Genomic DNA, 71599 nt, shown 5'->3' on the forward strand with positions numbered 1-71599 from the left:
CCATTGTCCTTGGACAGAAAAGGGAAGGAAGACGAAGACAAGGCCCAGGGAACTTAAGGAGCAGGGACTATAAGACCTTTTACAACAGACGGGGCAGGGCATGGCAAATTTTAAGTCAGCTCGATGTGAATAAGGTATTCTGAGACTACTGCAGTGCTGGCTCCCTTGGTGGGCCGCGCTGGCCCTTCCTGGCATGTCTTTATCAAGATCACTCCTGAGACGCCTCTCATTCATTCCTAGGAGCATTTTTAAGTCAAAATGTTAAAAAAAGTCATGTAGGTGTATTTTTAAACTACTATCTACGGCCGCCGTCTTCACTTGTCTGATTGTCCTCTGGTAAGGTGACGGATTCCCTGCTCCCTTCCCTCCTCCTCAGCTGCAGAGCAGCACATCAGCCGCAACGTCAGGCATACATCCCAGCGCCGTTCCCTTGGCGAGCCCGGCGGGGCAGCCCCGGGCGGGGCGGTGCCGGCCGCGGCCGTGCCGGGCTGGGCGGGTCCCGCTCCGCTCTTCCCCCCGCGCCGTGAGACCACACAAGATGGCGGCAGCTCAGGGCCGCCGGGTCCGGGCGGGGCGGAGGCTCGCGGCCGGTGCCTGCGGCGGGAGCTGCGCGGCCTCCTCGGCACAGCGCAGGGAGCTAGACCGTGACCCACATTTCTTCCCATGCACTACTAAACGAGGAGCTGCAGGAGCGGCAGGAGAGGCAGCGTGTGTACTGCTTGCAGCGCTGAAATGACACCGGGACACTTGGGCACGGACGGAGGACAGCGGGTGGTGCGCTGAAGGGCTGAACCAGGATCACTGCTGCTGAAACCCGTACGCAGGTATGTTCATCAACAGAGAGACACTGCTGGATTAAAATAAGGTGGAGATGAAACCCTCAGTTTAGAAATCAGAACTCGCAGAGAAAAAAAAAAATCCCACACTGAAAGCTCACAGTACTTGGAAAAAGACGACACAGAAAAAAATCCGTTGGAATGCACCTTTCAGTACGTCTTGTTGGTAACCAGGATACTGGTTTTGACCTCTCTTCCTGCTGCTGTGAAGGATTTGTACCTGCTGGCATAAAGCCCCAGTCAGGTACCCTTCACACAACCAGCTGCAGCAGCTTTGCTCGAACAAACATTTCAGTTTCATCCTATGGTATGTTTTGTAAAAACGGTTCATACGCAGATAGTTCAGGGCCTCTGCTGGCATAGGTGTTTTGTTCAGTGTCTTTTGCACAACACTGGTTGCACTCCGTGTCTTTATGTGTCAGCTGGATTGTTCAGCACTTAAGAATGTACCTACTATTCTTTGTTTATTTTAAATTTCAGAAATACGCTTGCTAAGTTGGCAAAATTCACTGTTAGGACTACAGAAAATAGTTTGTTTATATAAACAGATTAATTTTATCCTTAAGAACTTTAGGATTATACTTACTCACTAGCAGTATTTATATGTAAAGCAAACTGCTAAAACTTGACTTTGGCTGTATAAAAACACAAGTCTAAGTATCCTAAGTTGGGGAAGACAGTGGGATGGTTGGAGGACTGAGAAGGTAAGACAGTTAAACTTTATGCTGTATCTTACTGGTTATAGCCTCCAAAATTATAATAGTGCAATGGCAACTCCTGTTCCCCTCCTGACATGAGGGAAAGCAGTACTGCATTTGCACATAAGGGTTGGACACCATTGGTGGTTTTCACCTCATTCATTTGTACTTAAAACTTTGCAAGAGGTCACTGAGGTAAAGGATGAAGTCATATTTAGCTCAGTACAAGTCTTCCTACTCAATAAAGGCACACAACTGCTTGATGAGGATTACTCAGACCTTACTTCCAGTTGTTTTGTTAACAATCTGTGTATTAATGGAACTGCTTTTTCCACTTCCCTAGGCAGCATCAAGAGAGAATATTTGTCACACCGACACTGAACCAAGACTAAGCTTCAGCCCTTTATATGGAACTGCTGAAAGAGGAAGATGCAGTACTGAAAGCAGTCAGTTTTGACTGCATGAGTCCATGCCTCTCACAGAAGGCAAATGATGTCTTCAAAAATTTCATGAAATGCAAACTCGGTGGTTCACTTTTCTTAGAGCTGTTACACATGAATAATTGGGGAGAGGGAAAGTTACGGTTCTTACTCACATCAAATTAAAACTTATAATTTGATTTACTCTGAAGACTGCAGAAGTAAAAAAAGAAAAAAAAGAAAGAGCCAAAATGTTCTTTTAGTATACAGTGATTTTTTCCTCTTACTAGCAGGAATAGCTTTTTAGATCAACGGTGAACTAAAACTTAATGAGTACAGAAAAGGACTTACAGAACAACATTTTTTCACAGCTAGAAAAGGATAGCCTCTGAAAATGTGAAGTTGCCAATAAAAAGGAATGCAACAGCAAAGTACATAATAGAGCAATACCTGTATATTATTGCAAGAGCAATAATACATGTCTATCACTAAATCAGTAGACAACTAACTGCTTACAAAGGCAAACAGTAAACTAATTTTAGTTATGCTGCTCCAGGCATTGAGTGCGGATAACTGTACCTTCACCTCTGTCTGCAGAAGTAAGGTGTGCTTCAGGTTGTAAACTAGGGTGCATTTCAGGATTTAAATAATAGATTGGACCTTTTGCTTTATAGTGTATGCATCTAGATTAAGACAAATGGCTGGTAACTTGTTCTGGTTTTACTCCACAGTGCCTGCAAGATCTGGTAGGATGGTGAGAATACCATGTTTCCTTGGACAAGTATCAGAACTTAAACTTGAACAAAGTGGGATTAAATTTTACTCATTTTAGAAGAGCACTCCTATTCAACATATGGACAAGACAGTATGAAGAAGCACGCTGCTTAAATTGACAATGATTTATTGTGTTTAGGAACATTCAATAAATACCAGTCTTTTAGCTTAGTTTGGGAATCCTTCCCCATCAAAAATCAGTTGTTTGTGTTGGTTTTTTTTTCTGGCATAAACTCCATTGCCAGCAATGGATGTATCAGAAAAAGAGGTTAATAAATACAAACAGACAGCAGTTTTCTAAACATACCTCTTCTTTTAAAGGCATGATACAGATTTACTAAACAAATCTCAAACAAGTTCTTCACAGAAGAAAATTTTGCTACAAGCTGTCTCTGAACATTGTTTTCTTCACTAATGCTGGTAGTTTATTTCATGGAGTACAGTATTTATGAACAGTAATGTTGAATCATTTAAAACCAAGCTTTTTCCCCCTTTTCCTTTGCCACAGGTATGCTGAGACATGTAGCTAGTACTGAACTGTACGAATTTAAGAGTGGTGTGCCTCTTGTCGAGCATTTAATGGCAAACATGAAGAAACAGCACTATGGTACTAGGGATCTGGGGGATTTTTTTTTTTTAATCTTGATTTTTAATCACTGTTCAAATGTTAAAGGTATCATAACTAAATGTAACAGATGTTTTGTGTAATTTTCTGTAAATGTAAAAACACAATGGGAGATTCCTGCTTGTGACGAGAATAATTTTCAAGTACTTCAATTTGAATATCCCTCTAAACTCCATTCATTTCTTATTAAAAATGTGTATAAAAGCATGAAGACTACAGAAAACCAATTAACATAACAGAGTTAATCTTGAATAAGTTTTTCCACCACTGTATTTTACAAATAACCAAACTCCTGCTTTAGCAAAAGCAAAAGGAATAAAAAATTCTCTCCCAACTATTTATACTCAAGAATTACCTTGCTGTGGGACTAGATACTTCAGTCTACAGTCCCTCTAACCCAAGGTGTACTCTTAGGTGTATCCCTTTGTGATTTAGGGTCTTGGAAGTTTTCAGCAAACCTCTCTCTTGCTTTATCCCAGTTCTTTTTATTCTTGCTCTGGACAAGCTGAACATCTTCAATTGAGGCTGGTCTCCTAGTACCCAAACCTGCATGCTTCTGATGTAACTCAAGTTGGATCTGTCAAATACATTAAATATTGTTGTAATTGCAAGTTAGGTATTCTAAATACTACAAATTCTGTTTTTCTAATACACATTTCACCCCCTGTCCCCAAGCAGCTCTCTTTCATGTTCTAATACACCTAGATCATATATAAACAATACCATGAAAATGATGTGTCAAATCACCACCTTTGGAACTATGATCTAGAGTGCTGAATTATGTCCCCTGCCACTAACACTACTGTGAAATACACCTCACTGAGTGAGCAGCATATGATTCCTATGCTGGTTAGTTTGACAACACAGGGCATGGAGTGGCTCTGAGCAGCATTACTGCCAAAAGACAACACATCTCTGGTGACAAAAATGGGACTAACGTGGCTGCCACAGAGACCCGCAACTTGGTGGCTACAGTGACTTCAGCTGGCTTTTCCTCTCCAATGGCCCATCACCTAGCTTGATTTTTGTGCTACATCAGCCTCCGAGAAAGTGAAGAATTCCACCCTAAACCAATCTTAATTCACATCACTTATATTATTCCAGTTTTCCTCCAGACTTTGTATTCAAACATGAGATTATTAATTCAATGGCTAGAAGCTGTCTGTCTTCCTTTGCTTAGTTTTCTAATGAACACAGTCTAGTGAAGGGACAACACTACTGAAAAATTTCAAAATACCTCATTAGTCAAGGAAAATATAATTTGAGATTAATCCTACTGAGATGATTTCTTCCTAACCGGGGTTTTGAAACATGGCATAGTGAATAGTGGCATACAATTAGATACTTTTCACTACAGATACATTTCCATTATTTTAGTTTCAAGTGAAAACCAGAAAGACCTACCGGATCCTTCATGCCACCACCATCCTTTCCCAGGCCTTCCCCCTTCTTCCATCCCATCTTCTCCAACATTTTGTGTCCTTTGTTGCTGTTGCTGATTTCACTGCAAAGAAAGTTTAAGATAACTGATAAGAGTTAGAGAGTATAGAGTATGTTTTCAACTACTGAACAACAGAAATGTGCATACATATGCTGCTCTAGAAACCAGTAATCAATCCATCAAGAGCTATCCAGAAGATCCTTGCTACCTTTTGCAAGTTCCTGCAAGAATATCTTTGGTTAACAAGCCTCTGGTCAATATCAGCTTTCTTAAAACTCCAGAACTACTCGCTTGCTTTAGGAGTTAAAAGATACATCATGGGTAGCATGATTACACTAAGATAAATGCAGTAGCGCTGCCAAATCATCTTAATACACCTATTTCATCATCTCACACCTCCTTTTTTTAATTTACAGGCACCTACAAGTTCATGTTTCTTAAAAAAAAAAACCCAACTACAGCTACAGAGGCAAAATAACAACAGAAGGAACATCAAATAAATACATGTCCTACGAGTGGCTGGATACTGACAGTGAGAGAAGCTGCAGGTGAAAAAGTCTGCATTTATATATACATATTACTGGGACTGAACACAAAAATGAAAATTGAGCCACTTGAAAAACAGACACTACTGAAGATGTCAGTAGTGCAGCTGGGGAGTTCTTTAAATTTTCGAGTTGGTAAGGAAGTGATCTAAGCATCTTTATGGCCAAGCTAATTTCTGTATGGAAGGTGAGGAGTTAATAAATAAGACCATGTGAAATGGGAAGTGTGAAAGGTTAAAATTTTCTATCTCTCCTAACACAATATATACAGGTAATTTGTAATCTAACAAGCTGTATGCTAGTAACAAATTGATACTTACTTATGATCATTTTTTTTAAGATTCACAAGAGAAAGACATGGGGGATACCTTGCCCATGCCCAACTTACATATGAACAGAAGCTGAACCATCATCTCTCTGGAAGGTTCCTTCACTTCCAATGGTCTCTCTGCGTTTTCCTGCTCTGTCTTTGTACTTTGGATTCTTCACTGCCTTGTTGTCTTCATACTCTGTGTTCTTTCCAAGCAGATTAAATTGCATCATGACAAAGAGGGTGGGGTTTAAATTCTTTATTTTTGGTAATTTCCCTTTTTCCCTCCAGAAGTATAGCAGCTTCAGCCTATTTCATTAATTCTAAATCTTATAACAAAATCTGTAGTCCTCACTTAGTATTTTCTTAGCCTGCAGGCATACCTTGTAAATTGCATTATTGCCATCATCATGTAATATTGTCAAATTCAGTAATTTCTCAGAAACTGTAAATAAAATAACAGATTCTCTTGAATCTTCTCTTGGTATAAAGAGTAAATCTCTCAATATTAAGCAGAAAACCATGTGGACATGCCACTGGCTTTTTATATAAACATTTATCCTGTTCCTCAGCAACTACTTTTTTTCAGAATAAATGACAGAATTAAGCATGTTTACAGATTCTGTATCAGTATTATTTTGGTACCTGAAGAATTTGATACAAATTATGGCATTCTGTTTTCTACATTAATACTTAGTACAAATGCTGGAAGCAACCACATAGTTGAAATTATCTCTACAACAGAAGTAATTTGAATACATATATATTATATTGCCTGTATGTTCCTGTTGATATTCTTCTATGGACTTAAAAACCTGAAAAAATTCCTTCTTCCTTCCGTAATTTTTTCAGTTGCTTATTGTGTTTCCTTTCCAAATAAAAGATAGGACTGTGATTCAGTGAAAACTTACTCTGCAGAAATAAAAATAGAAGTGTCTTGCAAAATCTTAATTTCAAAAGGACTAGGAATCTTGTTGATCCTTTGAAAGGATCTTCCTTCTAATTTTCAATGGAACTTTCATGCCCTCTTACCATCATCTTTCTCTGTACAGGTTTGTAAAGAATAATAACTTAGTGTACAAAAGACAAACCAGGCTAGGTTTTAAGGGCATTTGAAAACTTGGCTTATTTAACGAAGTCTATAGCTTAAAATAGGAATCACGAAGTAATTAAAAAAAAAAAGTGGTAAGAACCACAAAAACTTAATCAACTTCTACTGTAAACTCACCTGTAAACCGTATTTTACCCGTATTTGTTTTAATGCTTTTCTTCTGACTAACTCTCTCTCTTCTTTGCTAAGTGCTGGACAAACTAAGAGGAAGAACACAGGATTGGATTTCTAATTACTAATGTAACAATGTTTTGAAACAAACAACAAATGTGAAAATTTTTGTTCTAACATAATTATACATAAGATACATATACCATGAAGAAAATACATCATTATATATAACTATTCCCAGTTGACGAGAAAATTATATGAAAATGGAACTAGTTATTATGTTTAGAAAGTAAATAGCCATAACAAAAAATATACCCAGTGATAATATGACTAACCAGAAGGCTCCTTTTTCTTGTCCAGGCGAAGGTGTGCTCTAACTTGTCCTGGTTCACATCCATCACAAGTATCACTGCCGGGGTGGATATGAAAAGAAAGCACAGTTTCGCCAATCTTCACTTCATCTCCATGCTCCAGGACGTAGGGATCACATTTTGTTTTAGGCTACAGTAAAAGAAAAGTTTTGGCAGCCAAGTTACTCAACTACTCATGAAAGACATGAACTCTATTTTATGCACACTGCTTACAACTCAGTAATTCAGTATGGCCTCACAAATGTAGGCAAGTATTTTAACTACAGTGGGTATTTCACTCTAGCAACTGCAACCATAGTGAATTTTTCCTAGTATAACCAAACATTAAGCACTGTATGTGGCCCTAAAATCAGAAAGAAACCAAGACAGGCCTTCATGTATGAAAGAAGACATACAATGGCATTGTAAGTGATTTGCCATAACATGTTTTAAATGGCCACAAGATTAGTTTTCTGCATTGTATAGAGCACTAAAACAATAGGTACTCACCTGGAGAATCTGATTTCCATTAACCACTGTTCCATTCTGACTGCCTTGATCCACAAGAACATAATTTTGCAAATCGTGGTCAAAATATACTTCTGCATGAAACTGACAAATAGAAGCCTAAGTTAAATGTTCTTGTCAAGCGAGTACTTCACAATTTAAATCTTATTTTAAGGTAAGATTTCAGAATATATTTTGAGACCTTAAAAATGAGCAGCTCTGGTTTAATAGAGTATTTCACATCTTATGGTTTCATTCTTGTGCAATGTAAATGAACAAGCCACAATAGCATGAGCTAACATATACAGTTAATAATGTAACTGTTTTGTTCATACGATGATTCAGGACTGGACAACTATATTCTTCCAATGTGGCAAGTGTGATTTACTTAAAGAACTGCAAGATTCAGTAATATAGCCTTTTAAACTGCTCTTGTCAATAACAGGCTTTTTGCTTTTACGGTATGTTATAGCATTGTCATTTAAAAAAAGATCTCATTCTGCTTCCATTTACTTGGTCTTTCGTATCTGAAATAACTCCCTTAATGCCATGCTTTTGTAACTTTCACATAATTCACCCCCTCCTGCATCTTAATACCTAGGACAGAATCAGTACCAATCTTTTGCCGTTTCTTTCATCTCCTTTCTGATATTGAGACTAACAATCTATTTTTTTTGTCTTGTTGCAGTTCTATATAGGTATTGCTCCCAAGCCCACACAGACCAGAGAAAGCACAACTCCTGGCCAAATTAATAAAGAGATGCACAACCTCCAGAAAAGGCCACTGAACAAACCAAAGTACCAACTTCTCCAGCCTACTAGAACTTCCAATAAAAGCAGTAAGTCTAGAAAAGTGTTTCAAATTTGACAATTTCAGGCAATTGAAGTTGCTGCTTTCAATAAAAAAAATAAAAATATATATTTTGAAGATTAGCTAGCATTTCTTACTAAATGGAATATTCCCATAATGATGGAGACTGACTAGTTCATTCAATACATATTTTATTTTCTACTTCTGTTTTACTGAATAGAACTAAAACTTCTAAAGAGGCTAAATCTGCAGGGTGTAGCATTTTTTAAAATCTCACTTTCCACTCAAGAAAAGCAAACATCAAAGTTGTCCACAGCTAAAAAGTAAGAATACTATAGAAAACAAACTAGTATGTAACTTTTTGTTTCCACAGATATATAATTTATCTTTTCACCTTTGACTCCTTCTCTGAAAAGTGAAGTGACTTCTTATATAAACTGTCAGTACCTGCGAAGTACTAAACTGGTAACATTACAGAAAAGTAAAAGCCTTTTGGGTTTTTATTTGCCCAGTTTCAAACACACGCCTGAGAAAGTTATTAATAGCAGGGAAATATTTGCTCTGGAAATTATTCAGTATGATATACAGCAGCTGATTACTGAGAACTATCATTTAAAATAGACACAGCAAAGTGTGTTTCATGAGATACTTGCATTTACAGATGTTTTTAACTAATTTTTTGTTTGGATGACACGTCAATCTACAGTTTTCTTTTATTATGAGTGCTATATTTAGGGTCTGTGTTGCAGTATTTAGCAAAACAGAGCACAGAATTTATAACAGAACAAGAATTTCCATTCAATCTACCACTGAAAGGAATTCTGTTAATTTTTCAAACTCCCTCTACATCATTTCCACAGTTGCTTAAAGAAAAAGAAAATAAACCATTTTGCTCTGAGCATACTGCAAGGACTGCTTTACTTGGTAACAAAATTCTTACTATCTGACATCAAAATTTTATATACCATTAGTACTTAACAGGGTTTTTCCTCAAGTTCAATAACTATAAAATTCAAGATTCAAAATATAACTTTTTTACTGTGCATTACACTGTAGATTAGCAGAACTCAAATTTTAGAAGAGTATTTAGCTTTTCTAGACTTTGAAAACATGCTGTTGTTTGTGTTAAGCTCCCATTCAGTAAAATAGTGTGTGTTTTCTTTTTTTCTAAATTCAAGTCTGGCTAAACCCATATCTCACTCTGAAAGTTCTTTCAAAAAATTAACATGATTTTCCAAATTTAAAGCCATAAAATCTAAAGCTTAATTCATACATTTATGTCTTTTGATCTACCTTTCAGCAGACATGAACAAGAATTACCTTACTGACTCCAACTTCAGGAATCTGAAGTGTGTGTCCAACATCTTTTTCTCTGGAAAGGCAAGTTGATATACAAATCACAACAAAGTAGAAATATGTCTTGTGTGGCTTATAAAAGGTGTATTTCCGTTGAACCGTAATACAGTATTTCTCTTCTAAGCTATTAGGAATTTTTACAGATACAAAACATTGTATTGCTATATACACAATGTAAAGACTTGCTTCAGGTCCCTTCTGCCATTTGTATAAACTATACCAAGCAGGTGATTAGTAAGTGATCAAATGGTACCATTAAATTCTTATCTATAAACCTGACATTTCTATCTGAACTGTCATGCAATGCCTGTAAGTAACAGTCTGAACTCTGCATCCTTCAGGCTCTTCAGTGTATCTTGGCATCAGTCCTCAACAGTGAAGTTAAATTCTTGGTCGCATTAGGCAGGCAATACAAGTAAAGAAAGAGTAATCTGTACAGGGTGGGTTTTGGTTGGTCTACATTTTTTGTTATTAAAACACTGTAGCAGGAAGAAGGGATTTGTGTATTATTATTATTGTATTATTATACTGTATTATTATTATTATTGTGTATTAGATTCTTATACTAAGGGATTAAGAAGCAATGCAGCTAGTAAAAGCCCTATATGCAAATTCAAAGTAGAGTTGTCTGTTCATCTTCACATACATGGACTTCACCTTTAAGAGCAAATCAAAACACATCTATCAGCATTAGATAGAAACAGCTTTTCCAGGGTGAGGTTTTTAGTAAGCATGGAAAAAGCTTTGCATCATCATTAAATTCATCATCCACAATGAACAGATCAGATTTAGAACTGTAAGAATACAGTCTAGCACAAACCAACTTACTTTTCTAAAGCCCATGAACAAACCCTACTGAAATCTGAATGTGTGAGGAAGTCCAGGATATTCTTCCTTGTGATCCTGAATTTCTGAAGGGCGTTTTTCCATTTTTGAAAAAAGTACTTTAGTGGCCTGGAACAAAATTTACTTACTTTCTAGGAAACAAGTTTTCAAAGAAGGACTTGCAGCTGTGCTGCCACTGGGGCTTGGTCACAAGATCGAGTTGCCACTAACAAATTTTCAGGTCTGCTGAGCTGCACTAACTGTGTATACTGTTATGTTATCACGACAACATGCTGTTATGTGACCTGACTTGAATTTCTTACTGTGGACTAACCAAACTCAAGAGAACCACAGAACTGCTGCAGCCTAGGAACACAACCATGAAGAGTAGTGTTAAGTGCTTTCCACAGCTGTCAAAGTGAGGTTGTTTCAGATAGAAAAATATATATATATATATATAAAGTTTCATTCTGTTTTACCTTCCAATTGTAGCAGACTTCACAGCAGTGATAATATAAAGTGACCCAGTCTGTAGAACTGGTGATCTTATTACAATTACTCTGATACAAGGAGGCCAGATCTTTTCTTCATCTATAATTGTATAGAAAAAAAACCCCACCACCATTAGTACCAACAAATTACAGTTTTAACTTTATAGTCCATAGTTTTTAAAAAACTGAAAAACATTCTGGCATTACCTAGCAGAATAATATGCAACTTTCATAAAAAGAAATGTGTAACCACATCTGAGAGAAAACTTTGATGAGATTATTGTTTCAAAGGCTTTCTGACTGCACATCAAAGTATTACAAATGTTTTCCTAATTCTAGTTATTTATATGTGGACAAGTCTTTAGTTACAGCAATAAAATATATATACATTCACAAAATTTACTAGTATATTGTAATTTATGGATCATTAATTGTAACAGATTAGAAAACAATTTTACTTTGAGAAAAGGCAGCACCTTTCTGTTCACCACATCACAGACCTCCTGCATATCAAACTTTATATATGACAATTTCTATGTCAAGTGTATTTTTACCAGTTTTTTCTCTTAGGAGCACTATTCATCAACATGGATTAGAAAAAATAATAGACAGAGCCTACAGATGCATATGCTTTTTTGCATCATTATCCATTAAAATACTATATTCTAACAGCTGTATGAATTCTGTACTTGGATGTACATTTGTAGAAACAGTCTCCAATGATCTCAGCTAGGAATAGATAGATGAGAGGATAAAACCTTTAAAGGTACTGGGGGAAGAGAAATGCTCCAGTTTTTGTTACTTCAGCATTACTGCAGCATTGGATATTAAGAAAAGACAATTTAGTCTGAAAGCCTGATGGTAGCAAGCACATTTTGGTTAGCATTAATCACTTAGAATCTGAGTAGTTAAGTAAAGTAATGAAAACATAAGAAACAAACTGACAATACAATACAGTTTTCTATAGGTTATATTTCATTCTGTGATTTGGCTTATCCTTTGCTCTGACTGGCTGCATCAAGCTTTTCACAGGTAACCGTCATTTTTTTTTTTTAAGGACCTAGCAGAACACTTAGGTATAAAACAGCATACAGGTTTCCTGTCTATATCCATTTCTTACAAGTTGCCATTGGAATATAAACAAAATATGATTTCAACTAATACTCCATGTTGCTTTTCACCACAGTAGATCCATCTTGCATTCAACTGTACATGATGGTTTACAAACAGTATCAGAAATACTGTATATTAATTTAAGAGAGTTAATACATAGAATTACTGTGAATTACTGGTCTAGAACCCCTGTTTTAGCAGCAGAGGTTCTTTTCTCCTTTCACTTTCCTAATCAAACCACATTTTTGCAATCCCAGAGGTTTCCACACAAGCACAGATGTTATACTCAAGAAACAGCTTTCATAAAAACACTGCTACTTACTTTTGTGCAAGTGAAGAAAGGGAAAGAAATGCTGGTAACATACAGCACTTTTTAATTCAAAGTATCTCAAGTCAAATGCTTTTATATATTTTCTTTTAATTATCCAAACTGTAATTTTTTTAAGAGGCTCCTGGAAAAATACAGTAATATCGTATATAATCCACAATAATTCACCTTCATTTTCTGAGTTTTCTGAATCACCAGTTTCTTCACTTGTTAATTCCTCCTCACTGTAGGCTTCACCCTCAGAATCTGTAATTTCACCTTCTTCTGGTTCACTCTCTGTGTCTGCTGTTCTACTGTGATCTGTATATGCTGCAGCATCTGGTGTACTTTTATAGGAATGTGAATTTATACTGTCTGTAGAAACTGATTCTTTGGCTGATAGACTGTTTCGTGGTTTTGTGTCCATTTTAGTCTTTTTTCTTACATTTGGAGACTCATCTTCTTCAGTAGAACTTACTTGCTCAGTGGTGGAAAAGCAACTCAGACTGTTAGATGACTTCTGGTCTTCTGTGTCCAAATCCTGGAGGGGAGTTATACAATGTTACAGTCTTTACACACTGAGTTTTGCTAAAGAATGCTGTTAGCCTGGAAGTAAATTCTTCACTTAGGAAGAATTATTTTTAGAACTATTAAGAAATAGTTAAATTTCCAGAAAGTTTTACACATGCAGTAGGCAGAACTTTTACATTTCAGTAAAAATATTTCCATATCTTATGTGACTGAGACCATCTTCTATTTGTGAACGTGTGACTGCCCTCCTCTTCTAAACTTCACTTATTCCTCTTCTAAACTTCACTCTTTTCTCACACTTTAGAAATGTTTAGAAACTTTAGAATCTTGTCCTCATTTTCAAATGCGTACAACATCACTTTGAATATTTTCCTATTTTGCTTTTATGACACTCACTTCTGTCCCTCTCTTATTCAATTCTTGCAACTTGCTTAGAAGGTCTTTAATTTATCTTCATTGCATCTTCCTCCTGTTTTTGTCTTCTTTTTTATTACCACGGTCTAGAATATCTGGAATGCCCACTCATGCTTCACCTATAGACCTGTTCTTCCTCCTTTCAAAAGTACATCTTTAAGAGAGTCTTTAATCAAGATAGCATAGAGGGTATAAGCTTAACTTCTGGTATGTGAAACAGTTCTACTAAAAATCCATTTTCTACTTCAAGAAACTTCTCAATTTCTCTACTGAATATCAGACAGATTGGATTATTACAGGTTCTTCCACTTCCACTTACTTCAGCATCAGAAAGAAAAAAAACCCCAACATTTTTTTAACTGAGAAATCTAAAATTTCATATTAATTTTTGCTAGAGTACCTTGAAAATGTAATTCTCAATCTAGTAGCTTGACAACTACCTTAGAAAAAAATAAAAAGGAAAAAAAGGAGGAAAAAAGAGAAAAATGAACAGAAGTGCCTTTAAAAGATAAAATCTCAGATTAAATTATGTGTCATTTTAAGTTTAGAGTGAATGCATTCAATTGCCTTGAATTGTACCAAATATTGCAATACAGCAGGTAAAAAATACCTCCTCGACTTCTTTCCGTGTTTCTATTTCAAGATACGTGAAATAACATGAATGTTAACATCATGGAAATTAAACCACTTTCAGAATTGTAAAAATGCATCAGTGGCACAGACTAAGACAAACACAAGAATTCCTCTCAGCTGTTGGATAGGCCAGCGCACTTTTGAAACACTTTCAGTAAGACAGCAGGTTCTCAGGTAAAACCAGTGATTTTTAAAAAGGTTTTCATGCTTTAAGTGAAAGACTGTTGGTTTGTTCAGGGTTTCTCTATAATGCACTAGCCCTCCTCCCTGAATCCTCTAAATCCTTGAGCAGAAAGGAACAGGATTGCAAGGTCCCTGTGTAATGTCATTTATTTTAAACAAAAAGCATAGTAATCCTGCCAAAAGTAAGCCTACACAGTTTAGACATGTCAAACACATTACTTCCATTAGTAATATTTTTGGAAAATCTTATTTTCCCTTTTATGAGTTGTTTTTTCAGTGTATTTGTCTTTGTCTATATTTATGTTTGGTACGGGTATTAGATTGATACCAAACATACCAAGGTGTTCTGCAATCTAAAACATATTGCTTCTATAATACTGTAAACTAACAAAGTAGCTCAGGGTGTTCTAATCTAATCTAATCTGAAAACAAAGAAACTACACTATCTGCTCAAATCAGAAGCAAGGTGAAACAACACTTGACTGTGATGCACTAATGCCCAAGTACAATGGTCCAACCACTCAACTCAACTCCTTCTCCACAGTGAATCCCGTGATATCCCAGGATTTTTGGCATCATTTCAGGTATTTTAAACTAGAAAGTAAAAAGGTGCTGTTTCAAAGCCTGGCTACTAAAGACACACACTTGGTTCTGTGTTGAAAACAGGAATTTTTAGAACACTCTTATAAGCAGACTAAGGATTCCATTCATACATTCATTCTACAATTTTGTCAATATGACCATTAAGCCTCTTCTCAGCAGCTTCTGTATTTTTTCACTTTGCTACATTCAGCTGTTAAGAAAGCAAACTAAATAGTCAAGTTTGATAAAAATGCAGTCTTCACATTTAGAAAACCTTGTATGAAATAAGGATTTTAAAATTGAATATGGATCTTTACAAAGTGTATAAACATTAAGCATGGGGATACTGAATGAACCTTAAAGCATTTGAAAGGATCTTGTGGTGAAGAAATCCTTTTCCATTATGTATAAAATGTACTGGTTTTGCCTGGAGTAAAGCTAATTTTATTCACAGTGCCTAGTGTATGGCTGTGTTTTGGATTCGTGTTGAACACATGGTTGATAATACAGAGATGTTTTATTTATTACTGAGCAGGGCTTACACAAACCAAGGCCTCTTCTGCTTCTTGCACCACTCCACCAGTGAGGAGGCTGGGAGTGCACAAGGAGTTGGAAACAAGACACGACCCATCCAGCTAATCTCAACTGTCCACAGGGTATCCCATACCACACAGCATCATGCTTAGCAATTAACCCTAGGGAAGGGACAAGGAAGCAGGAGGGATGTTGAGAGTTTGGCCTTTGTCTTCCCCAGTTACCATTACCTGTGCTGGAGCCCTGCTTTCCTGGGGATGGCTGAGCACCTGCCGGCCCAGCCAGGGAAGCAGTGAATCAGTTTCTTGCTTTCTTTTGCTTCTGCGCATGTGGCTGTATCTCAACCCACAGGTCCTCTTACTCCTATCCTTCCAATTCTCTCTCCAATCCTGCTGAAGGTGGAGTGAGTGAGCAGCTGCCTGGGGCTCAGCTGCTGGCTGGGGTTAAAGCATGGCCGACTACCAGTACTAACACAGTACACGTGTAGCACGTATTAAAGCGTAACTATGCAAACACCACCTAATGCCTTGCCTCCACATAGTCATTGCTTAAAAACCAGGAACTGGCAGTGAGCACAACATTTGGTAAATATTACCCTGAACAATGCAATAAATTCTAGCAATGCACTTGATTTCTCAATGAGTGACTAACTCTTCATCCCAAACTTGTGCTACGAGACACAAAGTATGCAAGTACATGCTCATTATAGCCATTTTTTACACCATGATATTAGGCACATACATTTTTTCAGTGTTGCTTTGCCCAATACATCTAAATAGTAGACTGACACCAACAGTCATGAGTTAGACATGGACTGACTCCATGTGACCCAGGTCTGAAAAACTTTCTATCTACTGGGTATTACCACACTATCTCTGAGATTTTTCTCACTAAGCTGAGAGGTGTGATCAATCTGATCAATAATAAACTATTTTTTAATAGAGTTGAGTTGGTTCACATTTCTGCATCCCTGACCAAGTCAGGCAAAAGTACTTTGAAATCAGGATTTTTATGTATCCCATCAGAACTGATCTTATAAGAATAACAAATCATGCTTATGTGAGTGGAATTGATGGTTTTACATAAAGAATAGGCCACAAACTACTGATTACAATGACCTTTTGAAATGCAGATTGTTCTACTTAGAAAATATATATTATCATTGTCATTGAACTGTTTTTCTGAAAAATTCAAGATATTTTAAGCATTTAAATATACTTTTTGCTTTACTGTTACAGAGCAAGATATTTTGTCTTTCAAAACTTCAATTTTTCTGTATTATGGCTGATCAACATCCATGTTCATGCAATTCTTCAGCATGCCTAAAAATTAGAACTTATTATTGTGAACATAGTTAGCTCAATTCTAAGAACTGCACTGTTTAAACTATTTTTTTCTAAATTTATTTTATACAAAACATAGAAATATAGACAAATACAACTTCTCAAATGTGTAGCCTGTTCTTTCTTGGTTTGCTAGAAGTTCAGTAGGTGATTTAACAGAATCATGGGTTCTCAAAACTCTTCTACAGGACTGAATAGTACATCTTTAGCACTGACTCTCTCAATTTGAAATACTAATCTGCAATTCAGTATTTTACTGAAAAAGTATTTTCAAACACTTAAAAATAGCTCTTTCACTCAAATGACTAAGCTTTCATGTGCTAAAACCATTTCACAAGTACTTCAGTTACTCTCATCCACCCTACACAATACTCAATTTTCCAGTGCAAAAAATCTAATTAAATGCCAGAAAAAAAAGCTCTTCCTACATCATATAGGAGCCATTTTGTACACTGGTGGACAGCTCTGAAATATGGAGAGCAGTAATTTACCTTACCTAAAGAATGAGTAGTTTCTTTAGTCCAGAGCCTTTATATTACACAGGGATGCTAAATACTTCTCTTCCCAAATATTCCAGAATGCCATCAAAGTTTTCTTCAGATGCTACTTACACAGTATTTAAAATATATTTCAAAGCTACTTTTCAGGTGAATGGATTTTGATCAAATAGCTTAAAAAAAATATTAATTCCTTTAGGAAAAAATGTATCTAAACATCAATTACTAGATATTATTTTTCCTTTAATAAAAATACCAAGGTTAAAGGTAAACATCCGTGGACCAATGTGTTTGTTGTCTCAACTCTACCTTTACCAGAAGCTGCCAATCCAAAAGAAGAAATCCTCAGATTAGCCATGGTTTCTGTCAACTGACGTACCTAAAGATGGGATGAATATCAGCAAAAAGTAAACTACATGTGATGAAAAAAGTAAAAATCACTGCTTCAAGAGTTCTATGGGAAATACTACTGAAACTGCCTTGTCTCTCCTACAGAAGTAGCTACAATGTGTCTATAATGGAAAGAATATGTTAGAAGTTAATTTTGAATACCAATCTGAAATAGAATTTACTAGATGGTACTTTGAAAATAAAAAAAAATTAAATTTAAAAACAATTTATGGGAAAAAATGGCATGTGTCAGACTTTCCTTCTAAATTTTGCTGTATGTTTCTAATGGTGCCAGTGGAGCAATTAGAACTGCAGGATCACTACTGCACAGTCTATTCTCCAAACTGTATGAAAGCCCTGGATCTTCACATTGGGCCAGGGATCCCATTATTATTTATGCCACCATTTTTGCTTTTTAAACTTTTCCAAATTTACTTATTTAAGGGGTTTTTTTGTACAAGAGAAAATACCGTGTTTCTTGTCCCACCTTTTTTCTAACCTACCCCTACAAAAAGATACCTGAACTAAACTATATGCCTAAAAGTTTCAAGGTATCCCACTAATCTTTTTATGTGACCTGCACAGGGGCTAATACTTCATCCTGGCAAAAAAAAAAAATCCTGATTGTCTATTAAAAGCAAGTAAGTAGAGATGGTATACTTTGTTTCATAAGTCAAAAGAAAACTATTTGTCATATATTCAGTTTAGTGACTGAAAAGAAAGGATTTCTTTAATGAAAGTTCTTGTATAAATTAGGAACATTCCCCAGGTGACAGCAAGTCCATGGTTCCCCCCACTACTGTTTTTTTACAAGTAGAAGTACATTCATTTTAGCAGACACTTATGAGTATTTTCTTGTTTGGTAATTCAGCTTGTTGAAAATGCAACAATATTTTGGTATAGCCATAGCTACCAAAACCATAGCTACCAAAACCATCTACATAGAAACATATGCTTGATAATCTACATACATAGCTGCTAAATTTCCTTATTTCTTGTATTTGGCGATTTTTAAGTAATACTAAATATCTATCAATATTTTTTTACATTTATTCCTTTAACTGAAAAAGAGAGAAAAAAAATTTAAGATTCTACAGCTAATTTAAGATTAACTACAGCTGTCTTCCCCTGCTTCACATGGATAATCTTATAAACCACCTCAGCTTCCCCAAGAATTATAATGTTCAGGGGGTGTACATTGTTTCCAAAAGTACACCCTGGTTTCTTAACACTAGTGGTCCACAGCCCAGGCATTTAACCAGAACTTTCTCCTACCTGTACCACCTGTAGAAAAAGGAGGCAATGTTGGGACCATTTTTCAGGCTAGCAGCACAATTTAATAATTGATTGGGAAAAGCAGTAATGAGGTACTAGTCTTCAAAAGCATTGTCATAACTCTAATAAATTAAACAGTGTTCAGGGAAAGAAAGGGCAGAAGGCTGGGCAGTAAGTTTGGAGAAAAATATTTCAATAGACAATGCTTCTACTACAAAGTCCTACTTAAAACCAGAGGTTTTTACTTTTATTCTATTATGAACTAATTAGTGCCTTTGATAATACCAGACTAAACTGGACAACAATTATACTCCCAAAAAATACCATGCATCTATGCACTTGACTGTGCAGTTTATAAACTAAATTTTCAGTTTTATAACAGAAAAATATAATCTTTTATTTTAGCAAATCTGAATCTTTTATATTAATGTAACATAGATTTTTTAAGTGATTAATAACCACAGTACAAGAATAAAATGTCTTAGGTATGTAAACAATGTCAGCAAGGTACTTTTTTCTTCTAATGCCAGCACTGCATTTACAAAGAAAAGCGCTGACAAAAAGGCATTCTTTTATTTTGAAGTTTAAAATGGAGAGTGTTTTATGTTCCACTTCATATTCTCCCTGGTTTTGTTTAAAAATTATAAAAGGCCATGATTACTTCTTTAACATTGACCTTCACTCCCTGTTCACAGAAGGAAAGATCTGTGCACTAGAGTATACTTAAATGCTTTCCCTGTTACCGTGTTGGTCAAACAAATGAATTTACAAATAAAGCAAAGTACTCAGTTCACCATCAATAAAACACATGAGAAAAAACGGATGTTCACCTCCTACCTTGCGACTGTGAAGTCTCACAGAAAGGATTTTTTAACAAGACTATTTAAATAAAAATATCAGTATAAAGTAAGTTAAAGACAAACCTCTATTTCTAGTTTAATCAGATTACAGAAGCAGACTGTGATGGCATTCAAAAACGTAGTGAACATTATTAGCTAGGTCAGAGCTATACATGTCTAAGAACTTTTATAAACACTCTTGTTGGTTTAGGTAACAGTTCATTACAGAACTAAATTTAAGAGACTTATTAATCAGTTTATGATAAAGGTACTCCTACAAGTTTTTCATGTTTCTTTCCTGACACATGATGGATAAAGTTCTGTACTGACCAATGTCTTTTGAGAGTGGCAGAATGCTAATTTAGTATTTGCCCAGAGCAGGCCCAGAACCTGGGTGCTGCTAAAACGGCACTTCCATTGCATTAGCTCTCGTCTCTTAAGTCTAAAGAATCATTATACTTAGTGTTGCTAAGTATCCAGATCAAGTTTTCCAAATGGAAGGTTCATGTGAAATTTCCTCAAGGAGTAAGAATTCCTGCATTAGCCACGATTTGCTTATAAAATGTGTTACCAGCCAACAACCACTATCCATTTAACCTAATTGCACTTTTCCTTAATGTAAACAGTTTCTATTTTCAAATCTTTCAGATGACCTCAATCCTGATTAAAAGTTTTTAACTGTGCACTGATGCTATGTGACTATTATGTACAGGTACCTGTACAGTAACATAATTATTTCAGATTTCAACCAATCTGCTTGTCTGAGGGCTACATAACGAAACTATGTAATGGTTAAAGCAATAGCTTTGAAGAATGCAAACCAAGAAATCAATATATTCAATTTTATCTCAACATAATAGAACAACTTGGCAGAACAGGACTCAACATTAATAACACTGTTCATGAAGGAAGCGCTTCCTGAGGTTTAATAGCTGTGTTAGAACTTCTTGGTGTTTTAGAGTGAGTAATGTTTTTCAAGGCAGACACTATACACCACATGGTATGCTTTCTTAGCACTCAGAAAAATTTTGTAACTTAAAATACAAATTAATTACAATGAGCATTTATTAAGATGTACAGCTTATCCACACACGAACAAATATGAAAATACATTGACCAAGTAAAGTATCAATAGGAGAGCAGAATATGCAAAGAAATAGAACTCCAAGAAACCAATCCCAAATGATAGCAGAGATACAGTAAAATGCCAGTGGACTAAGCTCTGGAATGCAGTCACAGAGAAAGGATTGTGCATAAGTGTATTTTCAAAATTTACACTTTTTTGATTCCTAATGTGAATCTGAAAAAAACCCAACTGAACAAAAAACCAACAAAAAATCACAAGCCAAAATCCCAAACCCAAGACGTTGCCACTAACACTTCATTTCTGACATAAATCCAACCCACACAACACTGAATTCATTCTCGTGTGCCTGCTAATCAAGAAACTTCACTGATACTCAGTTTTAGACTCCTTTACAGTTGGGTAGTAATAAAATAATATTGAAAAAGCAAGGGGATCCAAGTTAAAAGTTTCACCCTTAATCATTCAATGGGAAAGTTATTTGAAAGTAACTACATGTTAGCAACCTCCTGTATATAGTTTACGTATGTTTAAATAGTTCAAAAAATAAGCATACATTCTCTGCATAAAACCAAGCCCCACAACCTGTAAGTTGCATCATGGACAAAAACCCAACAGATTTTGTATTTTCTTTCTGTCATTTCTGAAGTTACCTTATACTCATCTGCAGCAATCCACTCTGGTTCTTTTCTCTTCTTTTTCCCCTTTTTATCCTTGGTGTGCTTAGTACCAGAGGACTGGTAAGACTGCAGATCCACTCGTGAATGAAACTGGTATCGGCCGCTTTCCACATCACAGTAGTAATAAATTCCAGTTGCTGGGTCGTAATACAGTTGGTTTTCCTTTATAAGAAATGAAGAACAATATTATCATCACTTCAGTAAATACACTGATCAAAGAAACATCTGATTAATAAAGAACCACATTTGAAGTTTGATAAAATGAATGAACTGTGGTGGCTTGATCCTGGATGGCTACCAGATGCCCATCCAAGCACTTTGCCAATTCCCCTCCTCAACAAGACTGGGGAAGAAAATAAGATGAAAAGCTCATAGGTCAAGACAGAGAGGTCACTATCATGGGCAAGCCAGATTCAACTTGGAAATATTTAAAATAGAGCTGGAAGATAAAGCCCAAATTAAAAAACATGTCTCCCAGTCTCTTTTTTTTCACAAGTTCAGCTGTACCACTTCATCCCCAGCTTCTCAACCGGTCTTCCCCCACCTGAGTGGTGCAGGGAAATGAGGAGTAGAGGGGCTGAGGTCTCTGCTGCAAATATTTCTCCCCTGCCCAGCATGGGACCTTCAAGAACTGATTCAAGCATGGGTCCTCTACAGGTCACAGGAGCCCACAGCTCCTACCTGGAAGACCTACTCTGGGCTCTGGCCTGGGTTCTCCACAGGTCAGTTCCCTAAGGAGCTGCTTCTGTGTGGGATCCTCCATGGACTGTACTGTGAGTAGCTTCAGTGTGGTCCGCTCTACAGACTGCAGGAAATGGCCTGGTCTAGTACTTGGAGAACCTCCTCCTGTTCCTTCCTCTTTGGCCCTGGTGTTCACAGGGTTATTTTTCACACTCACCCCCACATACACACTGCAGTGTGCACAGTTATACCCTTTCTCACGCTGCTTTCAGAGAGGCACCACCAGCTTCTCTAATTGCTGTGCTGTGCCCTGCAGTGGAATCAGCCATGCCCAGGTAGCCCCTGGCCTCCTCCCACAGAGGCGACCTCTGCAGTCCCTGGCCCCATCATCAAAACTTTGCCAGTAAACACACTACAAGAACATTTCCTGTAATTCAGAACACTTACTGACCAAGAAAAGATACTATTTTGGATAATTTACCATAAACTGTAATCTCTAGCCCCAAACATTTAGGTATAACTAAATCCACAAACTATGTCAAAAGCAATGCTATCCTTTTAAGACCTTAAAAATGAAGTCCAGAAGCATCCCGAAAATAAACAGTTGTGTACCTCATGCATTTTTTAAAGTTGAGTTGAATATAATACTGCAAACAAATTCTGTTTTCAGCACAGTACTGTATACGTATCTATCCATATATCTGTATACATATACACACCTCATAGGAGAAAAAGAAAACCTTGTCAAAAGCTATATAAAAATGTGTAACAAAAAGTAACCATTAAGAAGTTATGATCCATCATCTAATCTGTTTTTCTAAAGAAGTGTTTTCTTTCCTGTAGCATCAAACTAGTTGGTAACAGTACTCAAGTAAAAGCACAAACATTTTGTGTATTTTCTCTCAACATGTTTTTCACTGTGGAGAAATAACTGACTTCAGAAATACGTCTTTTTCTAAACAAGACATCTTTAAGCTCAAGCTCTTACGTTTGAGAGAGTGACAGATCAGCTTTACAGCACAAAATTTCTACAATGCCAAGTAACTTAAAGATCTAGGAGACATCAAAAAGAACTGAATTAAAATCTAAATTTGTATCTTAGCCTGCTATCTTTAATTTGACTGAAATAATTAAAAAATTAATTAACAAACTTTTAACGCTATTTATCTTCAGTAACCTGTTTTTCAAAACGTAAGATCAGCTTGGATCTTAGTTCTTTGCTCATATCAACTTCTACTAACAAAACCTTTGCAATAGAGAAAAATGCCAAGCATTTTGGAAATGATCCTTACTGAATTGTAGTAGAATCCAGTGCTATGGTCATAATACAATCCTGTATTTTCATCATAAATAAATCCGGTTTGTGAAACAGCGGCCTCTGCAGCAGCTCTCAAGCTCTCTGCCAAAGAACCCTCTGGTACTGAAGTTTCTTCTGTCTCCTGATAACAGAAAGTAAGAAAGGTAAGGGCTCTGTGAACGTGGACTGTTTCAGAAGGCAAAAATCTGGCTGTAATTTACTGATAAACTCCTACTGATTTCAACAGGACCAAGACCTCAGCCTGTGTCTTTCATTTTACCCTGGCTTTACTCAAAAGTGATTCACATCAAAAATACACACAGAAAACATCTTTCAGAGCATTCCTAAGACAGATCTCTGCTCTCTGTTCCATTTCAGCTGCTAGATGCTAAGGCACAAACTCAGTTAAGCGAGTGACCTAAGAGAAGGCTGGAGAGCAGGGAAGAAAACCCACCACAAAATAAACAAACCCCACCAACAACGCTGTTCTCCTTATATGTTGCTTCCTCATGTCAATGGAAGAAAAAATACAAAGTACTAGTTAAGAAAATCAGGATGGACATACTGGACACACTCTGCTGATAAAAAAGGTCCTGCTTCCAGGCTATGTGGGATATATGTGCCTTTCTACAAAAACTCTCAAACTCCAGAACACAAATCTAAGAGGATGATACACTTACTACATACTAAAAAGAGAACTAGTTTTGATGTACAAGGATATTATCAGCACCAGACTATCACAAAAAGTCATTTTGTACAAAGACGTCAGGATCACAAGCACATCTTTTAGATGGAATATTAACAGAGTACTGATTTCAAAACCAGTAAAACCCCAGACAGTCCAGAAAGAAACCTGTGAATTCTGGACGAAACTTTCCTCTTCCCCATCTTCAATAACTTTGATGCTATCCTTCCTTAGCGGAATATTAGCACCTGTCTCCGATTCTTCTGTGGAATTATGCTCAGTGCCTTCAGTCCCGTGACTGTGCTGCACTGGTAGTTCAGATGCACAATCTTGAGTATCAGTGTGATTGTAATAATTTTCATAGTAGTAATAATCTGCAGGGGGGAGGGGGGAAGAGAAAGAAAAGTTGAAGTTGCATAAATTAGCAATGCAGTATTTTACTAATGCAGTTTAAGGATGCCAAATCTTAAACTGGAAATTTATGCAAGTAGTCTAACGAAAATCAAATATTAGGTAGTGCCTCTACTTTGAATTTACTCTACTCTTACTGAACAAATTATGTCTTATTGTAATATACTTCAAAGATTGGTGAAGCATGCATGCTTGCAACATGAGATTACTACGTAACAAAGTACAATGGCATGAATTCTGCTAGTCCATGCCACACTTTATCCTGAATTAATGGCTTGAATAAATAGGAAATAATCTGAAAGATAATGTCAAGTTACTGAGTTTAATTCAGCAAAGGATATAGACTTGAAATGTATTCTATATTACAAAATTTTCAAACTAAGATATTGTTCTAGATGCCCTTTTAAACAATCACCACCCCCTCTACCTGCTTGTGACCATGCAGCACAATCCTCTGTCTGTACTTCTACACTAGACGTATCTTTCTCCTTTCTATTATGGATTTCTTTAGTGAGTTCTTCTACCTGAAAAAATAATTGCATGTTAAGAACACAATACTGTATTTTAGTGGTCTGCATCTCAGAAAAGAGACTCAGCCTATTTTGCATTTCATAATTCAAACAAAACATAATGGCACCACAGGTGTTTGAAGTGATTTTGTTTGGCAGGAGATAATTTTGTACTTGAACGGCTGGCATAAAGAAACACATAATTTCTGCTCACAAAGGATCAGAGAAACTTAACTGAGGTTATTCCTAAATGCCCACCCTGTAAAGTTGCATTTCAAGCAATGACCACTGTTCCGTGGTGACATCTGTGGCATTTACAAACCCCAGAATGTTCTGAACTAGAAGGGATCCACAAGGATCAAGTCCAACTCTTCGCCCTGCATGGGACATCCCCAAGAATCACACCATGTGCCTGAGAGCATTGTCCAAACGCTTCCTGAGCTGTCAGGCTTGGTGCTGTGACCACTTCACTGGGGAACCTCTTGTATTACCCAAGCATCCCCAGTGTCAAGAACCTTTTTCTAATATCCAATCTAAAACTCCCCTGACACAACTTCAGGCCGTTCCCTCGGGCTCTGCCAGAGAGATCAGTGCTGTCCGCCTGCCCCCCCTCACAAGGAAGCTGTACACTGCGATGAGGGCTCCCATAAACTTCCCTGTTTTGTCAGAAGCATTTACAAGGTAGTCCTTCCACTCTTCCTTTACATCACACTTCGTTTAACAGACTTCTTTTCCTCTGCTACATGTAATCTTTCCTTCTGACTCCAAATCTAACCCTGCGGCAGAGAAGGCGTTACCATTCTCACTACCAAGGTCTGACTCGAGCCCTCAGACCGGCTCTGGCCGCCCGCAGGCCAGGAGAGCCCGGCTGGCTCCGGGAGCCGAGGGACCGGGTGGAACGGGCACGTCGAGTGGACGGGACAAGCGGAGCGCGGTCCGTGCGGCACCCGGTCGAGGGCTGGCGGCCGCGGGGGTTCCGTGCCGCCCGGGCCGGAGGGGGTGGAAGGGCCCGAGGCCGCGGTAACCGGGGCGGGGGGCCCTACCTGCCTCCTGAGCGCCTCGGCGCCCTCCCGCTCCCGGCGGTACAGGCGTTGGGTGCGCCGCAGCCGCCGCCGCGCCCGCTCCAGCTGCGCGCGGCACGCGCCTAGCTCCGCCTGCAACAACGCCGCCGCCGCCGCTGCCTCCCGCTCGCCCGGGTCTGCCCGGTTCTCGGCGCCCGGCGGCGAAGCCATGGCCGCCCGCGCGCCCCTACGCCGCCGCCGCTGCTCAGCGCCCCCCCTCCGCCCGCCCCGCGGCGCTGCCACGGCCCCGCCCGCCGGCCCCGATCACGGCCATGGCGCCCGCCGGGCGCGAGGGCAGGAAGCGGCGCGGGGCGCGCGCCGCCGCCGCACCGAGAGCTGTCCCCCGCGGGGCGGGAGCGCGGCGCGCGGCCCGGAAAGGCGGCGGGAGCAGCCGGAAGCGGCGCGCGCGGCAGTGCGCGTGCGCCCGGGAGAGGGCTCGGCTGCCGCGGGACGGGCGGAGCGCGGGGCCTCGTGGGGACGGCCCACACCGGGAGCGGGGGCCGCGGGGCTGCTCGCGGTCCAGCGGCAGCGGCGGGGGGAAGCTGAAAGGATGAGCAGCAGCCCCCAAAGGCGGGGCGGTCTCGGGGCCGGATGTGCTCGAATCTCTTCCCGACCTCCGCCGTCACCTGCGCTTACTCGTGCCAGGCAGAGTTGGCTGCTGGTAGTGGGCCTCAGGGTTCCAGCTGCACATCATATAGCAGAATGAAAAGTAATTCTAGCGTGTACTTTCATACAAAAGTATGGCATATTTTTGTTCGGTTGTTTTTTTTTTTTTTTTTTTTGTGCTTGTTTGTTGTTTGTTTTGGAATGGTGAGGGGGAAGCTTCTTGAGACTTCTCTTTCAACAGTGTGGCAAACCACGCCATATCCTGGCTAGAAAATTGCCGTGTCTGGAGGTTATTGCAGTTGGAGCCATTTAAACAGCATTCACAGTCAGTGCTGAGAGTTGCAGTACTGCAGCCCTGCATAAACTTCTGTTCCTGGTATTTCTCGAAGCAGCTGCAGAAGGTTCTTGGGTTTTCCCCCAGAGCCCCATCTCAAATACCATAATTTTTCAAACTTAGCCTCGCAAACTTCTTATTTGAAGTGTGCTTTCTCTGCTGATTGCAATGCTTCTCAGTTGTTAATAAACTCTCTGATACACTCTGTTGCTTTTGTGTCTTGCTGCAGAAATGAGAAGTATATTGTAGTGGGTCATAGCCTAATAGCTTTTAGATCTGGCAATATTAAATGTATTGCATACATGGACATCTACATCTGCCTTCAGGTATGTCCTGAATGATGCGTCACCTTTAGACTTTGGGTTTCATCAGGTTTCTTCAAGTAATGTATTCCATTTCATTTACATGCATATATTTTTAATATATTACATTTCCAAAAAGTAGTAAGTCCAAATACACCCTGAGTTCAAAAACCACAGTACCTGGCAGTGCTAACTTAAGAAGAATGCTACTGTTCAGTGCAAAGACATGGAGTCATGTGCTGTTCTGACTGGAAACCGCCAGAATCAAATGCCTGACTTCTGTAAGGTGGGCTACATGAGCAGGCAAGAAGCAAATCTACATCCGTCCATATCCTAACTCAAAGGAAATGGGAAAAAAATACATGTATTTTGTCCTCTCTAAAGCATTTTGTAAAAGGAAGTAAAGCTCTAGCATGGCCTGGAGATCCTAAGAGATACTAAAATAACTAACAGAGTTTCAGATGTCAGTTTTGCTCTTCTGAAATTTCTCATTGGAAAGGTATATCTCATCAGTTGAGAATTAGTGTCTCTATCAAAAAAGTGTTTTATTTTGGGTAATGCTTTTATTTGTATCAGGATGGTTTTGCTTAATGTGTATAAGTAAAAACGGACTTGAGCTGGAGGGAGATACTTCCTGAAAGAGCAGATTTCATTCACTGCCCTGTGTTAAATTGCATTAAGTTTAGGGAATAGCACTATCTTCTTTTTAAAAGACTGGCCTTTGATCTGCAAGTTAAATATTCAATTGTAAAAGTAATGGATGTTGCAATTCAAGCAGTGAAAAGAAGATGAAAACTGAAGCTGGCACTTCAAACAGTGCCTGTTCCTAAAAGTTTGCATCAAATGATAATGGAGAGGGTGGTGATGTGCATCCCTGCCACCAAGCTGTCAGTGCCTCTGAATATGCCACTTTCCTACCCATGTTCTTAGTGCGCCCTTGACATGAACTGATGGACTGCTGTTGCAACCATCCTGTCCGTACTCCTCCTTGATTCTTTGGGATGGGGTAGTTGCACTTGGAAGTGCAGGTGGCATCCCAATCCAGCTAGACAGAAAACAGATGCCTAGCTCCTGCACCTTCTGATTAAAAGGAGGTGAGGATTTCAATCGCAGGGGCATTTGCCACCAAAGGACAGAGTACTGTGGAATAAAGATGAAGTGGTTGTAGGAAGTGGGGACAACAAGGCTGCTGAAATACAGGCTGTCTGGCAAGGGCATTATTTCCAGGGGAGCTCTCCTCACCAAACAGCCGTCACAAGCCCAGATCTCCTTGAAAGAGAATGCCACAGTGCATGTTGCCTGCACAAGCAAAATTCAGGAGCCCAAAGCTGTCAGAGAGGGCCTGGAGGTGTAGGAAGGGTGAAGACACAGAGCTCTGTTACTGTCTATTCTTTCCCTATACTGATGCTATGCAGGAACAACCAAGAGTTTCAGGAACATGTGCCAGCCCAGCATGCATGGCTCCAGGACTGCTCTCTCTGTTCCCTCATTCCCCTACCCCAGGGGAGGATGTGGTCCTCATCTATTGCTTTTTGCAGGTTCCTCCTTCTGAGGGGCAGTGCACAGAGGTGTGCTTGAAGCTATTCTTGCCATCGCATCTTCAAGGCATTGTCCCACCTCTGAAATGGTAAAGGCTGCTATGAGTATGATTACGTGTGTTCTCTATTGTAAAAATGAGCTTAAACGTAGTGATTCCAAATTCCTTGAGATTTGTAAGCTTGATGCTCGTAGTCGTGTATCCTTGTTTCTTGTCTTCTCTTTCTCCACATGGGTGCCAACCCCACTGCACTTCAGTTTTTGGGGTAAATCTCTGGCTGCGCTTTTCTGGTTTAAGGTTTCTTAGAAAGTGGTGATCATGAGCCTGTCAGACACTTGTTTCTAGCCTTGCAATGACATGGAGATTCTCGAGAAAATTCTTCAGATGGTGATAGCATATCTTGAGCTATGTATTTTCCCAGGGAAATCCTCAAAAATATTCCTGGAACTTAATGGTTCTTTTATCATACCGCATTTGATGAGGCAGTGACAAATGCCAAGTTCAGTGCCCTAAAAACCTATTTTAAGTAATAGTAGCACTACTGCACACATCACAACATACACATATATCTTAAAGAGAAGTCAGCTACCGGGAAATGAAAGAGAAAACCAGTTGAAGTAGATCAAGCTGCAGAGCTCTTCAGCAGGGAATCCAGAGATTTTCTTCCTTGTCAGCACCCTCCTTTTCATATGGATGTACATTACTTGAAAAATAGATGCTTCCAAACTTGATCTATGCTCTCTAGTGTGGTCCTAAGCTTTTTTAAGGTGGGAACATTGTCTAGAATGGCACTTCTCAGAGAACAAATTCTTTAGTACATCCACTGGAGTCACATTGTCTACCTCTTGCCATGGTGCTGCTTTGAAGAAGGCAAATTGCCTGTGGGTAGATTAAAAGCTCCTTTGCTGTAATGTGGAGTTAAAACGACAGGAAAGCAGAATGTGTCATGCCAGAGATCTTCATGCAGTTCCTCAGAGCTTGGGCAGATCAGCTTTGCTCTGGTCTGGGGGTCCCAGCTGATCAGAGGTCCCAGCAGCATCCTCTCAGAGACGTGAGGAGTATTTCTGCAGAAAAGTAGCCCCAGAACACTGTATCCAAACAGAAGACAACTGGTCGGTGACCTGTGTTCTGATAGGTACTGATGATATTGTGGCACGAGGGTTTTCTCAAGCGGGATCAGTATGTGTTTGTGAGAGACTGCAGGTACCAGCAAAAGGTCAGTAATTTTAGCTGGAATTCGTGCTGTGCAGACCGTTTCAGCCACTGTTGAGAGCACAGAGATTTCAGATAGAATCAGTGAACTACTTGCTACAATCTTGCTGCAGCAACTTTGAACTGGTTTTAAGATACCAGTATTAATAAGGCTTTAAATATTCTGCATGTGAGATTCCTTTTGTACCTGCACCAAGGGTGGCTGTCTCCCTTCACAGCATCTTAAGGCTTCTGGGTTCACACAGACGCCAACTGCATGTAGTAGACCTACCCATTGTCCTACTGCAAGGACAGGCTCCTCAGTTTGCAGCTGGGGATAATGGTCCCATGTTGAGGCATTTGAAAGTGAGACATCACAGCACGCAGCACTGCAGAGCTTGAGCCCTGTGAACATATTTCCAGTATTCCTAGAACTTCTAACCTTGAGACATTCAAGGATAAGAATGTGAAGTGAACTCAGAAAATCCGAACTTGTCTAACCATGACTTCGTGCAGTGGTCCTTTTCCTCTTGCTTTTCCCTGTAAGGCAGGGATGTTAAAAGAAAATAGCTTTTGCCACTAGGTGGCATTTAAGGATTGTGTTTGGTGGTTGTTGTGGTTTCGTTGGTGTGTTTTTGCTTTGTATTTGTTTTTCTTTTCTTTTTTGTGTGTGTTTTGTTTCTTTTTTTTGTTTGTTTGTTTTCGGTTTTATTTTTTTAATACCCTGAAACACAGTATTGAAAATTGCCTAACTAGGCAAAATGGATTGCTAACCTAGTTTCCTCTCTCCCTCCAGCTGTTGGAGAGAGTCACTGAAATTGGCTTTTGGCTATTCCTTGAGATGATCTAAGGGCTGCCAGCAGGGTAAAGGAACAGGACTTACCTGCTGTTTCTGTAGGAGTTGGTACCCTAGAGAGAGTGAATCACCTGCATCTGAGGGACAGCTTTTTTCCAGCCTTCTCCTGAGGAATATCTGCTGCTGGGAGATATCTCTATCCTTAGTGCTGTAGAGTGAACAGATACCTTAATCCAAAGGTCCAATGTCACAATGTTCTTTTCTGAACTTGCTATTGATGCAGAGGAATAAATATGGATGCGCCTTTCTTGCTGTACAAGAGATAACATTGCCTGCATTTTGTCATTGCCCCCTGAACAGCTTGTCTCAAACACCACATGCACATTCAGAGCACGTGTGAGTCACCATCCACCTGCCAGCAGGGACAGGTCATGGGAACAGCATCAACATAAACTCTTTCGCTTAGATACTAACTTTGCTTACATGTTTTATAAAGGCTATTCAACACATTTTTTTTCAGTGGCATAAAGCTCCTAAACATCTGACATCTTTGCTTAGTGTTTGCAAATAAACTTTGACAACTTTGCTCAGCTGCAAAGGCAAAAATAGATTAATGCAGGTAAGAGTCAAAAGTAGTAAATGAGGACTGGTCTCGGAAGACAGCGGAGTTCAGTATCTGGGGCTCAGGCTGAAGATCCCAGAAAAAACATCATCATCATCATGCTAATGATGCCAAAATAGTTGCAGCTAACCCTCTCTGCAATGCTACATCCCCATCCCAGAAGGATCCCACTGGCATGACAATCATGGTGGATTTGTTAGCTTGTGTCATGCATGCCCCTTTGTCAGGGCAGCAGCAGGAGAGATAGTTCTTTCTTTTCTTGGGGTGTGGTGTTGTGGTGTCCAATGCCTGTCATGTGCTTGCACCCAAGGAGCATGCCTTCCCACTCTGCTCTTTCCAAGTACCTATATGCAAACCCACTTCATCCTCTCCATCCACACTTCTGCACCAGCCTTGCTGACATGTCTCCTGCTCTTCACCCTGGCCTCTGGCAAACCTTAGGCTATCAATGGCCAGGCAACAACATAGAAGTATGTGGTTTGCCTGCACACTGCCTACAGGGCCTTTCTCTGCCTGTAGCATGCCCCAGAAACAAAGATGACAGTGCTTGTTGCAGGAAGAGAAACAGTCACACAACAGTCACACAAGTCAATAAAAAGCAGATGGCTAAAACCAAGAAAACTGCCTGTGTGGGTTTTTTTATCACATGATAGCAGAGCAGAAAATGTGCCCATCTCTCCATGGCCGATCACACAGTAAGAACATCAAACAGGGTTTTACACCTGTTTGATCAGCAATGCTTAAATATTAGTAATTGCTAGTAATAACACTATAATACTTGTAGTTTTATTTATTACACGTATTTGTGGAAGTTGCAGTATTCTCACTTCCTCTCATCATGCTACAGGTTGCATAATTTTTAAGTTCTGGTTTTAGTAAAGAATCAAAAGGAGCAAAAAATACTGGATGATGTGAAGGTGTGAATCTGAAACACTTAAACAAATGCTGGCAATTAAAAAGCTCTCCTTGAAGGAATTTTTCTTGCAAATGCAGTAATTTTCCATCTGGGTCATTGTGGGGGGAAAACAAGCAAAAGGCATAGTTTTGTGAGGGAAAATAGGAAGCAAAGTAAGCAAACTCATCACTGGGTTAATTAAACTGACAGGTTTCTTCCCTGACTCATATTTCTTCAGAAATTCTATAGGTGTATAATCTGTTAAAAAGTAGATGGAGTAGTGATCCCAAAACTGCTGTCATTTATAGCCATAGACAGATGCATGTAACTATTCATATTGCAACATTATTAAGTTGAGGCTCTCATTAAGGACAAATCAGGGGTGACCTGTTTTAATATGCCATAATAATTCATATGCCATATGAATTACCTGAAATTCTGCTGGAAGCCTGATGAGTTAAAATTATCTCATAGCTCTATTATCTGAATTGGCGCCAAATGGAATTAAATCTAGTTAAAACAAAAAAAAAGTCAAATTTTAATATAATTATTATATCATTAAATGTGAACCAAATGCAACTCAATGTCCAGGCTATCAGTAGTTTTGATACTAAGCCAAATTTTTAATTTTTACATTTCTTTGGGTTGACATAGGCAATACATCTGATTTATCTAGTGCATAGGTTTTTTCTGCAAAAATTACCGTCTTTTCTATTCTGTGATAAAGTAACATTTACGATTGTGGAGTTCTAGCTGTTTTCATTCTCGGCAGCCTCTTGAGTCTGATTCATTCCTCACATCCAGAACAGCTTCCATCCCTTTGGAATGGAACAAAAGTTGTGTCAGATAAGCAATGTTCAACATGATATCCTGTTCCCAATTATACCCCTATGATTTTCCTGTGGTTTCTCCTTCTGGGGGCCCATTAGTCCTGGAAGAGAACATTCAGGCTGTAGTATTTTCAGTCTGCCATGTAAAACAGGTCTTTCAGTATAAACTTTAAAACTGTAAATATACTGTCAGAATTTGTATCTGCATTTAACTTGTATTTTCATGTCACACACACACATGTGAATTGAAGAGGATTTAGGGCTTTTATCATGACAAATGCAGGGGGTTTTGAGTCACTCTGTTTAAAGGGGCTCTATTTATTCCCTTCACATAATCTTCATCAGAAATATTTATATTATTTACTGCAAAGAAGACACAATGCATGACTAGGAACTTTGTCCACTCAAAGGGACATGCTGTAATTTGGGTCAGTAGCTGAGGTTGAGCTCAACTCCAAACACGCTGCTGACAAGCCAGAGTAGGGAGATGTAGCAGGTGTTTCAGAGGGTTTGCTCTGCATGGTGGTGAAACTTGTGGTCTTTCTTGTCCCAGCACTCTGCTTAGTTGGCTTCCAAACATCAATAAACCACAAAATTCAGTGTTTCTTTATATGAGCAGAGCTCTGAAAAAGTTCTTTTCTTGCTGTGTGTTAGAAAAGTGCAGCAAGTAAGCAGGAATGCATCTGTGTTTTGAAAACAGGAAGGCTAGCTGTGAAAATTCCACCAAGACCATGGTCTCAAAGCAGTCCTCAGTTCATACGGCTTTTTGTCTTCCCCAGAAGCTATTACAGTGTTTTCTTTCCACATGGAGATTCTTCTTACAAATCAGCTGCTTTGAAACCTTTGGGTTTACCAGACTCTTCTTTTTAATTGGCACCTCAGGGTGAGTATGTAAAGAAACATGTAGGAGAAGGTTGTTCCCGAGGTGGTAATGGCTACTTTTCTCTCTTTGCTAACACAAATACACCAAGTTCCTTTGCTAGAATTATCTTGAAATTGACTAGCCTATACTGTTTGTTTGCCATTATATTTTTCCCTTAAATTTCTGTTGAGATTTACATGTGCAAATAAACAAGTCACTACAAAATTTCTGTCTAGATCCCCATCAGCTGCAGAGCATGACAGCTGCCTCACTATTAACCACACCAAAACTCACTATTTGGACTTCTTATTCTCAGTCCAGAGTGCCAGTTTGCCTGCCCAGTTTTCGAGGAGGATGAGACTGGCTACAAGTGAGACCAACAGAAAGCCAAACTTATCACTGTTACTGCAGTTTTTGATATCTGATCCAGCTACTGAATTAGTGATGAAAACCAACTTTGAAAGAGTAGCAAAACTGAATGAAAGCCTAAATTATATATGAGGCTGCTAGCTTTTTTCTGTCTTCCCTCTTCCTTGCTGCTAGTGTTGCCTGTGCCAAGTCATTCAGCAGTCCTCTTTTGCACTGCAGATGGGGCACAAACACTTCTAGAAGTTGCTATTCATACCCACAATGATGTTCAGAACCCAGCTACTCATGTCAGAAATACTGTAGTATGAAAGTGTAATGCTACTCACTGTCATGCCTCTGTTCAAATGACTTCTTGGTCAGTAATCAGCCCCAGCATCATAATTCTGGTGAAAACATCTGTATTTTTCCTGTGCATAATGAGAGGGTTAAGGAGAAAATTTTATTACTATGTTGCCGGTATAAACTAATCACCTCTACTGTGAGGAACATACAAATAGCTTTTCAGATGAGAGGGGAAAAAAATCTGCCCTGTGCTAGCTAGATTTTTCAAGACATTTTAACAGCAAACAATTTATCTTTTGCCAAAGTAGCCAGGAGGGACGGAGAGATAAAAATACTGGATGATTTTGATGTAAAACTGGGCAAGAATTAGGAACTTATTAAACAGCTATAATGTACTGAGAAATAAATATATTCTCAAGCCATTAAAACTTTCAGAGGGGCTGGATGGCTGCCACTGGCAAAGGTCTGTGACACTGTTGCACACATCCTTGTCTAATAGCTCTTCAGAGAAAAGTGGAAAATTTCACAACACAAAAATTCTTGCTTATAATCAAGCATCTTGGACCACTTTGTTCCACAGCGTGGTGAAGTTTCCCCTGGCCACTTTGATCCTTTCTCTCTCGCGGGTCTTTCTGATACCCTTCGAGGTTATGTGAAGGAGCTGGGAGCTGGATTGCCAGGCCTGACTAGAGGTGGTTACAGCTACTGGAAAAGATCTTCTCTGAAACGGTCAGGGCTGATACCTGAGGCCAGGCTAGCTTGTTCAAAAGCCATCATCAGCAGTTGGAAATCTGGGCCCTCAAGCCTGGATTTGGTGAACAAAAACTGCAAGGAAAGTCAGACCCTCTCACAGGAGTGGAGAACTGACAGAGCAGGTAAAGACCATAGCTGCAGCTACATCCTACATGGCCCCAGTCCTCAGCCTCTGCACAGTTTTTTGAGTGCCTCTGGCATATGCAGAAATTGAATGGGGAAGGGAAAAGCAGGTCCTTGGTGGTTCTGTGCCCCTCATGCTCTCACCTTGGCATAGTCAGAGCCAAGAGGCACTGGCTCCTCTGCCAGCTGCCCACCACCCTAGGACAAGGGTGGCCAGTAGGGCCCTTCCTTCCTGTGCGGCAAGGCCCCAGGTACAGCCAGCATGATGTACAAGTGTGCTGTCCTGGGGAATTGTGCTCAGGAGTGTCCCCATGTGTGCTTGAATTTTATTAGTGTCACTGCAACTGTACTGTATCACTGTTCAGCCCCCTGCCAGCTTCTCCTCAGCTTCTGGAGTTACCCAAGCAAGCCTACCCTTCCCTGCTCTCGCATAGCTGTATGTGAATACTGAATGTGTGTGAGAGGACTCTTCAAGGCTCTTGTGCCTTTCCCTTCTTGTGACCAGTTTTCTTGAGATGTTGTGGTAAAATTTTGAGATCAATGAGATTTCTTTCAGGGATTTCTAACGGAATTTGCAGGGGGGGAGTATTTGAGTACTCATGTGGGCTGCTGAGATGCTCTGTTTCTCAGAGAAAAGATCTTGTCATTAGGATGATGTCCAGGATCTGGTGGCCATGAAGAATTGCAGCTCAGACCAGAGCACAGCATGGTTTTGTCTTTGGACTCAGGAAATATCTGTCTTCATCCATCATCTGTGACTAACCCTGGGTTTTATGTAAAGAACTGTAGTTCTCCCTAGCTTTTTAATCTCAAAACATTGCAGACCAACCAGGGACTAACTTGCTTTAAATAATTAGCATATTCTTGTATGCATACATTCCAGTTCTTCACTCAAGGAAAACCAATAAATTACTTTTAGCTGGTATAGATTTAAGGTAGAGCTAGCTCTTGCTGCTGCCTTTGATGTACTTGGATCTGGTCCATGCACGGAAATGTAATTTAACTTGGGCAGGTATCACAATACCACAGCTGAACCACTCTTAGAACTGGTAACAGACACCACCAGGGCTAGCACTGTGCTTTGTAAATAAACCTGCTTGCTAGCAACCACTCTATAAATCGCTAATGCAAGACACACTGTACGGCACAGATAAAGCTTCAGAGGCGGATCTTATAAAGCATCCAGCACACACAGGGAGCAGCTGCGATATCCCTTCAGTTACTCCCCTAACCAGATTAGAAGGCCCATGCTGAAGTATTGAAGGCATATGACAGACTGTGAGTCTGTCTTCTGCCTTTACCTACTAGTTTAAGCACATTGTGAAAAGTTTTGTGTATTTCCCTTCAAACAGCAGATGAAGTATGGAGTCACATATATGGATCTTATTTCTTTATCTCTACACAGAATTGGTATGTAAAGGTGGTGATATTCACAAAGGATTGTCATTCAGAGTTGTCCTGTGAATAAAATAGAAACTTCTTAGTATGTAAGTATATGGTGATTCTTAAGATACTTCAGAGATACCTGACTACAGTGGTTGAAAATATGAAAAATTGTTCTGGTCCGTTCAGAAAAACCTTTTGGTCCTGTGAGGTGCTGGTAGACTGCAGTGCAAGCACATGCTGCTGGCAGCATGGTTTTCCAAGGTGATATGAGCTTATTTCACCCCGCTGGGTGAGCCCTAGCCTGTGGCCTGTGAGCACAAATGGAACTGCAGCAGTTCTAATGGGGTCACAACAGGATGAGTCATTTGATAGTCAGGCTTGAATTTTCTATCATAGCCAGAAAATATGCCAGTCACTGATTGAAAGAGGAGAAGAGAAGGGTGGGGCAGGATTTGGAGGGAAAAGGAAGTTCCTGTTTCTATAATCAGTGGCCTTTGGTGCACAAGGATCTTCCAGGTCACAAGAAATGAGAAGGAACAGTTTCCCTGAAATGTCTGACAGATGCAGAAGATCAGCAGAAACCCAACAGAACAATATGTGGAAGAACACATCAGGGCTGAGTGAAGGTGCCTCTAGCTGAGAGAAGGCATACTCTACACATGTAGGGCATGAGCAGCCACTGCACATATCATACAAGCCCACATGATCCAGTGCAAACTGTTCTGTATGTACTAAGTTTACTGAAAACATTTGTTTCCATTATGTAAGATTCCAGCTCCAGACTGGCTTTTTTTTTCCAAATAAAAATGCAGGGCATCTTCAAATCCATTTTAGCTATAAGAATTTTCAAATCTTTAATGTTCAGTTCTCCATGCAGATGCTATCAGCGCCTGTAACTCATGTTTTCACCCACCATGGTAGTGGGTCATGGTAGTGTTCCACAAGTTACACATTCTTCCCTATAGCCAAAAATTAACTTTGCTAATAAAATGCTTCATCCTGGAAAATCTGATCAAGTAAATGTCTTTCCCCCCAGTGTTTGTTCAATGAAATCCTTTACAATAAAAATTTTTAAAATTTAGAGCCTTGGAGGGTTCTTTAGGTGATGTTTCCCCTTGGAATCCATTAAGGCAACATTCACATTTTTCTGAGAAGGTTTTCAGGTGAAGTGAACCATAAGATTGCTCCCAAGTAAACATTCATCTCTACCTAGAAATGGCCTCATTACTCAGCAGGTTATACATTCATTACAGGTTCTCGTCTCAAGAGCTTGCAGAGTCACCTGGAGCCTCGTCTAAGTGTTTTAGCACTGGCAAAAATGGGTATTAATGATTGGACCTAAAAGGGCCACATTGTAAGGTTTGATTTGAATGCCACTGAGTAACTGGGCCACCTGGAGCTGACCTGACTGAAAATGTCAGCACAGCATGTGACTATTGAGAGGGTTAGGCACTGCTGTTTCGATTAGTCATTTTATGACTCTGTACCTAAATCCATCCATTCAGCCATTTTTGGGCTTAAAGCCAACCCCAGCTGCTCAGGCTGGGAACTGCCTTCTCTTAGGAAGACCAAAGGAAATTATTTGTGCTGTGTCTATTTGAATCAAAGATCAGCAGGGGAGACTTTCTTCCCATCACAAGTGAATTCAAGGCTGTGGGTGACAGGTAGGCCACCACTGTAGCTTATAATGACTCCAGTTAAATCCCCATCTGCATACTTTAATTGCAAAGTTTAAATTAGGATATTGTACAAAGAGGGTTCCAGACGTAGGTGTCTTGCTTTCTTAAAATAATCCTTAAAGAGCAGTCACATGCCTAAAGCTCTATGATGTGGTAAAACTTTTCTGTCAAGCCATGGCAGCTACCAATGGGCTATGCAGTACTTGAATGCTAATCTGACTCCAACTTTAACACTTAAAAGATGCTGTCTCTTGAGATAGCCATTTCTGGAGTCATCCCTCTTATTCAGAAGTGTAGTTACACACACTAAATATAGCGATCAAAATTATAAATAAAGTGAATTTTGTGAATTGAATGAAGTCAGTTGTGGTGACTGATTTCAGAAAAATGTGTAGATCTCCACTTTTCAGCAACAATATCCTTATAGTCTGTGTCTGATTATGGGATTGAAGGAAAAGTCAAGTCATAAGGGACCTTCAGAGGTCATTAGAGCAAACTCCTGCCCAGAACAGAGTCAGCAATAAGGTCAAACCAGATTTTACAGGATTTGTCATGTTACTTCAATGTCCATCAGTCTCTGCAAGAGTTTTGATCCTTGCCCTCACCTTCTTTCCTCCTGCACAATCTGAGGATCACACACAGCAAGATGGTTGGACCCGATGATCTTGGAGGTCTTTTACAACCGTAACGATTCTATGATTCTATGACGGTCTCGCAAGTTTGCGCTAAGTAATATTAATATATGTTTAATGTATATATGTATGTTGCAAATGCAGTGAGAGCTTAGACAAGTCCTGCCTTAGGCTTAGATTTGTGGCAGTGGCTTTATTTGAGGTGACCTGCACCCCAAATTGCTCTCACTTGCAAGTTCTTGAAGATGGCCAATTAGGTCTATTATAAAATGAATTCTTTTTTGAGTAGACACAAGATTAACAGACAAAAGATTTTAATAAACTACTTACTACCCAGGATAAACAAAAGAACTACTAGTAGATACCTAAACAGTGCATGATAAAGGTATCTGTATTACAGCTAGTGAAGAAATAGTATAGATTTAGGAAATCAATATAATTTACCACCGAATTGATGATGGAGCACGTGACTTTCCTTTCACTCAGTTCCTGGGAAAGTAGCTGAAGACAGGCAACCTTGTTTTGAAGAGAGGTCCCCATACATTTCCAGGGAATGTGTGGAAGACTTCTGCTTTGTGGAAGTTTTGTGTAGCTTTTATAATTTGTAAAGTGTCTGCCAGTCTGAAATTCAAGGCTTATCTTTCTTCAATCTGCTCTCAAGGGGAGAGGTTTATTGTCAGCTGGGAATGCTACCTCCATGGCACCAGAGATAACTCACTACTGGACAGATATCCGGCTTGGGTTATCTCACCAATTAGCAGATTCATGTGAGGGGGAAAATGCCCTGAATTATTGCACCACCTGATAGACAGAAAAGATAAGCTCTTCTGGGGTAGAGAGGAAGTCGTGCTACAATATATTAGCAAAATACTGGGAAACAGAACCTGAAGTGCCTCTGTGCTCATTCATACCTAATTAAGTAGGTTCATTTCATCCTTAGTTTTGATTCTTGCCTCACCACCTTTCCTCAGCCAGAAAACAGGATCTCACAGAGCTGGGCTCTACTTCTGCATTAAAAAACATTTACAAAAATGTGCCAATTTTTGCCACATAGCTGTCACTGTAATATAATGTCTCAAAAATTATTTTTTTGTATACAGCAGAATTATATTTCTGAGTTGAACACTAGTCACAGGTCTGTATCAACTGGCTTGCCAGCTCTTCCATATATGTCTTTTTTATGTTCTCAAATACAGACTTTCTTTTTTTGTGTGTATAATCAAAGATGTCTGTTGTTGATACTACAGCTTGTCAGTTGATTACAAGATTGTATGAATTTGCTACCCTATTTCAGTACATCATTATTTTTCCTTGGAAAGATCTTAAATAGATGATCTTACTCTTTTAGGCACTTTGGAGAGATACTTCCATTTATTAATCCATGAATGGTATATCTTTAATGAAATACCAGAAGAAACATTTCCAAATCATCACCACTTCTTCCTGTCTGTGCAGGAGTCAATCTTTGACCAAAAAGGAGAATAAACTCCACACTGAAGCAGCCTGGGTACCCTCCCCTCCTGCTTCAAAGATGCCTGCAAAGACATGGCTCCCAGATGCCTGCAAATAGTAATGCCAGAAGTTACCAGTGCTGGAAGTTAGGAGAAAGCAGTCACACAACTTCTTTTGCCTATTCTTCAGATTCTATTTACCAAACAAGCTCTCATCTTGGGCTGAAAGTATGACTCAGACTGATGTGAGAAAGTATTTCAAGAAGCTCATGAGTCTTAATCATTATACTCCACCAGATGTCAGGGAGCTCTCAAAGTTTTTCAGAGACAGAACTCCAGTTCTTATCCATCTGCTCAGGACTAATTAAAATATGGTCTGGACAAGACCAAGATGTATGTTGAATAACTTAGCATAGGAAGAAAAAGTGATAGCAAGGCAACTTCTGTGAAACAATTAGCCCCCTTCAGGCCACAAACATTCTGAGCTGGTTTTTTGCCATCCTTTTGCACAGTAACTTTAACATGCAATCCTTTTGTCTCAGTGCTTATGAGGGATGTCTTTAAATAGTCCCACTGCTTTTAATGTATATCTACGGGCCCCAAAAATCCATTTTGGACAACCAAGGCTGAGCTGAGCTGCATTAGTGGCTTTTGCATAACTTTGCTGCATCGTGGTGCTGGCTGGTATGGAGAAGTGTTGTAGGTTTGTCACTGTGCAAAAGAAGACTGTGTTTATCATCATTGCCTAAAGGCAGGAAATATGGAAACAGCGTCCAGGAAAAACGGAACAATGGCTGAAACAATTAATCTAGTGGAATTGCATTCAAAAACAGAGTAATGGAGGGATAGTTTTTCTCTAACAGGAGTTAAAGAGGAGGCTTTTGTCTTTAATTGTTAGTGATAAATCAAATAATATACATTTTTTATGAATATCTGAGAGAGCAAGTAGTCATAATAGAAACCCTTACATAAAATCCAACTTCTAAATATAGAAATATGAAGGGTTGTTCAGCCTGGAGAAAAGGAGGCTCAGGGGACACTTTATCACTCTCTTCAACTACCTGAAAGAAGGTTGTAGCCAGGTGGGAGTTGGCTTTTTCTCCCAAGTAACAGGCATCAGGATGAGAGAAAATGGCCTCAAGTTGCACCAAGGGAAGCTTAACTGGATATTAGAAAAAATTTTTCTTGGAAGGAGTTGTGAAATATTGAAACAGGCTTTCCAGGAAGTGGTGGAGTCACATCTCTGGAAAGTATTTAAAAGACACATAGATGTGGTGCTTGGTGTGTGGTTTAATGGTGGACTTGGAAGTGCTGGGCTGATGGTTGAATTTCATGATCTTAAGGGTCTTTTTCAACCTAAACAATTCTATGATGCTATGGTTCTAAATAACTATTCAAAATGAAAACAATCTGTATTATTCCATACAGTGATCTAAAAAAAGAAACATAAATCACAGAGGGTTCACGCTGAAATTTCTTTCCGGTGACTCAGATAGTTGTTTCCAGAAGAAGCCCCATACATAAAACGTATGATAAGAGAAACATAACTAATCATTTTTAAAACCCGTAAATTGTAGAGACGCATTTCCCCCTCCTCCCCTTATCTGCTTCACCAATGCAATCACAAAACTATCACCGAGCAAGCAGAGCAGGTAGCACTGCAGAAAATATGTGCAAGGAATTGGGAAGCAGGTACTATGAAAAAATGTAATTATACTATATAAAAATATTTTTCTTTCAGGACATTCATATGGAAGTGACAGCTACATCCGAAGAAATACAGGATATTTTTCTAAAATGTGGAAGTTAAAAGTTTCTCTGCAAGATTCTATCTAAACCTTCAAAAAACAGGCTTGATTTCTAGACGAGCTGGTGAACATATGTAGCAGTTTTCCAGTTTGTTCTGTGGAATGGTAAGACTCTGGCATAAAACAGCAAAAATGAAAGACGTATTTGGAAGCTCTTGGGAGAAGCTGGTGTGAGGGCCAAAAAAGGGAAATGAGGGAAAAGCTCGGCATTCCAGTTGTTAGCTCTGGGACTTTTTATATGGATTTTGACTGATCATGTTTCATACTTTCTACATGATCTTTCTCCCTAAAGTACAAATTGTTAAACCCAAGGCATTCACAAGGCAATAAATAAATAAATTATGTCTTCTGCTGTATAACTAATGTGGTATATTTAATTATGTGAAGTTACAGCCTTAGCTAATTAGTTGACAAAAATACAATTTTAAAAGCCTTTCCTCTGAATTTTTTCATGGAACTGAGAATGTTTGTTTTTTCTTTAGTGGCTTAATAATAAAAAGCTTCAGAAAATATTCATCACGAGAATAATGATTTTTTGGAATATGCATTTTCCTTTTGAATCATCTTTTCAAGGGAGACTTACATACATCTTACCAAAACACTTCCCATGATTTCTCCTGGGAAATGTTCACTGCTGCATGTGCTGCCTCTACACAACTGCTTGTGTTTGGCTCTTTAGGGAACTAAAACTGAATAGACCAATTTCAGGGATACCTTGATGACTGGTAATGCCTGAATATCAGTAAATACAGGTCTGATTTAGGGGTTTTTTTTCTTAATACCTGAGAAAAGAAGCAGATATATCAAAGCCCAAACACTATGAACTCATAAACAGTTAGTCTCATGAACATTTGAGTGCATTCAAGAGACACATTGGAAACATATTATATTTGCAGGATTTTATTTCATTTCAGTCCTCATCTGTTCTTGATTCTTCAGAGAATCCAAAGACATCAGCTGGGATCTGAGGGCTTTGTCATACATTAATTTGAAATTTGGAAGGACTTTCTGGTTGAGTCATAACCTCCAAAGACACCACTTCTGCAATGCCAACAAGCATTTCCACCTTCTGCATTGCAGCCACATATTACCATAACACTGTGAACCTCTTGTTTGAGTCTGTCAACATTTTCTGGCAATAGCTAGAAAAAAAAAAGGTTGCTTTTATCCTGCCTCATTTTCCTGTTCTGCCGTACAGTGTTGCCTCTGTGTCACTGGTGCTGGGAAGTAACCAGGCGAGATCTCCAGTACCCCATCCCAAGTGATGAACTCTGTCAAGCCCTTCCTCAGCAGGAAAGATGGATTTCAAAATGTTTTTCTGTAACGGCTGCTTCTGCTGTGATGCAGCCAGCCAGGAGCTTACATAAGTGGCTGGACCAGTTACCAGAGCCAAGGGTTGCAAGAAGTCCCAGCTTATGCCTCTGCCCCCCAAGAGGGGATTTGTGTTTACTTTCATAGGCAAGTAGAAGGCAGGGGCAGGTGCAGTGGCTCTCAGCTTGGTGGACCATGCGGTTGTAATGGGACTGGAGCCAGGGGCCTGCCTCACTTGCCAAGGGTAGCCAGAAAACTCCTGTGGACCTGGGGAGGCTAGGAAGAAACTGGGAAGTGCAATGTACCAAATACCATCCCTAATTTCTTCAGCCTTGACTGTCTGTCCATTAAGCCCATTTAATTTAGCCTTGAAGTGTAACTAATATTAAGATCTGTTTCCTGTGCAGAAGTTGCATTACCTGGGGAAGCATGGTTCTGGAAACGAAAAGCCTCTCCATCACCATGGGTTTCTTACTACATAGAAAGTTTGGTTTGCAACCCAGGAAGGTGAGGTGTAGGTCAGAAAGAGGATAAAATGGCTGTTTTCCCATCACTAATGTCAAGGTCATGGCTAACATTCCCTTTTCCAGGAGTACGGCTTATTTGTCTTCAGTTTCTTTTCTCTGACTGCTCTAGAACTATTATAATGGTGATTTCTGTTACTTTGTTAGTGACTCAGTGGCTTTAAAATGGGACTTCTACAGTGATGTTATACTAATAACTAATTGAAAATATTTTAATTGAAACCTGAATTGTGTTGACATTTTAACTTCACCTCTGACTCAAATAATTAATACATTAAATGGGCACTGAAATATCATAAACAGTCAGTTTTGAAGTAAAGTATTTTAAATTGAAAAAAATTAAAGCTAATTGAATGTGACATATCTTTCAGAAATTCAAAGTAACAGTTCAGATGCTCTAAATACCAACCCCCTTCCTTCTCCCCAGCACAAAAAGTATTTGTTTCTTTTAAACATCAAAATGTCATGAATGTGCCTTTCAACCACATTTGTTAAGAAATGTACTGAGGGGTGGTTAGAAGTAAACATGAGTTTTAAATGTTCTTAATTGTTTATCCTGCTCATTGTACAGTCTTGGAGCTCATTCACCCCAAATAAGAAAACAAACAACAGTTATTTCCATGACTCACAAGCACTCAGAAAAACACATGGAGAGTTTAGAGATTTTTTAGAGATCTGAGATTTTCTTGGTCCTTGAAGTAAAAACATATTCACAGCTAGTAAAAAACCTCTTTGGTCATAGCTCTAGTCATAAAGGACGAGTAGTAATTGCATTCAGGAGCTCAAAATGTTGGTGCTGCTCTTGGCTCTTTCTGTTCTTGTACTCCAGTCTTTGCCACGTAATGGACAAGACATCATCAAATCTTTCAGTAAGCCTGATCTCCTCCTTTGGAAGTTAAATAAGATTTAGGGGCTGGATAGAGACATTTACCAGCTTTGTAATTTGAAAACAATTGCTGTTAGTGAAGAGCTTTCTTACAAAACACACAAACCGCTTTTCATTCCCATTCCTATTCTGCCAATGCAGTAAAAGGCATCTGAAAAGTCAAGAATGGTGTTCATGTAATCAACATTAATATTTATTCATCAGTTGAGAGATTTGTTAAGAAGAAGTCTCTGTAGGAAAGATGAGGGGTGCAGCTGATGCATCCTTTTGACTGTGAAGCCTTAGACAAGACACACATGCAGAGACCATGGGAGGAAACAACAGCAGAGACAGAAATCCCAGTTCCGTATCTAGCATCTCTTATTCTCAGCTTCATTACAAGCAAAATTCGGGTGTAAAACACTTAAACCTGTTTTTCTGACTTTCTTCGGTCTCACAAGGTCATATGGAACTTTTAAGGTCACCTATCTAATGGATTTTTAGGTCAAAAGCTCAGCTCACTGGCAAAAGATACAGACTAGGGCATGCTCAGAAGGAGAAGAAAGTCAACTAATGTGATAAAGGGAAAAGATCTGAGGTGAGGAAGAACACTCAGATCTCCCACCCTGTTGAGGATACAGCTGTCTCTACAGCAGCTGGCAGCATCTTGCTGAACACAGTGGCCAGTTCTGGATAGTTTCATGTGGTCACTGAGACCACGCCAGTCTGGGAACACCTAGGCCATCTGAGTCTCTAGGCTTTGGGGCTCAGTGACCTCTCCAGAGCATACCTGGTACCCCCCAGCACATTTGGCATATATGCCCCAGACATCAGCTTCTGCAGCATTCTCAGCAAGGCTGGTGTGAAGGGAACAGCAGAGGTGGGACAGCATGGAGGTAGCACCTCTTGTTGACCTCAGCTGGATGACATCTTCCAACCACATGTCTGTTGTCTATTTTACTATTGGAAATGTTAGTTTGACCTGCAATCATGACGTTGTCTAACAGCTCTTGTCCCTTGTGTCTGAGGGATGACTGAAGCTACAAATCCTACTGGTGCCTGGTTTATGGCAGAATAAGCTAGTCACATGCAAGCTGGTCCATGCTGCCTGGAACCCTGAAACATGCCCAGGTTTTGTACTGAAGAGATCTGGTACACAACAGAGGCTGGCAGCAGGTCAACACTTGCTTCATCAGCCCTTTTTGGTTGCTGGCACCCTTTGGTTAAATGATATAAATGTTTTCAGTGAATCTCAAGAGTCAGCACCCAGGATAACAAATTTATGCTATTCCATTAACATATCCTCCTGCTTTATAAACTTAAATGAATTGCCAAAAAAAGGGGAAATTACTTCTCTGTGTTTTGATCTCCCCAAACCAACTGTATTTCAGCATTGACCCACTGTATTTCAGTTTTGACCCATAGGTTTTCCCAACTTGGTTATTTGAGGCATGCAAACTCAGGTTGTGGCTTAGAATAAATCTGTATTACCTACTTGAGGCATCTTTGTTATTAAAGTCCTGTACCACTAGGCTTCAGTTCCTACACACATATTAAAGTACTACCTCCTTCCACTTTATTCAAGTATAAGTAAAAATAAATGGACAGAAGAACCTAGTATCATTACAGCTAAGAGATGATCTCACTATGTATCCCTGCAATCATTCTCTTTAAGCCAGCATGGAGGGAAGAAGGGTTGGGGATTTTGGACCCTTGCCAGCATCCCTGTTAAAGACCAATTTATTTTTCATTATTTAACAGACAATGTTGAAAACACAAATATCAGTGGGATAAAAAATGGTTTATGTAAGTGGCAGTGGGGAAACTCTGTGGTAAACCAAAGGTGAGACTAATCCCCTAACAGAGAGGAGTGAGTAATCACGGCTGAGTCAGAGAGAGCAAGGTTTCACTGGGTGCTGAGTGCATCCATGAGAAGCTGAGCGTTTCTACTCCTGTGGCAGTGGTCACTACAGGCAAGGTAGGACCTATGTGAGCACCAGAACAATTTGGAGAAGACAAGTGAAAGAGCTACATGAATTTCTAGTGAAGCCTGACCCAGTGGCTTTTTACTATCTGTGTAATGAGGATTACCACTGAGCAATATATTACTGGGGGTAAAAATGCTCCATGACAGTCCTGCAAAAAAGCCAAAAAAGAATAATTTCTATATATTTCTTTTAAAAGGTCAGATAACCTGTTCAAGAGTGCTATTAAGCCAGGAGCAGCATTATCTAGAACAAGAGACGTATTTCCAATGCTCAGCTAAGATTGTGCCACTTTATAGCTCTTGTTAAAGGTGTGCAACATCAGGATAGAGTTTAGTATATCATTTCTCAGGGGAGCCATTTGCCTTACGGTATTTGCAGCTTGCATAAATAGAGGATGAGAGGGATGTTGATTCTGAGTCTTTTTTCTAGGTATAAATACTGAAGAAAACAAATCAGATGGGTGGCTAGGCCCCCGAGTGTGCTCTGAAGGATGCAAAGGGAAATAATCTCCTTTAAAATATTCCATTTGCAATCTTCTGCCTAATAGGTTGTCCCTGGAAAGCAAAAGCGTGTTCCAAAGTGCCATCAGATCCTTAGTTAGCTGTTGTTCCCAACAAACTGGGAAGGCTCAGGCTGTTCCAGCAACCTGTCACTGCCAGAAAGGGGAGACTGTGTTTCCACCCTCTCCCAGCCTCAGTTACTCATGCCTGGCCCTGAATTTCAGTGGCTCCTTTGCTAAACTGCACTGTCTCTCTGACTTGGCAGGGAGAGATGTGACAGGTTCTGCATGTGAGTGGCACAGAGGAAGGTCAGACACACTGGAGAAGCCAGAAGGAGAGAAGAGGAGGACATGAGCAGTGTGACTCCAGCCTCAGTCATTAGCATCCTCTGACACCTCAGAAGAGCAGACAAAACCTACTCTTTTCCTGGCTTCTTTTATTTTTAAAGGACAAGTAAACAGCTTTAGACCCTCCCTTCTCCCTGTCTCCACCACCAGGAGGGATGATGATGATGTTATGAGCACAACTTACCTGCTGCCTTCATTTGCTGGTGTGTCTGTGTAGGCTCCTAGCAACTCCCCTTGGGTAGTTTGGGGTCTGTGTGCACCCTGGCAGCGTTGTGGTGCTCACTTACCTTCACTGCTCCTGAGGCTTATCCAGTCTTGGGGGAAAAAACAAAAGGGTGAAAATAAACCACGCTACAGATTCCAGCTGGATGTTCACTTCTAAACACAGGCTTGACAAATAATGCTCTATCAGTATCAATGCACATCAGTGACCATATTGTTCAGTCTTGCATTTGGGAGTGTGTTCCAATTAAAAGCAAATTGTTGAAGGAGACTTTCAAATTGATTTCATTGAAGAAGAAGAAATGAAGGGAAGCTACTTGAGATCTGACAATAGCTGGAGTGATTTGTAAGCATGAAGCATGCAAGATAACATTTAATTAACAGTGACAAAAATAGAACATCACTTTGAATTTACGTAAGTTCTCTTGTTCTACATATGAGCAATGCGCTTTCTTTAAGTCTCTCTTTTCAGAAAAGTGTATGAACCCTCCATTCCTGTAGATGATACACCAGTCACAGGTTGGGCAGCATTTCCCCTCCCTCTTTTGAAGATTTCAATACTCACATGTAGGGTACCCAGACAGTATGTTCTAAAAAATCTCAATCAATAGTTTTTTCTAAAGCAGTGAAAATTACTGTTTGTTTAGTAGAAATTACGAATAAATCCTTGTATCTGACTGTGTAGAAACTTCTTTATTAACTGCTGCATGAATTTGAAGCACCTCTATGACTTAATCCAGTATTATGTCCAGAGCATATGGAGAAGCTGGGATACCTGCAACTCAGGTGGCAATCCTGGGCCCCCTACTCAGCAGAGCCAAACAAACAGGGTTTTGGTGCTAGTCACTGGATCCATTTTGGATGCCTGCTGTTCCCAGGCTCTGTTTCTCCCCCCTGACCAGTGAGAGGGCCCTGACACCGTGGATGACTCCAATTTTCAGTAAGACAGATCTTCAGAGAGTCTTGGCTCACAGCACAACTCTGAGCTCCATTATTACTCCAGTAATCACTACAGATGGGAAACCCTTTCCCACGGCCTCTGCTCAGCACACGGGGTGACCATGTTGCTCTCTGCATCCAGTTTCCACCCTGCATCAGAATGTCAATGTTGAGACACCACTGAAGTGGTCATTAGCTTTGTTCCAAAACCCTCTCCAACCCATCTGGCAGGCTGCATCTCCCTTTGCAGTGAAGCTGGGCAAGTTGCCTCTCTAAGGACACCATTCCTACCCACCTGCTTTGAGAGTCTGTGATGGTAGGCTGATGACAGAACAGCAGCTGTTTAGTAGGATCCATGGTGCTGGACAGGGTGCCTACCTTATTCACTGCTCCTCCAATTCCCTTGTGATGGAGAGGGTGTTTTAGACCTAAGAAACAACTGGAGGGACATATAATGCTGAGTAGCCAGGTTGTGGCTTCCCTTTCTGTGGAGAACTCCATCCTTCGCTGGCTAGGGCCCTGAGCAACTGGGTGCAACTATGAGCAAGTGCCCAGATGATCTGCTGAGTGGTCTCCAAGACAGAACAGCTCTGAGGGGCTGCAGACCACAGTGAGCACGCAGCTCACTGGCATTTGAACACACTCGGTTTTGCTCCAGTTTTCAGTTTTTCAAGCTTACTGCATGCTATACTACCCCTCTGTAAATTAGAAAACATCAAAGAAACCATATCCCAATAGGAAAAACAGCTGTAATTAGTAGTAATGAAAAATTGTACAGGAATTAGTAGTTAATCCACTAGTAATCAATAACTAATTATGCATGGCAATTAATCAATTCTACAAGAAATATGAGCATAGGTGGGATCTATTTGTGTGATCTTATTATTGAGAATTAAGCTGTGCTCCAGTTTTTGTGACAGTTGTTTTAAAGTCACTAGCAGAACTGATGGCTTTTCAATTCTGGGGTCTCCTAATCACACCCCTGGGTGACCAAAAGCTTGTTCTTTTCCAAATGATTTTCCTTTTGCATTTCATGCAATGCAGGCTCCAAGACCTACTTGACTTTGATGTGTCCTGTAAAGTATGCAAATACACACTTGTCAGAACTTTCCCCTCCTGCTCCACTTTTCTTTAGTAAGGCTAGTAAGGACAACTGTCCAAATCAGCCAATAGATGGGAACACACTCTGATGGATCATGTGCCTCAATTAAGCTGGTTTTGGATGACAGCAAGCCACAACCACTGGGACAAATCTCCCAGGATTCAGTCTAGTTCATTCTACATTTTATATTAGATCATCTAAACACCATTTCCACTGTATCCTCACCTCCCCACAAAATTGTACCATTCTCTGGCTGTAGAGATTGACAACTCAGATGGGCTGAGAATGAGCAGATTTCTTATTTTTGTAATCCCCATTATCTGTGTTCAATCTAACCAGATTATGATAGTACACACACAGCAATTTCTATATTTTGTGAAGAATCGATTTCTAACACAAAAAATACTGTATTTGGAGAGGTAGGGCTGATACAGCTGTAGTGACAAATGCATCAGCCGAAAACAATCCCCTTCCAAAAATAGCTACATGTTTGGATATAATGAGATAATAAATCTGGGTGTTAGCTGCATTAAGAATGGACTTTATTAGGCAGGGATGGCTCTGTGAAGCTTCCCAGATTTACTTCTTTTCTGCCTCTTATTTTGAGGATCCAGTTCTTCCTTTCATATTTTTCATCATCTCCTCTACTCAAAGGAACCCAGTGTACTTTAACAGGAGTCTTTTTTCACTGGTATTGCTTCTTCCCAAAGCTTCAGCTCAACCTAGGAGCTTGCAGCAGCACAAAGACAAAGGATTTTTAATACAATAAGAAACTGCCTACACATTCCCAAAGGTGAGGCTGGAGCTTGACTGATTAAACAGTCAGAGACCCTGTTTGGTTATCACCTCATTTGGGACACTTCATTTCTGGCTTCCAGGACTGAAGGAGGATTTACTATAACCCAGGTTCAATTATGGCAATGTAAGAAACATGCCTTATTAATCTCACTCACCTTGCAAACTGGCCAGATTTCCAAACCAAAAGATTTTTAAGAGAAACCAGAAATTTGGGTCTGTGTTTGGACCTCCTTCAAAAGGTGCCCAGTTTAATGCTCAGTTTACTACAATACCTGAATTTGAGCAGGATTGAGACCAACAGCTATTTAGAGATATTGCTGATTTTGTCATGTCTTGTATGCTCACAGAAGTGACAACAAAGTGCTTTGAACCGGCTTGTTGTCCTGTCTGCTTGGTGTAGTCCTTGGGCCCAAAGAACTCATCAGGAGAGTATTTTTCCCTTGTAAATATAGATTTCCTAATTCAAAGGTTGTGAAATCTTTCCAGAGTTGTTAGGTTTTGATTGTGTCCCTACACACCCAACTCCATATTTTTGGGATCTGCAAAATCCACATGCAGATAGTTCTGATATCAGGAGGGACCTGTTTGGCTTGTGGTAGGTGACAGCTATAGGTCGTGGAGCTGCATGTGTCCAGCTCCTGCTGAGCCATGCAGCTTGTGTGACTTTTCACCACTAGAAGGGGTTTTGGACTGGGGTAAGCCGGGTAGGATCAGCTGAGACTCTCAGCAAGTACCCCCATCAGCATAATTGAACTTCTGACATCTGAACAAGCTGACAGAAGGAGTCATCACCATCCAACTTGAGTTCAGCCCATTTTACTGTGCTGTAAATGTCTGCTGGTGTCTGTCAGTTAATTCCAGCTGAGTTTTCCAAAGACAGCGATTGTTCTTCAGAAAAATAATTATGATTTTTTTATCATCTGCCATTATGATAATTCTGTAATTTGTTTTTTGTTGTGTGATAAGTACTCAGTCATCCCCTGTACTATTGCCTCATTGTTTTAATAACTGAGCTTTATATAATATTTTATTTAAATGTGTGCTAGGGCCTGCCTCTAGCTGCACATGTCCAAGGTAGGCACAGTGGTCAGTGGGCCCTGATGATGGTCAGACTGAATGATAGAGCAGCTTCTGCTGCTCTCCTTCACCAAAGAGAGTCCTCCCCAAGCACATCCTCACCACCAGCAGTGGGAAGCATCCCAGGGTAGGAGAAGTCCTGTAGGAGAAGAGCCAAGATTATCTTCACTCGACAAGTTTGCTCAGACTCCCAGGAACACTGTAAAGAGAGAGTCTGTAATACTGTGGTCCTCTCTCATGGGGCTCCAGGAGCCTGGGCAAGGCAGAGCCAGGGATGCACCAGGGGAAAGGAGGAGACCTGGGGTGCTGTGCCTGTGAGCTTCAAGTTCAGAAGATGTTTCTCCTCCAGGTTTGGGGAATGTCAGCTCCTGGCAGAAGCAATGAGGCACTCATATGGCTTCTCCTCTAGGCCCTTTGCCTTCATCATAGCCCTCCTTTGGACCCTCTCTAATAGCTTTGTGTCTCTCCTATACTGTGGCACCCAAAGCTGCCCCCATCACTAGAAGTGAGACTGCCCCAGTGCAGAGCAGAGCAGGACAATCCCCTCCCTTGCCCGGCTGGTGATGCTGTGCCTGATGCCCCCCAGGACCCGGGTGGCCCTCCTGGCTGCCAGGGCACAGTGGGTGTCAAGTGGTGGGACATCCATGAGCAATGTGCCCTTCATGAAACAAGCATCATGTGCTTGACCTGAAGGACATGCTTGGGAGTCTTCAAAATGCTGTGTGAGCCCTGATGACGGACACTGAGCATCAGTATATAGATGGAAGGCAAATTGTGGTTATAAATCTGCTTGCTTTCCTGTTAGGGGCAAAGTTATAAAAAAAACTATTAGTCAACACTGTAATTGATGGTTTGATGGTAATTTGCAGCAGCACGGTACCATGAATATCAATTTTATTCAAAAGAACAGATAATGAAAACTTTTCATTTTGTAGTGACTCACGTGTAATACACTGCATTTCCTTTAATAGGAAATGATGTGCGTACAAAATCCATAGCTGCTATGATTAGTTGTTGCTGATCTTTAAAGATAAGAAGCAAAGTGGGGGGAAAAAAATTGAAAACTGTGTCAATTTATCAACAAGAAAGTTACTCAGATACCAGAAGTAATGAGTCTCTGAATAAAAATGACTATAATGAATCACTTCCTTGAAGTATAATTTAGCTGTGTTTAGAACTGAGTAAGTACAGCTTTGCGGTCCTAAGAAGTGTGCATTTCATGAAGGCAAGTGAAATTTCTGAGAGTCATTAAAAATTAGTTTGATCTCTGTAACATAATTGGTACTGAATATATTCCAGTGAAGGACAATGGAATTCAGAGCTTTCTGTACCCTAGCCACAAAAAGTAATGTAGTCCCTGCAGATACATAAATTCTACTTAGCATGTGAAGCCAGTGCAGTGTGATGGCACTGGAGATATATTGGAAATTTGCAGGAGCAGACATTAGGTGGGAAGCAAGTTGTATAGTCAAGCACTTAATGTGTTCTGCAAATCTACTTTCCTTACTTTTCAGTTTCGTGCAACTCCTCCCTAACTATTGATCGAAACTTCACCACAGAGAAAGCAGGGCATGATTGCACAGACTCAATGTTAGCAGAGCAGATAATCAGAAGATGTTTTAGAAGTTTCTTAGACTGCCATTCAGAAAGACCAGACTTGTCTTTCTCTGCGTGCTTATTTTTATTGTCAGTCGTGAAAGATAAAAATCAACATAATTTCAGCAGAAAAACTTCAACTTAAAAAAATTATTATGTATTATTACAGGGAGTTGCATATTACTGCCAATAAATCTATGATTTTTTGTTACTGTTTTATGAAGAAAGAATCCAATTCTGGGAACAGATGGTCACTTCACAAAGCAATAAATCATTTTAATATCTCACTATTGTCAGTCTTTCTAAGTTAGAATTGTTCTTCTGAGTTTTTACCTCCGAAGACAGAAATCAAAAGAATCGAAGAATCGTAAAATATCCTGAGTTGGAAGGAAGCCACAAGAATCAAAGTCCATGCCCTCGCCCTGCTCAGGACATCCCAGCAAATCACACCATGTGCCTGAGAACATTGTCCAAACTCTTCTTGAGCTCTGTCGGGCTTGGTGCTGTGACCACCTGGTGACAGGTTCTGGAGAACCTGTTCCAGTGCCCAACCACCCTCTGGGTAAAGAATCTTTTTCTGACATCCAGCCTAAACCTTCCCTGTTACAACTTCAGGCCATTCCCTTGGGTCCTGTCACTGGTCACCACAGAGAAGAGATCAGCACCTACCCCTCGTCTTCCCCTCACAAGGAGTCTGTAGACTGCAATGAGGTCTGTCCTCACTCTCCTCCAGGCTGAGTAGACCAAGTGACCACAGCCACTCCTGCTGCGGCTTCCCCTCAAGGCCCTTCATGATCCTTGTGTCCCTCCTTTGGGCACTCTCCAATAGCTTTATATCTCTCTTATCCTGTGGCACCCAAAGCTGCCCCAGCACTGGAGGTGAGGCTGCCCCAGTGCAGAGCAGAGCAGGACAATCCCCTCCCTTGCCCGGCTGGCGATGCTGTGCCTGATGCCCCCCAGGCCCTCCTGGTTGCCAGGGCACTGCTGACTCAGGTTCAACCTGCCATCCGCCAGGTCCTTTCCATGCCACTGCTTCCCAGCCTCTCATTCCCCAGTCTGTCTGTACATCCAGGGTTGCCCCATCTCAGTGCTGAATCCGTCACTCGCCCTTGTTAAATCTCCCATAGTTGGTGATTGTCCATCTCTCTGATTTGTTGAGGTCTCTCTACGGGGTCTCCCTGCCTTCGAGGGAGTCAACAGCTCCTCCCAATTCAGTGTCATCAGACAAATTTCTATGAAAGATTTCTAATGCACCTTACTTATTGAAAATAACCCTTAATTTCTGAGTTGTTTTTTTCCTTAAAAATCCCAAACAGCTTGAACAAGTCTGTATCTGTTCCTGTATCAAGTCCTATTTTATAAGGCCCTTGGCTGAGATTATGTCAGTTAGTTAGAGCACAGTGCAAGTAACACCAGGATTGTCAGTTTGATCCCAGTATGGACCACTCACTGAAGAGTTGGGCTTGGTGATCCTTGCGGGTCCCTTTCAACTCAGAATATTCTGTGGTCTGTGAGTGCTCTGTGTTGGTGGGTTCCATAATAATGTTCCCCTTTCCATTGCCAAAAAACTCATGGCAAACATTTTTCAGTTGACTGATTCTTTCAAATGCCTGGAGTCACTTCTCTAGGGACAGATTTTTTTCCCAGTATCTCCAGAATATTTCCCTTCTCTTCTGAATAATTTTAACAACAAAGACTTTACAGCCTCTATTAAATCTCTGCATTATTATTCACATATTGCATTTATACCTGGTGTAGATGGAAAGAAAAACCCCAACATTTCAGCTGAAGAACTATTGCAAGATTTTAAGTAGAAGAGTTTTCATTGTCAAATCTCAATGGATTTGAGATTTTTAAGGTGCGAAATTCAGCCTCCCTTTGGGCAACTCACTACATTATTTTTTCTGAGCAGTCACCCTGGGCTTAATATTAGTCCAGCAATGCAGGAGTTGATTCATGTCCTGTATCCCTCTGTCTTTGAAGAGTTTTTTTTTTTTTGCAGTAAGAATTGCTGATTACTTTCTTTCCCTGCAAACAACAATTTTTAACAGTAGGATCTTTAGTAGATTTTGTGGTGCTGAAGAGTTTTTCAGTCATTGCTTGAGTGCTGGCTAGCCTATCAGTTCAAGGTCTGTGGTTTTCTTTCTTTCTTTTTCTTTCTTTCTAGCACAGTGCTCTTGTGCCATGTGCTGTTGTGGTATCATGACACCTTTTATATCACTTCCCTAAGAAAAAATCAGCGGTGATAACAAGGAAAAAAGATGAGGAAAAGTGGTTTATTCTCAGACATCAGAGTCTGCACTAAGTCTGTCACTCACACCTTTCCCTGATGACTTTGTGGGTTTTATCAAATCTCTTAGCATTAAGAATCTTTTCTACAAGGCCTTGGTGTTTTGGCGGTATTTAATCCATGTTAGCATTGAAAAAAATACCACATGAAGCCGAAAGGTGGAAAATCCCACAATGAAACTGCATGAAGCAAAAGACTCTGAGTTTGCCTTCACTGGTGACTTAGTCCTCGGCTGTTGGATCTGAAATCTGCTGCTGAAGCTTCAATCCTGCTGTTTCCTAGTGACCAAGGTGTAGTGTTTTAGAGACCTCTACATCTCCTCAGTTTGAAGGCAGGCATATGAATGGGAACAGTTTGACACAAGATCTTATTCCCAAATGGCACAACCCAGAAACTGCACTGAAGGGTGCTCAGGAATGGCTGGTGGTGGTGCCTTTCCCTGGTCTTAAAATCAAGAATCAAACATGGTTAGAAGGGAAAAAGGGATTTTGCCTCTCTATTTATTTTAAGGATCCTTAGGTGCACCACGTCCAGGTGTGATGCACTGAAATGCACACCGCAGTGCACACCCACAATAGCTCGGGTATAACATTATAGGTCTTACTAATTAGCATATCTATCAATGATTCCCCAATGAGACGCTCGAGTGAGCCCCCCTCCCTGAGGAACCTTCCCCTGGATGGTTCTATCTTGGTTTACAGAATGTGCTCTGGAGAGGACCTTGGGGTCTGGGGCATTCTGATCCCTAACTACAAGGCTTCTAAGATATTTAGTCTCCTAGCTTGACAAACAAGTCCAAGAATGTAGGCTAAAAAACACCAAGAATACAAAAGCTACAAAAGGTGTATAAAATGGGTATAAAAGAAAAGGCTAAAAATCATCATGGCATCAGTGGGACTGCTTGCACTTAGGGCTACCCTGACAGTGACAGGCACCCAGAAAGGATGAGCTGAGTGAGATGTCTGGGGACGGGACAAAGATGCTGTGTCACTTCAAGTTTTCTCAGAAAAAAAGCTTTTTCATTGAGTCCTGATTTTTCTCTCCCTGATTGACCACATCAGTGGCCTTCTATGATGGAGTGACTACATCAGTGGACAAGGGAAAGGTTATAGGGGTTATTTTTCTGGCCTTCTATAAAGTCTTTTACACAGTCCCCCAAAATTCTCCAAATTGGAGAGAAGGATTTGATGGGTGGATTGTTAGGTGGATGAGGATTGGCTTGACAGTCACATGCAGAGTGTAGTGGTCAGTGGCTCAGAGTTCCAGTGTACATCAGTGATAAGTGGTGTCCCTCAGGGGCCTGTACTGGGACCAGTGTGACTAAATATCTTCATTAATGTCACAGATAAAGGGATCAAGTGCACCCTCAGCAAATTTGCAGATGACACAGCAGAAGGATGGGATTAAATCCAGAGGGACCTTAACAAGCTCTAGGAGGGAGCCCATGGGAATATTACGAGGTTCAACAAGACCAAGTGCAAGGTCCTGCGCCTGGGTCAGAGCAACCCTGGTATCAGCACAGGCTGGGGGATGGACAGATCAGAGCAGCCCTGCCCAGAAGGACTTGGGGGTGCTGGTGGCTGAGAGGCTGGACATGACCCAGCCATGGGCACTCCCAGCCCAGAGAGCCAAACGTGTCCTGGGCTGCATCCAAAGCAGCGCGGCCAGCAGGGCCAGGGAGGGGATTCTGCCCCTCTGCTCTGCTCTGCTGGGACCCCACCTGCAGTGCTGCATCCAGCTCTGGGGTCCCAGCACAGCAAGGACATGGAGATGTTGGAGCGAGTCCAGAGGAGGTCAACAAGAGGATCAGAGGGATGGAGCATCTCTCCTATGAAGACAGGCTGACAGAATTGGATTTTTTCAGCCTGGAAAACAGAAGGCTTAAGGATGACCTAATTGTGGCCTTCCAGTACCTGAAGGGGCCTACAAGAAAGATGGAGAGAGACTTTTTACAAGAGCATGCAATGACAGGACAAGGGGCATGGATTCAAACTGAAAGAGGGTAGGTTTAGGTTAGATATTAGGAAGGAATTCCTTACTGTGAGGAACACTGGAACAGGTTGCCCAAGGAAGTTGTGGATATCCAATCCCTGGAAGTATTCAAGGCCAGGCTGGACAGAGCTCTGGGCAACCTGGTCCAGTGAAATGTGTTCCTGCCCACAGCAGGGGGGCTGGAACTAGATGAGGTTTAAGGTCCCTTCCAACTCAGGCCATTCTATGATTTTCAGATTCTAGGACTTGATGTTTCTGATACTGGGTGGTGACACCAACACTGCTAGCACTTCAGCAGGGCTCAGAAAGCCCACAGTGGTTTGCATAAGGCTGGAGCAGGGATGTAGTGGCCAAGGACCCCCCACTCAGAGACCTGAGTCAGGGCTGCTTCATGTTGTGGAGTAGCCAGCAGCACTTTTGTCTGTTTTCTTTGGAACAAAGTGAAACATTCCCACAATCCCCACTTTTTCCATAAACACAGCCCTACAGGATGGATACGCTCACCTGGGTCTGACCAGTCTGCTAAACACATCCATCTGTTCATGAGTCAGTTACAAAATCAGGGCTTCCAAAACGAAAAACGGGGAGAGTCTGAGGCACCCTGTGGTTTTCACCCACTTCAGTCAGGGAGATTAACTGCAGAGCTGCTGAATAATCAAGACACTTGATTTTGTGTGAATGACTGTGAGATTAAGAGCCATAATTTAGAGTGAAAGATTTCAGGAATGCAGCTGGATTAATTAGGTTTCACCATTAATTGAGCCCTGGAGGAAGAACAGTTTGCTCTTGTTACTGCCAGGTATCACTCCCAGAAAACATACCAATCAGCTCTTGCTCTCAGAGCTAAAACACAGCTCTGGTCCTCTGCTGAGCTTGTGCTTCCCAGAGCTCTTCAAGGCTGACACTCCTTTTCTGGGATAGCAAAGGCCTGGAAAAAATGAATCTATATTTTTGTATCTTGGCCTTCACGGGTCAGCAGGACACCTGACCAAAAAATCTGAAGGAGGGAAGGTACCAGTAAGTGTACTGCTGAAACTTATTCTGTGTGCAGGTATAAGCAACCTAGATAAGCCAAATTTTTGTTCATAATAGTTCATGGTTTTTCAGCAACATGTATTCAGAATTTTAATTTCCAGAGAACTGAACAAGACTCAGGAATTTTAATCAGTATGTTAAAAGATTTCTTCAGAAAAAATACAACATAAGAACTGTTTGCCAACTGTTTGAATGTGTTTATTTATGTTTGGATTTGTGTAAGGAAGTCTCATGCTATAAATTTTTATTAAAAACATGTCATTAGAAATAAATAGTACATTTATAGTCATAAATAAACCAGTAGTTTTTACGCACACTAATGTTGCTTCCTCTTACAAAACTGGAAGCGTATTTCACCATCTTTTTTTGTTTGTTTGTTTATACTTGATATAAAAGGATAAAGCTGCTGCATGAAGTTTATATTTATTGTGGGTTTCATATATCCCCAGACTAGTGTTTTTGTCTATTTTCCTAATAATATTTATACAGGAAACATACCCTTCTATTCTTGCTACTGATTTTGGATATGATAAATGAACTAAAACATTGCAGAAAGAATGTAATGATAATAACAAAGATGAATACATTTGTTGCTTTTTCCTGCTTGCTCATGGGAATGACTGATTTATATGAAAAAAAAATATGCTTATAGAAAGGCTCAACACCACCAGCTAGTTAAAGGAAAAAATATGTTATTATAGAACCTTACTAGCTATGTGAAGATGTGTGTCCTGGTTTCTCAGATGCTAGGAAAGCAGAATTCCTCAATGCTGTTCTCCTTTCTTGTTTCTGTTTCCTGCAGATCAAGTTGGTGATACTCAATTGTCACACGGTTGATATGTTTGCCGCTGGAGACCATTCGCAGCACTGTGTTGTCACAGCCAATCTTCATTTGGGCTAATTAGGGAAAAGAGATATAAAGGAGATATAAAGATACATTTATATGAAGGAGAGTAAGGGAAAAGAGATATATAATGATGGGAATTATAAAGCACCGATACATGCAATTTTGGAAATAAAGCAAATTTGCATGTAGTAATGACCTGCTGGTGGTGATAATGCTGATCAACCTCTGTGTTTGTTACTTTTGCTTTATAACGCTTGAGTATTTAATCAAGTGTCCTTCCCTCATGCAAATGCCACTCCACATCTATGTGCTACTGTTAGATACCATGAGTGATGGGTAAGGGCAACGGCACTCTTTCCTGGAGATAGTCAAAACTAACAACATTGAAATGTTTCCTTTTAGAGGGGTGAGTGGGTTTGTGTGTAAGGACATTCTTCACAGGAACAAAGGCATGTGAGAGCCCCATCAAGACAAACTCAAATGGAAGTGCCCAGCACATGGACTCACTCTGAGGGAAATCAAGTGTACCACTAACTGCTGCTTTAGATAAGCCATTTGAGTGGAGGCTTGGCAAAGCCTTTTTGTTTGGGGAATTTGGAGCACCTTCCTCACTTGGGAAGAAAATGGTAAGTCACTGGGAGAGCAGGAGCTGCTGAGATGGATTTTCATTTCCTTCACACCACCAGGAAAACACATTTTAATCTCATTCCACTGCTCAGCATTCTTATTCAACAGTAGCACTTGCCAGTTAAATCTTCGAACAGTGCCTGGACTGCTAAGGTATGGTGTGATGAAAGGCAAGGGAGACCACAAGGGCCTGGAACGTTCCCGCTCTCCAACTCTGTGGAAATCTCCAGTGCCCTGTTGATACTCCTGAGATATGACAGGTGTGCCACAGGAGTTAGTTTGTCATATCACTGCCACACTTTGCAGTCTGCTGTTGAATATTAGGGAAACTGGAAATTCTTATTTTCATGGGGAAGAAAGTCACTGCACCAGCATGATAGTGAAACAATTTCAGAGCCCCAGCAGGGTTCAAAGTAGAGAATGGGAGCTCTGAGGCTTTTGGGGTATGTATTACAGCTGCAGCAGAAAAGGCCTTGGAAACACTGAGTAAATGAGACAAAAGCTCCTTAACCGAAAATGTAACAATCTGCCTTTGTTTGTTGTGAATTTCCAGACTTTTTAATGTGCTGACATTCTAATACTTATTTTTGTCATAGGACAAGAATTTTTAAAATATGTATAATTTAGGCTTGTCATAATGATTGCTGAACGGGCAAATGAAGGTAGTCATGGCTGTGCTGTAACACACAGCCAAACCACAGGCTTGAATAGCTTTAGCTCTCATTTTCTGCCAGATGTGAAGTTCACCGGTCTAGCAGGAAGTCCAGGTGTGTGTGAGGGTCTCTGCATGTCTTATTATGGTTAATTATTTTATTATGTGGAGGTAATTGGAAGAAGGAGTTCTTACCAGACCCATGAAAGGAGTGGCAGAGGTCAGCTAGAGGAAACATCTTGGATGGGTCTAAGCCAGCTCCTCCAAGAAGCTCTACAAAATCTCCCACTCCAGCACAGCCTGCAGACGGTTTCTTAAAAAGGCAGAGGCTAAAAGTTATTTACCATTTACCTACAAAATGTAGCAGTTCTCCATACATGATTGCAGCCAACAATAGGGGTTTTAGAAATCCCCTGTGCTCAAAGCTGTGTGAAAACAGTTTCTCATCCTCAGCAGTACTACCTTGATGTGGCATTAGTAAGTTAATTTTCTTAAGGGATTCCAAATAAAGACCTAAGTAGACTCTGAAAATTACTGACATGTAGATAAGGTGTTGATTCAACTGCTTTTATTGCATATAAGCAATCTGGTTCTGGATGCTTAGACTTTATATCAAATTAATGCAGGCATGGGCTTCATGTATGCCTACATTCAGCTGGCAGGCAGGAACTTCAGTTCCACTATACCATACTTATTCCTAATAAAAATACTAAAATGCACCATTGTGGGAAAGTTCATTTAAAGTAGAAAGTAACAAAAAGAATAGTTTTGTCTGAAAACAATGGCTTACTATATATTAGACCCACAATTTTCCTGAAATTAATGCTATTTGCCAAAGTTATCTTGCATGGACACCTTGAGCACCTTTGGGCTGTCACCCCTATGCTGTTATTTAAGTGCCTGGTTTCTTTATCTTCCTTTGCTGTTGTCCCTTTTCTGCCCACCATTGAATAAGTCAACTAATTCACTTGCCCATCTCTCAAAGCCTGGCTTGCTCAGACACTGGCAATCTCCTTGAAGAACTCAGACTGTGAGACTCACTGGCAGGAGAAAACAAATTTCCTTGCTCTATTCTTCTGGATATTTTGGCATTGACACCTTCTTAGACCTGCCAGGCACAGGTATCGCCAACAGCTCCTGTCATCTTCTGTCTGTTTGTCACCAAGCACCAAACACCCCAGATCAGAGCAGATGGAGCAGACGATGCTCAGCATGTGGAGCAGGCAATCAATTGTGAGCACGTTTGTATTTTCTCCGTGATAATACCTTGCTATCTAATGTCTCCTTTCTCTCTTCAGAGCATTTGCTGCTTTCATTAATTTAAATAGAGACAGACAGCTTTCAGGGAAAATGCTCCTTTCTTTATAATGAAATCCTTATCCTTTGTTATGGCAAGCAATCATTACACGCATTAATGGTACTTTGCATAATTTGATTGCCATTGCAACATTACAGAGACAACGGCTCTCCTCTCTGAGGAAAAACAAGAGGCCTCAGCATGCATACAAGTGGTCTGGAGCACACGTGCCTTAGCACCTAGTGTCACAGGCTGTCCCTGCTTCACCCCTTCTCTCTTCCATGCCCACGAAAATTGCACAGGCTAATATTTTCTTAGCAAATAAAGAACTCACCTTTAAAAAGAGGCCATTTAATTGTCCCAGGATAAGATCAGATATTTTTATCACCACTGGGTAGATTATGGAGAAGCTGCAGTTTCTGTGCTGGTGAGGAATGACCATGGTAAACCTTCCTGAGGGAGTCTGAGAGATGACATTGCAAGCTGGGACACAGGAAAAGGTACTAGAGTTACTTGTCCAGTCATCACTGCACGTAGCAAAACTACGTAAGTACGGTACCAAAAAAGCAGAGATAATTTAATTACTGTGACTTACAACCAAATGTCAAAAAATATGTGTGTGGCATTTTCTGAAGTTCTTGCATAGCATTTGTTCCTTAAAAATTCCCTCCCCATTGTTTACTACATAGCATGAGGTCTGGCAGAACTTGAGGGTGAAGCAGTCAATAGGAGAGCTCACACCCCAAATCTATATGTCAGGGACTCGTGCTGTCAAGGGCTCATAGAGTTGTCAGTTTGAAGGACACTCAACACAGGTGGAGGGAGGGATTTTGTTTAGTTTTGACAGTTTCTTGCCTTATACTGCCAGCAACCTCCTAAATCCTATTCTGCTCCTCTTAACTGGAGTTCCTTATCCTACAAAAGATCTCATTGAAATGAGAGCATGATTTTAAGTTCAAACTTAGGAGTTCAGGTAAAGGACTAACTTACCATCTATGTGAGCAGCCCGAGGGATCATTGACACAGACCTGGGGTCCTGCAGCTGCTTCAGCAGGACGGTGAAAGACACCAGCCACCTCCAGCAGTTGAATACAATAATCACATCCATGAGCATGAAGCCACACCAGAGTGGGGACCCGACTTGCAGGCTCAAGTCTGAATAACTTGGAGTAAGGATGGGGCAGGCATGCTGCCACCTTTCTTTTTTTTTTATTACTTTGCATGGTTAGGCAGATAAATCAGACTGGCCCGAACAACAATTGTTAAATGTCCTGTCCTCTCTGGATAAAACAATTCAAGTGAGGTGCTGGAACAGGTTGTACAGTCAAGTTGGGAGCCCCACTGCTGGAAGAGTTCAACACTAGGCTGCATGGGGCCATGCACAACCTGGTCTAGAGTGTGGCATTCCTGGCCATGGTGGAGGGGTCGAAACAAGATGATATTTATGATCTCTTTCAACCCAAGCCGTTCTATGATTCTGTGGTAATTTGTGCCTTGCCAGCTCAGAGGCTTAGGGAAAGAACTTGCAAATATATTCTTGTGATCATATATCTCTCATAACTGCCACATAACTATTCAATACGCTGATTTTACTGTTGAATTATTTCAAATATTTTTTCCTCGTTGTTCACCCAGATCTAGAAAATGCTGAGATTGAAGCTGCTAAATTAATACTGTTTGTTCTAGCTAAATGTGTTGGAACATGACAATATTGGATTGGGAGGGATCTTATTTGAAAGAAGGAGCCATATGGTCTTGTGTATTGAAGCCTGTGTGATCTCTTAAGCTCCTTTTTTTTCCTTTGGACAGACAGCAAGTCTGAGTCAAGCCTGCAGGTATGCAGGTGTGCATGGCTCTGCTGGCCTTACTGCAGCCATGTCAGTGCAGATAACCACAGTGAGAGAATCCAGTGAAAAGCAACACATTCTTTTTGCTTCCTACCCCAAATTCAAGTCCCTTTGGTGGTATGAAATGCAGACTTACGGAAGAGATTGCTGTTTTTCTTGACTGTGACAGTAAATCCGTTGCCCGGTTGCTGAATCCTGAAGAAGATCATTGCCACGTTCTGTGATGATCTGATGCTCCTCTGAATATTCCCACTTTCACAGAAGTCTACATATCTTTGAGACGTGGTGAGGGGATGGTCCAAGGAACTGGGAAATTTCTCCCCCTTGAGTATCCATCCATCAAACACCTACAGAGGTTCAATAATTTAAAACAAGGGTTTTGCTTATTGCTCTATTAGCAGAGAACAGAAACATGAAGTATAACAGACACTCTTTTATTTTGACATCATATAACCTCTTCAAAGAGACAAACTGAAAACAAAAATTCTTTGTATTTATTGATTTCCTAACATTTAACTAATTATTCATGCTTCAACTGATGTTTAGGAAAGGGATACATATAACTTTTAATGTTTTTACCTCCTTCAAGTGACAATTTTGGTTATCTTTTTTTTGAGTGAAGTATCTCTTTTTGCTTCAGCACCATTGTATTATTTTTTTTTCGCAATTTCATTGTTACTATGAGAAGTTTTTGACCAATTTAATTTGGGAGCCACAAGAAATATAAGTAACCTTTTCAAACTCTGGGCATTATGACAATTGATCTGGCCTGTAATTTTCCACCATCCATGTTTTACAGCTTGTCATTGAAATTGTCCTGGTGGCCTTCCAGAGATATTGGAATACAAAAAACTTTGGGGAGGAACTATTGGCAGAGGTATTGCTCTCATTTGTGCTGGCTCTTCCACCTCATCCTAACCACTAGAAAGCAAAACAAATTCTGCACCTTAAGCATCAAATCTTTCCTTCATAACAAAAAAGTAACAATTTTCCCTCACCATCTTCAGAGAAATGTATCAGAAGTAGAAATACCTATTAATTCTAGCATAGATATGCAGTTGCCTGCCTTGCTGTTTCAATTCCCTCCTAGCTGCTCTCACATGGTAATTCCTTAAACACTTCAGTCAATACTCCCAAAATTCAAGGACCAGATTCAGCCATCGCTTCAGCCCATAATTCTGATGTGAGTATGTGGGACTTCCTGATGCAAAAAACCATTAGGATCAGTCTCTGGATTTGCCAGAACTGTAAATTCCTGAAGTAATGAGATGCAGGTGCTCAAATTACGGGAGGGGAAAGCTGCCTGTATATATACAGCAATATAACACAGAAGTTTGGGACACCGCTACCAAAGAAAGGAAAGCTCAATAAAACAAAAAGATCTCTTGGCATTTTTCTAGCCTCTACGAGTGACCGTAAGTCCAGGTACAAAAGCCTTGGACCCACAAGAGACTGAAATCAGCCTCCCTGTAGCTACATGGGGAGAGGTCTCAGCCAAGGTATGGAATGGAAGGACAGAATTCTCCAGGGTAAAGGGAGCAGGAGACAAGGAAAGGCCTAAAAGTCAGATTTCCTCATTCTCCCCGTTCCTGGACCTCAGCTGGCCACTAGGTGGGATGTGGTCTGTGCTGTGCCTGGCCAGGGCAGCCCAAAGGGCAAGATGCAGGGAAAGGAGAGCCAGGGACCACCGAGCCTCCCCTTCTCTCCTTGACCCAGTTCAGATCTTGGTGAATGTTCCTGCCTGCGAGAGAAACATGCTGGTAAAGTTTTTTAACACTGGGATATCAATGGCTCTGAGTCATGAGCCTCTCTCTGTTCAGAGCCAGTGTCGTGAAAAGTTCTAGCAGGGAAATTTTAAAGAAAGCCTGCAATGATCCATTCACTATTAATCTGATGCTGAGTGACCTGTGAGCAGAGGTCCCAGAGCAGTAACAACCACCCAGAGAGCTGTATCATTATCTGCAGGGCTCACAGTGCAATGATTCACAGTGCAATGAGAAAATCCTACTAACCAAATTTTCAGCCATTCCTAAAAGTATGGACACTCCATAGAGGCGCTTCCAGTGCTGTAGTTTGGAGAGGGATCCTCATCCTGCATCTGACTTTGCTTTAGAGGAGTTGTGATGGGGGGGGACACACACTCAGAGTGCCTCAGGGAGGAAAAAGAGCCATCCCAGAGATGGTTGCTCTGTGAAAGCCTGTTTTGCACACACAAACACACCCATACAGACATGTCCACGTGCACTCGCCTGCTCCTTGCAAGCACAGCAAACACCTCACAAGTCAGAGGAGAGCAGAGACGTGCAGCTTCTTACCTTCAGGAAGTCACCCCCTCGGCAGTCGATGTTCACAAAGTCGTAGTCTATTGTGATCAGCTCCTCAGGCTCCCCGATGAAGAAGGTTGCGCAGTGCAGCTGTGGTTGGTCTGCGGTGAAGGTGAACTGCCCCTCTATACTCAGCATGTCAATGCACCCTGGAGAAGCAGGGACAAAGGGCTGCTGCCTCTGCCTTCTCTGGAGGGAGACTCAGTGACAGCTCCCACTGCGCAGGGAAAGGGGGGGGATAGGAGAGACCCCCCCAGCACCGGGATCCGGCTGGCTGTGAGGACAGGGAGAACCAGCTGAAGCAATTAGGAGCCTGCTGAGCATCAGAGGATAAACAGTAACTTGCAGGTGTGAGCACAAGCATGTTACGGGGGGATGAGGGGGGTGGTGTGTCAAAGCATCTCTGAGCAGAAAACTCTGTGTGTGTATGTGCACAAGTGCACAAACACTCTATTCTTTCAGATTTCTCTCTAATCACAGCTGCTACACCTGCCCCACCCCTTGGCAATGTGACTCTGCCCAGGTACATAGGTGTAGAATCCCCATCCTGCTCCAGTTATTTGGACCATCAGCTATGAACCCTAACCCTCTGCCTCAAACCACAGGTTTCTGTGGTTGTAATGTTTTGTCCTTCTTCTCCCTAGTCTTGCAAAAAGCTCCTGCAGCTCTGTCATTCCCAATTAGCCCCTTTTCCCCCCCTGAGGTACTCCCAGGATTCTCCCACCAGCCAGTAGTCCCTACCAGAGCACCAAAGAAACTCACGGAGTGACCGCCGGTAGATCTGTCCTGCAGACAGCTCTCGTTTCAGATCTTCACTGAGTAGTAGGAAGGGGTCATCTTCACCAGCATCTCTCACCTGGTGAAAGACGGAGGGCAAAAAGAGTCTGGGGCAAAGTGAAATGCAGCCCTCTCCCTGTATGTCTCAAGAACAGGCACAGCACATTACATCCCTTCTCCAGAAACAGTGCAGCTGTGGAAGAGCTCAGGCAGAAAGATGCCAACCTGCAGTAGAGGGGAAATAAACCTGGTACATAAGAGGTGATCCCAGCAGCTAAGCGCACTGAGAGTCTCTTAAATCCTCAGTAAAATTGCTGAGGATAAATAAATGGAGGGGTAGTACAGAATACATGGGACTGTTGCATTAATATCACCCAGGTGTAGGTTCAATGCAGGAAAAGTGGCAATAGGAAAGGGAGAGAGAATAAGGCACAATGCTTGAAAGCTGAGAGACAAGTTAGAAGATAGCAGCTAAAAGCACAGCGAGGTGTTTAATCATCAGCCCTATTGCTCACCTCTAGGTATCTGGTTTCTCCCTTGGAGGCAGCCAGGAAGATGAGAACGAGGTGGCATTGAAACTGGAAAGCAGACGGCATGCTGACACCTCCGCTGGCGGCCGTCCCTCTCTTTGTGGCGAAGTTTCTCCGGGTCTGTGCCGGTATGCAGGAGCCGCTGGGGTGTCTTGGAGCGACTCTTTTTATAGAGCTGTTGGGAGGGGAGGCACTTGGTCCCCGTACTGATAGGGTAACCCATGGTAACTGAATTCCTCTCGCAGTGACACAGTACGTGGGCATGACGAGGGTCCAAATTGCAGCCACGAATTTTCAAGACGGTTGAATTCCCCTCTCTGGCAGATGTCTTTTCTACTTATCTGTCTGGTTGAAAAGCTGACAACCTCGGGGAAGAGAGCCCATCCCCGTGCAGATGGGGCACTCATGCAGTTTTCATTTCTAGTTACCTCGAAGTGAGCAACGAGGAGCATCCCTCCCTCCTCCCGGGGCAGTCCCGGGGTATTTCGGACCTGCAGGGCTTCCTGCCTCCCTTCTGCTGCTCTGTGACACGCAGCTCTCTGCAGTGCCTACGCCAGGTGCTTCCTGCTGGCCGGGCCTGGGTGGGCACCCCTGCATCCCAGGTAGGCTTGCAGCCTGTGCCAGCATCCCTCCAGGGCTCTGCAGCAAGTATACAAGAAAAACCAGACAGTTTTCCCCACCAGAAACAGCTATCATACAGAAGTTATGAAAACTCGGGGTTCCAGGGGCATATTCATCACAGAACTCCTGATACAGCTTCAGCCTTGATCCTCAAGGGAAATCTGAGAAGATCTTTAAAAGTTGAACCTGTGAGTGAAAATTTATAACTCTGCAGAGTACTAAAAATCAGGAACTCAGCAGAGGTATTAGATGTGGGTATAGTCTTGTTTTCCCCTGACCAGGATGAACCGTCAATATGCTACAGAGGGTGACTACCCTTTCCCCACCTGAGGCTTCTTGCTAATGTATCCTTTTGCTCTATGTTTTCATGTCAAAGGTCATTTTGGTTCAACAAAACCTAGAAATAATATGAGCAAGACTTACAAAATTTAAAGTTTGTTGCTCCTGATTTCATTGCAAGGATTTATAAACATCAGAAACATTTGCTTGCTGTTTTGCACAATTTGTTGGTTGAAAAATAAACAAATAAATATTATTCTGTCTACACACCTGTGGCTCTGACCTTATTACGATGCAATTCTTATCTTACGGTTTGCTTTATTGTAAACTATAATACTGTTCCGTATCTGCATGGAACTTCTGTGATTTTTTGAGAAAAAAAATACTGAGGAAATGGAAAACATTATTTTTGAACTTTGGCATCAGGTTGGATTCAAAAGTTGGTAAAACTGCTTTGTAGAAATGAATAATTAATCACTGCATGAACTGAGGCGGAATTGATTCTCTTCATGTGCTTACCTTGAATTGTTTAAATACTGTCATTTTAGGCAAGGATTATCAGAAGATTATACAAGGAAGTTTGTAATCTGAAATCCATTGAAGTTCCTTGGGAATTACAAGCTTTGCTGGAAAAAATGCAGGGTTTAGCCCTGGTTTGCATTAGAGGATGGATGGAAGGTTAATCGGGGAGGTGAGAGGTGCCTTGGAGACCATCAGGATCAGAAGGGGCTGCAGGGGAGCCCAGCCTTACTCGCTATTCTTTTGCTCACCATCTAAAGAGATTGATAAGCTTAAAATTATAGCTTGACCCCTCCACTCTCCCCCACCCCGAGGCATTTTGCAGAATCCAGTCTCAAATTCTGGCTGCAGTGTCCCAGTTTGCCCTGCCAGTCCCCAGCCTAGACCTCAGACGCTGAGTGTTGAGGAATATTCAGTGCAGGGAGCTTGGTGTGCAGCTGCACTGGGAGCTGCAAATTGAGCTCCTTGGGGCAGGAGTCTGAGCCCAAGGCAAGAGACTGTGAACTGCTGACCCTTTGAATTCCAGAAGGCCCAGGGACCTGTGGCACCAGCCAGGTGACCAGACACTCAGAGACACAGCAAGAGTTGAGGAATCAGCTGGAAGATCACAGATGATCATATACATAGACTGTGAGGGTATAAAAGCCCAGGCGTTCCTTTGTTCAGGGTCCCTCTCTGGAGGCACCAGCTCGAGGTTTTCATTCTGTTGCTGCACCATTATAAAATTACTTAAAGGAGACAGAAGTCGGAGGCTCTGCTGTGGGAAACCTGGGATTGAGCCAGTGAGGAAAGCTGGTCTGCCTGTGTGAGTGTGGGATGTGTAGGGAGTTGAGTGGGGACCCATTGGCTCAGTTAAGCTGCCTGCTGTGAAGGGGCTTTGGTCTCAGCAGTCGAAGTTTCTGATGGTGGGAGTGTGACTGCCTGAGTGCCTCCTGAATGGTCAGACTGGGACATTATCTTACTGTGAGTCCTTGAAGATCTTCAGTGAAGGAGAGAGAGTGTTTAATCGTGTGTGAATTTGTTACTGAAAATTTCAGATTTCAGAATTCAACTCCAAAAATGAGTGAAGGACACATGGCACTGCAGATAAATTATTGTGACTCTATTAAACCAGATGTGAGGTTATCTACTCAGAATGAGACATACCGACAGTGATGTCAGCCCAGTTTAAACACTTGCCTGTGAAGAGGTGAGATCCGGGCTTAGCATAACATTCACCAGTGGAGATACCCAGAAAAGCAGGAAGCCCCACAGTCTGAAGGACATCCTGGCAGATGAAGTGAGGGCACTGTCCTTCTCCAATAAACAAGGTGGTGGAAAGGAGGATAGGAGCCACCTCCATATCTGTTGTAATTTATTGCTCAAACAGGGCCTATGGTGATGTTGAAATTCCCATGCAACACCTGTAGGAGTTTTGAGTGTACAAATATTCTGTGTAACATTGGTGCAAAAGCAACTTTGCTGTTGATGTGGACTTAATTTTAACAGAGGTGTTAAGCTGGGGTTTTTTTTCCACTTTTCAGCTCTGGGCTCAGCAAGTGCAGATGAAGCATGGTGACATCCTGACCAGCCTCATCACAAAGCCTCCCAGAGCCTGGGGTAACTCTCTGTGTCTTCAAACAAAGGGCCGTCCTCAGCCCCCAGTGTCATATGCTTTCCATTGTGCAGCTCTAATGCTTGGGGAAGGCAAGTATTTGGGAAGGGATAGGGAATCACATACAAAGAGTTGCAGCTGCTGCTGCTGGCTGGGGCTCTGCTGCCTCAGGTAGAGCTCAAGCAGGTAGATCCCCAAAAGGGACGAGTTGAAGGGGAAAGAGGGGTTCATCTCCTAGCCCTGCCTCCCAGCTGTCAGAGGGTGAGAGAGGATGGGAGGCCATCTTCTCACTCAACTCTCCTGTCTCCTCAGAATGTATCACAAATCCACTTCCCCTCTACCCTCCCTTTGCCTGCTGCAGCACTGCTTTTGTTAAAAGTCA

At 41.0% G+C, this 71599-nt stretch overlaps 2 protein-coding genes, 1 long non-coding RNA gene and 1 other non-coding gene across 6 annotated transcripts; 2 read left to right on the forward strand and 2 right to left on the reverse strand.

Moving 5' to 3' along the window:
* Positions 1 to 527: 527 nt before the first annotated feature.
* Positions 528 to 3689, forward strand: LOC116437689. The gene is made up of 2 exons (XR_004237415.1): positions 528 to 824; positions 1878 to 3689. It is a non-coding gene; the product is annotated as an uncharacterized LOC116437689 (long non-coding RNA).
* Positions 1526 to 1654, forward strand: LOC116438645. Its single transcript, XR_004237863.1, has one exon. It is a non-coding gene; the product is annotated as a small nucleolar RNA SNORA47 (small nucleolar RNA).
* Positions 2838 to 26448, reverse strand: AGGF1 (angiogenic factor with G-patch and FHA domains 1). Of its 3 annotated transcripts, none has more exons than XM_032095707.1 (14): positions 26242 to 26448; positions 25117 to 25213; positions 24471 to 24652; positions 23589 to 23735; positions 21589 to 21777; positions 12820 to 13171; positions 11199 to 11310; positions 9859 to 9910; positions 7731 to 7832; positions 7206 to 7371; positions 6877 to 6959; positions 5727 to 5854; positions 4757 to 4856; positions 2838 to 3929 (listed from the first exon to the last, which is right to left on the reverse strand). In XM_032095707.1, the coding sequence occupies exons 1-14, from the start codon at positions 26428 to 26430 to the stop codon at positions 3729 to 3731; spliced, it is 2100 nt and encodes a 699-aa protein (XP_031951598.1). In that variant the 5' UTR covers positions 26431 to 26448; the 3' UTR covers positions 2838 to 3728. The 3 variants fall into 3 exon arrangements, with proteins under 3 accessions (XP_031951598.1, XP_031951596.1, XP_031951599.1); XM_032095705.1 differs by having other exon boundaries at positions 24447 to 24652; XM_032095708.1 differs by lacking the exon at positions 12820 to 13171 and adding an exon at positions 17657 to 17726 and having other exon boundaries at positions 24447 to 24652.
* A 33029-nt stretch (positions 26449 to 59477) lies between these two features.
* Positions 59478 to 68375, reverse strand: CRHBP (corticotropin releasing hormone binding protein). Its single transcript, XM_032097374.1, has 7 exons — positions 68190 to 68375; positions 67660 to 67753; positions 66889 to 67046; positions 64710 to 64920; positions 63061 to 63209; positions 61625 to 61742; positions 59478 to 60200 (listed from the first exon to the last, which is right to left on the reverse strand). The coding sequence occupies exons 1-7, from the start codon at positions 68268 to 68270 to the stop codon at positions 60043 to 60045; spliced, it is 969 nt and encodes a 322-aa protein (XP_031953265.1). The 5' UTR covers positions 68271 to 68375; the 3' UTR covers positions 59478 to 60042.
* Between the last annotated feature and the right edge of the window lie 3224 nt (positions 68376 to 71599).

Source organism: Corvus moneduloides, chromosome Z (genome assembly GCF_009650955.1).
Source record: "Corvus moneduloides isolate bCorMon1 chromosome Z, bCorMon1.pri, whole genome shotgun sequence".
Classification (NCBI taxonomy): Eukaryota; Metazoa; Chordata; class Aves; order Passeriformes; family Corvidae; genus Corvus; species Corvus moneduloides.

Bases quoted from the DNA above. Each gene is read 5' to 3' on its own strand.
- CRHBP (XM_032097374.1), bottom strand. From the start codon at position 68,270: ATGCCGTCTGCTTTCCAGTTTCAATGCCACCTCGTTCTCATCTTCCTG. The intron at 67,047-67,659 runs GTGAGTTTCTTT...CTGCTTCTCCAG, and splicing joins GATCTACCGGCGGTCACTCC to GGTGCATTGACATGCTGAGT. The intron at 64,921-66,888 runs GTAAGAAGCTGC...GAACCTCTGTAG, and splicing joins GAGGGGGTGACTTCCTGAAG to GTGTTTGATGGATGGATACT.
- AGGF1 (XM_032095705.1), bottom strand. From the start codon at position 26,430: ATGGCTTCGCCGCCGGGCGCCGAGAACCGGGCAGACCCGGGCGAGCGG. The intron at 5,855-6,876 runs GTGAGTTTACAG...CTGCTTGGAAAG, and splicing joins GGGTAAAATACGGTTTACAG to AACACAGAGTATGAAGACAA. The intron at 4,857-5,726 runs GTAAGTTGGGCA...CTTTCTTTGCAG, and splicing joins GGTTCAGCTTCTGTTCATAT to TGAAATCAGCAACAGCAACA.